Below are 72,089 nucleotides of genomic sequence, written 5' to 3' on the forward strand. Positions count from 1 at the left end.
CCCAGCGTGGGACATGACACCCGGGGATGAGCCTCCCTGGCAACGAGGGACCACTATCAACTACCAACTGATGATGCAACTGGAAAATGACCTTATACGGAAGGTTCAATGTGGATCAGCAGAATATCCATGTCTACATAAAATACCATGACTTTAAAATGCTGTTTGACCTAAAGTAAGGGGGAAATGGAAAGGAGAAATGAGTTTATATGGCTACGAGTTTCTAAAAAAGAGTCTGGAGGCTGGCAGAAGGTTTGCCCTCATGCACAACTGAGCAGAGTCAGAGAGACAGATAAAGCAGATACAACCCCCAGATATTGGTTCCTTTGAGGGCTAAAGAGACCCATGGAAGTTATGGTCATGGCCGATGGGGTTAACTACCAGGGCAGATGGCCCCTCTTTGGAAATGGTGTTTATGTGTGATGAATCTGGACTCAGATGGGATCTCCCTTCATAAGACTTTCATGCTAATGTGCTGGAGGTGCAGTTAATGTTGGGGTTTAAGATATATTTAGGGGATTTGAATCTCTGGACTGACAATGTGATAGCCAGATCCTGAGCCTCAACAGACTCCAGCACCTACAATCTGATTTATTGGACTTACCACACTCAGCTAAGATGGAGGTGAAGAAGGACAACCACCACACCATGGAGCCTAGAGTGATTACAACTGAAAATGGGAGGATTGCATCCAGCATCCAGGTGGAATCTGAGCCTCCTCTTGACATAAAGGTGCAATGGACACAACCAATCCAGTGTCCACATAGAAGAGGTGGCATTGGATTGGGAAAAGTGGACATAATGGACAAAGGGTATGGGGAAAGGCAGGAAGAGATGAGAGGTGGAGGCGTCTTCGGGACATGGAGCTGCCCTGGATGGTGCTTCAGAGGTAATCACCGGACATTGTAAATCCTCACAGGGCCTACATGATGGAATAGAGGAGAGTATGGGCCATGATGTGAACCAATGTATATGAGGTGCAGAGGTGCCCAAAGATGTACTTACCAAATCCAATGGATGTGTCATGATGATGGGAACGAGTGTTGTTGGGGGGGGGGAGAGGGAGGGTGGGGGGGTGGGGTTGAATGGGACCTCACATATATATTTTTAATGTAATATTATTACAAAGTCAATTAAAAAAAAAATTAAAAAAAAAAAAAAAAGATGAACATACTGTCCCAGTACATCAGAAAATATAAAAAGAAAAAAAATTTCTATCAAATTTTTTTGAACATGTAACTCTGAGCCATCTAACAATCAATAAAAATCTTAAGGCAATAGAGTAACACAAAAATAGTCTCTGTGGATAATTGTTTGAATTAGACTGATCAGTTTAATGAGACAAGAGTTTTCAGGGGAACTTACAGAGTTCAAAATCAAGTGGTAAGCTTAGTATGATTATTAGAACAATTCATACAAGGTGATTTTTTTTCCCACTTTACATACAAATGTCTGCAGTGGTATTGACAAAGCTTCTGGTTTTCCTAAGACAAATATTAGGGGTATTCATTACAGGAAAATATTGAGGAAGCAAAATATATACTATAGTTTTCATTTTAACCAGCATTCTCATTCTGTTCCAATTATGCTTTAGAGTATTTTTCATAGACTTATAAGAAAAGAGAATGGAGAGGTAGCTCATCTGGATTTTACTTGTTTCGTCTGACAGAAAATTATCTGCTGAAACTCAGGGATAGTATCTTATTTCACATAGTATCATTTGTTGCTAGCACAGTATTGACTATGTAACAGATGCTAAATAAATTTGTACTGTTGAATAAATCACCAATAAATTATTATTGTCAATCACCTTAAGGAAAAAAGAGTCAGTTTAGTTTGCCTAGATTAATTGTTCAGAAGTGATTAAGTTGGATGCAACACAATGCGAGAACTGAGGCCATAGAGCAGGAGAAAAGGTAGTTTGTTACTTTCAGGTGCCCAAGAGAGAGGGGTGCCAGGAGAGGTAAATGGGAAGGGGTTCAGGTGGCTCAATTAGCAGGTGGAACACACCAGAGTGAGAGGTACCCTTGGGTTTGTGCCTTTATTATTACTTTGGTAAACGTTAGATTTCGCATAGGAGTCAAAGATTGATTAGTTTAACGCAAACTTTTGTAAAAAGGGAAAGGGAATGGGAGTGCAAGGGCTGTGGGGATAGTGAGCTTAGCATTTGGGACCAGCCGTGGGTTCCGCCTGAGGCATATGGGTGGTGGTGGTGGTGGTGGCCACAGATGCAGCTTGTGCTCTGGGGGAGTTTATGCCCCAGGACTGGAAAACTGCTTATTAACTGTGTCAAAGGTCAGTCTCGAGGCAAGTGGCTTAGCTGAAGTAAGATGGAAGCCAAGAGAGAACACAAAAATTTTAGATGTTTTAACATTAATTTTTAAAATTGATCATATATTTGCCCAAGTGACTTGTGAATCCATAAACATTCAAAAATCTTTAATGGCATTTCATTGTTATTTAAAGTAAAATTCATGTCTTTTTATTATTTTTTTATTTTATTTTATTTATTTCTCTCCCCTTCCCCCCCACCCCAGTTGTCTGTTCTCTGTGTCTATTTGCTGTGTCTTCTTTGTCCACTTCTGTTGTTGTCAGTGGCACGGGAATCTGTGTTTCTTTTTGTTGAGTCATCTTGTTGTGTCAACTCTCCATGTGGGCAGCACCATTCCTGGGCAGGCTGCACTCTCTTTTGCGCTGGGGGGCTCTCCTTACAGGGTGCACTCCTTGCGCGTGTGGCTCTCCTACGCGGGGGACACCCCTGCGTGGCACGGCACTCCTTGCGCGCATCAGCACTGCGCATGGGCCAGCAGCTCATGGGCCAGCTCCACACGGGTCAAGGAGGCCCGGGGTTTGAACCGTGGACCTCCCATGTGGTAGACGGACACCCTAATCACTAGGCCAAGTCCACTTCCCTCATGTCTTTTATATATTAAATATTTCTTGATTATATTATAATGATAATTAATTATAGACATAGAAGAATTATCTCCTATCTCTAAATAAAGTATAAATTTCAGGTTTGGTAGATCTTCTTGCAGGTCTTTTTAATACTCTTTTTTTCCTCCCAAATTTTCCATCCGTCTTCATTTTCACTATTTTCCATCATGTGTTCTGTCTTTTTACAGATATCAAAGCCATGTGAATTGTTGCTGAGTTGCACTGGACTGACCATATGAGAATGGATAGTACAAAGATGGCTCAGCAGTTACCTTATGGAAATCTGAAGAAAGGGAATCATCCACTAGACATGCAGAAGAAAAGTTTCCATGGCACACCAAGAAAGCAGTGACAAGAGTAGCAATACACTTGATAATCCTGCAGAAACCACTGCAGCCATATAATACTGTCATTTATTTAGAGCAGCAATATCATCATGCTGAGGTGGGACTTGAGGCATGGGCTGCTAATAATTGCATGCTTAGCAGGAAGCAATGGTTGACATAATAAAAAAATTATTATCTATGACTAAAAAAACCAAGTTAGTACTAGTAATGACAGTGTAGCAGTTTGATATTATTTATAAATTCCAAAATTAGATATTAGATTATGTTTGTAAACTGGTCTGTCCCTCCAAGGATATTAGATTATGTTGGATTCAGAGGTTTCACTTTTACTTGATTAAATAATGATTAAGGCTTTGATTGGACCGTGTCAGCAGGATGTTGCATCCCTACCCCCTTGATGGGTGGGGACTCCAGAGAAAATGACATGGCAGAAGAGTTCGCTGGAGTTTTGATCCTGAAGCCCAGGAAATAAACACAGAGAGTAGCAGATACGTGAGGAAGAAGAAAAGTCTCCATTAAAGACTGGCAGAGGCTTTGGGAAGAGAGACGAGCTGCTTCCTCATGGTCTACAGCTGACCTTGTGAAAAAGACAGGGCAACTGCGTATGCAGAGATACAAGCCCCAGGAAGAGAGGAACCCAGGAATTCTGAACTCTTGGCAGCCATTGGCAGCCATCTTGCTCCACCACATGGTGACAGACTTCGTGAGGAAGCAATTTATGTTGTATGGCCGGTAACTGTAAGCTCCTACCCCAAATAAATACTAACAGATTTCTGGTATTTTGCATCAGCACCCCTTCGGCTGACTAATACAAGAGCTTATGGGTCTTTCTTCCTTGTTTTGTTCTAACTATGATTGTATATGTACATAAAACAAATTTCTTGTTTTCTTCCCCAGTTTTCCCCTATCATATGACAAGTTGTATCAGTTTCATGTCATAATATTCAAGGATGTCAAGTTTAAGAGTGAATATTACCGAAGGACTTGTACCCTATTCTGTAGGGAATTAATGCATTTCTGGTTGTATGCAGGAGAGTTGAACATTGTTAGGTGGAAATATATATATATATATTTCTGTTGTGTGTATATATATGTATGTGCATGTCTGCTATTGTTTTTACTTAGAGACTAAGTATGGTTTAAGGTAATTTGTATGGTTGCTGAGTTGGCAAGAGGAAGATTGTAATGGTTAGGCTTCTATGTCAACTTGGTCAGTTATTGTGCCCACTTTGATCAAGCAAGCAATGGGTTAATTGTAATAGAAGGACATTTATGGCTTTAGTCACCAGTGAGTTTACTGCAGAGATAGCTAATTACATCTACATCAATCAGGGAGATTGCCGTCAGCAATGAGTGGTGCTTTACCCAATCAGTTGAATGCCTTAGAAGGGGAAGTGATTTCAGCATTCAGAGAGAATTTTCCAGCTTTTCTTTGGACAGCCAACTTCTCCTGGAAATTTATCAAGGACCTTCACTGGACTTTCATCAGAGCCCTGGTTTGCAGCCTGCCTGCAGAACCTGGACTTGTGTATCCCCATGGTCATGTGAGAGACATTTATAAAATCACGTATTATTGACAGATATCTCCTGTTGAATGTGTTTCCCTAGAGAACCCTGACTAACACAGACAACTTCGGAGCCATAGCAGTAAAATCATTGTAATAGTGTATAGTTGCAGAATAGTGAGAAGATTTCAGCTAATAATTCCAGCTTTTAATTTCAATGTTAATATCAACATAGTCCAAACATGCATTGAGCATTGAATGGAGTACTGTTTAAAACATGAAATATGCATATGCAATTGAGATCTAAAACTCCATTATAAAAAACTTGTACTAGTACATCCCAAAAAGTAAATCTGAGACTGTGCAAAGAGAATATAAAGAGATTTGGAAGTTTAAATGTTGATTTTTTTTTTTTTTGACAATTAGAGAAAGTTTTTTTGTTTTGTTTTGATTTGTTTCTTACAGTGCCATTGTTTTGTTTGAATCATGGGAATGGTGAAGGCAAAAGGATAGAGAAAAATACAAAGTGAGTCAAGAATTAAGTTCAGCAGTGGGAACAAAGGGACAAAAGGGGAAAGTTAGACTTTCTGAAAGGAGAGGAGGAGACAGGAAGAGGAAATGCTATCTCCTAGATGGGGATAAGACCCTTAACGATCTGTCTAAGGTCACCTCGCCAGCAGAATCAGCTAGTGCCTCTCATCACAGTAAATCCTGACAACACTTTTCAGTTTTATGTCACAGAACATTGTCCATGTCCTGTCCTCAGCTAGCAGAGCTCCTTACTCTCATTAGCTATTTACATCCTTCTCAAACATCAAGGCAACTTCCTAAATGGAATATTCTCTGACCTCCTCAGGCTATTAAAATAAATGCATCTTCTCTTTACATTTTGCAATATAGTTCTTGTACTTCTATTTAGGGCTTATGTAATGCCATATGGCATTTGAATTAGTTATGTTTGGTTCCCTCTGTTAAATGCTAAACTCCTTAAGCAGAAGATAATCGGTGACACAAATTTTATTTTCTCACAATGTCTAGAACAGTGAATCACACAAAAGAGTTATCAAAGAGTTGACTGAAATAGGAGAAGACATTAAAAAGGAGCCAACATGAGACAGTACAGTAAAAGAATTTAAAAGGGAGTGCAATGTATTGTTTAGCAATATAATGGGAACTTCTAAGAAAATAAAAATGAAAAATGAAAACGTATGCAACCATGTGAATGAATCTCACAAGCATAATATTGAGCCAAGGAAGTCACAAAATAGCACCTACTATATGATTCCATTGATATGAAATGCAAAAATATTTAAATTAATCTCTGAGGTTAGAGTCCATTATAGTGATCCCTTTGGGAGGTTGTGACTAAAGGAAGCGAGAGGTGGCCTCTGGTGAGCTGGAATATTCTGCTTCTTTATCTGAGTGCAGGCTATACAGCAGTGTTCTGCTTGTGAAAATTCATTGAGCTGTAAATTTTCATTTGGAAACTTTTCTGTATGCATGTTATATACACTCCGGCAAAATGTTTTGCAGGAAAGTGGAATATAGTCCAAAGTTTGGGTTGGACAACACACAGGAAAGCAGTGATAAAAATGCTATGACATGGTTCTGAGAAGAACCTTTAATGAAAATCTAAATTCTGGAAGTAACAGGCATAGAGATATTGACAAGGTGTAGAAATGGGAATTTTTTTTCTCTTTGTTTTTGTTCTCTGGTGATGGGAGAGTTCTGAAATGTCATACACTGATAGTTTTCTCAGGTTGCATAAAAGACACCTATCACTATATTTTTCAATCAGTATAACACCATCACAATTAATGAACAACATCACAAAATAAAAGGATTCAAGTGGTAACGATACATTGATCAGATTCATTGTAAGTTATTGAGACCATCTCAAAATGGTGAGAATTGTGGTGATAGCAATTAAAACTAAAAAATAAAAACAGTTTTTATCAAACATTGGATTTTGTAGCTACAAGTAGAAATAGACTGTGTCACCAGTAACATTTGCCACACTCAGCCCTTCAGTCCAAATAGTGTCCTGCATGGGAGCCGAACACAGTATTTAAGCTTGTTTTCAACTAGGAATTCAATTTTATTTTCTCCATCTGTTGTTATTTTGCATTTCTGAGTCACAGTTTAAAACAAAACTGAATACCATTGTGTGTGTTTTCTAAACGACCAGTATAATATGTGTGTTAAAATCTCAACTCTTGGCACAGAAATGAATAAGTCCAGTTGCCTTCATTTGAACTTTCCCTCCATTCAAATAGAAAAACATTAGGTGAGCTTTATATGTTTCACTCTAAACTCACAACTCATCTCTGACTACTTATGCTTGAAGTAAAATTGTATTTCTGAAGAGTTGGATATGTCTCTAGCAAACTCCCCAGTGCATAGTTATTCTACTTCTATTTTCCTGAAATGTGGTACTGGTGTTGTGTAATGCATCTGGAGGTCATTAAAATGAAAGTTGGTAATTTCTGAGCATGGTGTTAGTAATAAGATTTACTTTGTTTTATGGATAATTTTTTATATAATTGCCCAGTTTTCCAGATGAATTTTCCAAAAATTGAGTATGAATGTTGGTCTTTGATAGCCAGGCTAATGTGACATTTATAGAAGGGGTACAGAAGCATGCTCAATGGTATGTCATCTGTGAATGCTATAAATGAAAAACAGCACTTGATTTTCAACCACAAATTGAATCCATTTAGAGATACTGTGGAATATTAGAGGATGTGTTAGTTAAATCTTAAATTTTCTTTTACTTCTGGGCACCCTGTGTAGATAGCTTATCTGAACTTAGATGACACCTAGAGATTTCCATATTTGGATAAAAGAACAACAAATGATTATAGTTTTCTAATCCAAAATTTGGAGGTGTGCTTGGCATGTATTTTCACATATTTTGGGATAAAAAAGGATTGGGAATGGTAATCTTTCCAATTACCTGTTAATACAGAATGCAGAAGAAGAGGAGAAAGCACTTAAGAAATTCTCAACATCTCCCACACGTAGCCTGTGATACTAGCGGAAACTTCCTGTAAAGATCAGATAACAAATGCTTTAGGACTGGAGGGCATTGAAGCCTCTGTCACAGCAACTCAACATCTGCCCTTGTAACACAAATGTAGCCAGAGGTAAAATGTAAATGAATAAGCCTGACTGTGTTAAGATACAGCTTTATTTACTAAAACAGGTGGTAGGCTGGATTTGGCCCAGGGATCATAGTTTACTGACCCCTGTTTGAGAGGTTCAAATGAGAGGTATTCAAGTTTTTTCTGTCCGTTGGCACGGCTATCCATCCTCAGGTACCATTATACCTTTCCTTGGTTTCCGATTTAAGCTTTTTAAAACAATGTTTTACACACAAGGGTGGTTATTAAGGTCCCTGCAAACTCATACAGGGTCCCACACTGACAAACATACCACACACGGTTTAGTGCTCTGCTGCTACTGTCTTGAACTTTGTAGTACTTGTTTGAACAAGAAATCCAGCATTTTTATTTTGCACTGAGCCTTACAAATTACAGTGCTGGTCTTGATGTGTGTTGGCCCACCCGTAGTTTTTACCCTTTGCCATGTGGTTTCCACCATTAGGGTTTGTATTGTGCTCTTCTCTGGAAAATCAGATCATGATCATCATCTTCCTCAACCACCAACTTGCACTGGATACCTTTAGCCTGTTCTGTGCTTTTGACATCACTGCAGTTCTCCACAGATTAATGACAGTGAGTTAGTACTCAATTTTAAAATCAGCAAATCTATGTGAAGATGGAAATATAAGCTGCATGATTCATAAGGAATCAGTCAAGGTTGGGCTGGGAAAATGAAGCCATTTATTAGTTTGACTTGTGTCTCCCAAATAGCCAATTTCAAGCCCTAACTCCCAGTCCTGTGAGTGTGCCCTTATGTGGAAAAAGGGTATTTGATGATGTTGTTACTTAAGATGAGACCAAACTGGATTAGGGTGGGCCCTAATCAATATGGCCAGCATCCCTATCAGAAGAGGAGAATTAGACACAGATGGCAGTGGGGAGAAAGCTGTATGATGACTAAGGCAGAGAACACCATGAGTTACAGGCTAGCCACTGCCAAAAGCCAGGAGAGCAGCCCGAAACAGACTCTTCCTTACAGACTTCACAAGCTTAGCCCTGAGGACACCTCGTTTTCAGACTTGGAGCTTCCTGAACTGTGAAATAGTACATTTCTATTATTTTAAGCCACACTGTTTGTCATACTTTAATATGGTAGCCCTGGAAAAAGAAGATACCATTCTTGGTATTTTACTAACAGAATGTACAGTAATACAGAGAATTGGTTACCCAGGTGTTGGATGACTGAACCAGCAAAAAGATGATGTTAAGGCAGCACAGATACTCTTGCAGGAATCAGTTCCCACACTCAGGATATGGAATGTGGAATGTAGCGCTGTGCAGCAGGTGCTGTACTTGACTTGATGACTTGAGGTGACTGATGCTGGTACCTCTGAGGGGTGCTTTGTAGCTGATATCGGGGATGCTGATGTGAGCTGGGCAGTGGAGCAGGACCTGCTCCCAGTTGCTAGAAGGAAACAGACAGGAGCTAGAGACAAGAATGGAAGCCCTTGTTCCCTCATCCTGTCTTCCAAATTCCTTCCAGGCCTCCAGTTTATAGACACGATTAGAAGCAAGCTGGTAAGGAGTCAGGGAAACACTGTTTTGGACTGTCAGTCCCAACAAGTCAGAAAACAGAAGGTTAAGCTTGGGATTGGAAGAAAAGCAAATAAAAGAAAAAGTATTTCATTGCTCAAGGAAAGATAAGAAAATGTCTCTCATATGTCCTCTCGAATGCAATGCATGCCGTACTTACTAACAACAGCATGGTAAATATATTATTGCATTTTACGTTTCTATATGATGTTCTATAATTTAGGATGCTGGCATTTGACCAAATGCATGTCAAGTGTACCCTATCGGAGCAAAGACATTGTAGTTACCTTAATCCATAAAGATTTTAGATTATTTAGAGCAAGAGTTGTTAACCACTTTGTGTCACTGTTTTCCTTTATAACTTGGTAACTATAGATTCTCTTCCCAGAAAAACACAAATACATACACAAAGGTTTAATGGGACCATTCATCCCCTGAAGTTCATCCATGGGCCCAATTTTAAGAACTTCTAGATTTAGAGAAATAAATGGCTTCTAGCAACTCTTCTTCACCAGAGCTTTTGATAAGTATCAGGTAGCCTTCAATTCAGGCTTGTATTCTCTGATCAGCAATTAGACTGTATTACAAATTAAGTGGAATTGACATTTTTAGAATCTGCTTTAACTAGGAAAAAAAGAAAAAACAGAAATCTTATGTAAGCAGATAAACTACTCTTCATAAATCTTGAAAGAATCAAAGTGGTGCTTGAAGTGGGTAATTGGGAAATCAGAAAAATCCAGCTACCTAGAAAGAAAGCCTGCATATGATGCTTGAGTCAGTGTTGCACAGTTGTAAGCAAATTTGGGTGACATTTCTCTGATGATCCTATATTGTGTTGAATAAATGATGGACATGGTCTATTTTCACTGAGGGAGAGGATTCATGCTACCACTTAATGCCTCTAATCAAAAAGAATTATACTTTTGATGGTAAAAAAAAATCAATAACTAGAGAAGAAAGCTTCCTTTGAGAACTTTAAGGCAGTGCCTTTTACAGTAATATTTTGACTAGTGTGGATAGCCCAGGAGTGGAAGTATCAGAGTTCATATACCTGCATTATAAAGGATATTAAGAATACAGGTGAATGAGGAACTAAATCTTTGAATTGTAGTCTATTCTGCAATAGGTCAATAAACATAGCTTAGCTGTTACTCTAAGAGTTTTTGGAGTAGCTTTATATATATATATATATATATATATATATATATATATATATATATAAAATTTACAATGGATATTTAGAAAACTCTAAAAGAGTAAAAATAATCCAAGTTTTTGTATTCTGCATACTTCAGGTTTAAAACTGGATTTTGAAAATATTTTCATTGGGCCTTTTTCTTGTTTAATGCAATTTATCATACAATACTTTTTTTTAGAGGATTCAGTTCTTTTAAGGAAGAGAAGAGGTACTTTTTGCAACCATTTTTTTTTTACACTAGCCAAGAAGGAATTTCTACCTTTGTGGGCTGTGGGTTGCTCTAGATCAGTGGCTTTCAAATTTAGATGTGTATGGGGATCATCTGTAAAACTATTAAAATGCCAAGACCTGAACCTCTTCTTCAGAAAATCTGATTTTGGGGACCTGAAATATAGTGGGTCCACTGGTATTATTTAATGCTCCCTCTTCCCAACAGGTGGTTCTCATGTGATGCAAACCTAGAAAATTACTGCAACAAGTTAATTCTTAAGGGCCCCATGCAAGAAATAGGAAGATCTCAAGGATCTTTCATATTGTTTCATGCCATCATCAATGCTACTTTTAGGCTCCTTGTAGATTTTACTGCTTTCGGAATTATTTGATATTTATTGATATTTATTCTATAGTTTATCATATATATTAAAATTCTCTGCTTTCTCATACTCCTATTACTTAGAGTAGCATCATGCATCACAGGATATGAATTTTCAGAGGAGAATGTGAAGCTGGAGACTGTAAGGGACCCATGAACCACAGCTAAGCCAGTGATCCGAAAGCCCTTGTTTTAGGAATATGGTTCCAGGAGACCAGGTTCTATGCAAGGAGAGCAAGTCGTTACATCAGCACATGATGGTTCGCACACCTGCTGGGCCTCCGTGCAGACAAGTCGGTGACTTCCTTACTCAGGGAGAATTGCCAGACCTCATTTCTCCTGCCAGTTCATCAATTCCTATAAACATGGTCAGGATCATCTTCCAGGAATACCTTGCCCCTTAATTTGTAATATCTACATGTGTGAGAATTCAAATTTCTGACTACTATGCTCACTTCAGTCCCGCTGTTTTTAATCTGAGATGTTCACCATGTTTGCTGTTCTGTGATAACATCTTATAGGAGGAAAAAATCTTCCCTCTGTTTTAAATGTGGATAAAAGGAGGCACAGATGATCCAAGAATCAGTTGGTATTATTTAGCAATCAGCAGCAGAGCCAAAAACTTAAGATTCTGGGCTTCCTGGCTTCTGGTGTAATGCACTATCCGCCAGACCATTGCTGCCACTCTAGTAATAGAAACACTGAAATCAGACATCTGTTAAATATTGTATGCGACAAATTTTCTTATAAGTACTCTCTGGCTTACTAAGAACATTTTTAATACTAATACATTTCTTGATGCAGTGTAAAAGAAATACAGTGAAATATATATTTTTATGATATAAATTTCCAATTAATTTTTTATCGTTTTCACTGAGATAATGAATAGACAGAATATATTGCCTACAAAGCATGGAGAACGCAGTCTCTCCAGAAACTGAGAAAATAGCACTAGAGGTTCATTAACTCTTTTTTAACCAACTCGCCTATGAAGTGAGGGTATGCATACCTAATTTACTATTTTGAAAGGCAATTTTCATCACTTTTGGGAATCAGGAGACTGAAATTTATGGAGAAAGACTTCTACTTGATGAGCAGAATCCCACGGAATTCCTAACTACTGGTTTTGCCTTTCTGTTCATTCTAGAGTCTACATCATCAATTCTATTGACTTAAACGCCCAAGGTGCATCTCATTCTGTGGGAGCAAGAGGTGGATGGATATCAGTTGCACACGTCACTGTGTAAAGAAATGATGTGATGAGACTTTCTTCTTTCTTTCCACAATGAACACCTCAGTGAGGACTCTGATTGACCAGAAATCATTGTACAGAGCTGCCACTTGTTTTGAGAGGCATGCATATTGTTCCAGGAAAATAGTCTGTTCTCTGTAAAATTAAAGATGAGATGAGTCAAGAGATTGTAACATCTTGTTATAGAGGTAGTTCTACTTAACTCCTTCCCAGAATATCTTAAGACCAGCTATAACATAATTACTTTAAAGGATAAAATGTAAAAGCATAAAAGAGAGTCTGTTTTTTACATATGCTTATAATGGCTCAGTCTTCTGGGAGAAGTATACAGAAAGGGGCAAATATATTTCTTTAACACTGTAATTTCCTAAGAGAAAATAAGACCCTTGGTAGAAGACATCTGTTTCTTTTTTTGTTTGTTTTTTTCAACCCTGTGCTCAGCCGTGGTTTGGGGAAGAGCTCCTCCTGAATTCTGTGGGCCATAGAGCTAGAAATCTGATCCCACTTGCCCACAAATCAAAGCAGATGAAAGATGTTGCCAAAATGAGTCCTCTTGGGGACATTAAGTGGAACTGTCTGAGGGAGGTGCAATTCACATTTCACACTTTACCCACGAGGCCTGGGCACCTCTGGAGTTTTCATTGACCATGTTTGGATTTCCAGGAATGAGCACAGTACAGAGGAAACATAAATGAGAGAGAGAAAATATATCTTGACTATTGTCAAACCACTAAACACAATTCCATGAATATTACCAAACTTTTCTTCATTTAATATACTGATTTTATTATTTTCCTATTTCAAGTACAGAAAAGTGAGTCAGTATAATTAAGTGGCTAGATATCACTGGATATAGACTTTATGCATCTGTTTGGGGCAATAACTATATATACTGGAATATACATTAGAAAATTCTTTCTGATTTCATTTCTCAGTTTGAAGAAAATACCTGGGCAAAGTTGGTTTGGGGGTAAAACATTTATTTAGTTGAAAGGTTATTTGGAGAAAACTCCTCAAATTAATTACCAGAAATGAGAAATCCATGAACTGTTGAATTTGATAATTTTTTTTAATAAGTAGCAAAGAGAAAAGAAAAAATAAAGCAGTTTATGCCTACACTCTGCTTTTCCTTTTGAACATTGTTTATACAGAAGTAGGCTTTATTGGGAGAGTACATAATATTGTTTGGTTTCTTTGCATTCCATTTCACTTTAAAATATCTCATACTTTTTTGAAATAGAAAGAAAGGTAATTCTTGGTGAAAAAAATAAGGAAAATGAGATAACTGGGGATTGTGAATGTGTTCGTTAATTCACCAAATATCCAGTGCCAACAACGTACTAGGTGCATTGATAGAACAAGAAGACAAAGGGTAGAACAAGAAGATGGAGCAGATACTTGGCCCTTGTCTAGAAAGGAAAGCAGGCATTGATGGAATAATCATATCTAGAGGAATGATACCATGAAGTAGATGTTATGATAGCTGATCCTGGGGACCTGTATTTTATTTGGGGGTAGACGGTGAAGGGGACACAAGGACATGACAGAAAGATCCTTGCTATAGATCCTAGGGTATTTTTATCTTTCTCAATATGGATGCTAGTCTTCTTTTTCCCCTGTTCAACGTTGTTTGTGCCAGGATGATGAAACTATGCATAACTGGAAACAGCTACATCAAGCTATAAGTCAAGAAAAGACCTTTTTTCTATATACTGTGGCTGTAGGAGGTGCGTATTGGCACACTACTGTTTACAATACCATTTTATCACTGCAGTAGTCACAGCACCAGAAACTTATATTCAGTTTCAATAATAGCATAAAATCTATTTGTTGATCAGCTGTGCAGAAATATTGAATGAAGAGGCAAAAGAGTGAAAATATTAAATGAAATAAGAATTCATAGAAGCTCACAAATCTGAGTATAATCAAACATTTTTGCATACATTGTAAATTCTGCTTAATTTTTTGTTTGTTAAAATCACATGAAAACACACCACCAAAAACAAAAAACAAAAAAACCTTGAAACATATAATATTGTGGTGTCAGGAAAGCTGAAGTTTGTATAGTCCATTTCCTGGTTCGTAGGAGAAGTTTCCAAGAGCAAAGTGATCGTGACTTTTACTGAGGCCTCACAGATATAGCCAAAATTTTACTAGAATTGAGGGACCCTACAAAAGTACAGTATTTTTCTATTAATTCACATCATCCATTAGTTAAAGCTATACAAAATTAGAAACCATTTGATATCTTTGAATGTATTTGACAAGATAAAACCACAAGTATTAGCTTACTTTTGGGCCTAGTGAGCAGAAGAGTCATTGTGTTTTTAAAGAGTTTCAGCTTTATTAGGAATTTATTAACTATTGATACCTCTACAGCTGTTGCAGAATATTTTGATTAGATTTAAGCCTATATATAAAATACTTTTTTATAACTAAGCCTAAAAATTAGAAATTGACTAAATTTCAAAAATAATAAGGCTTAGAATGAAAGAGAGAATTCTATTTCAGCTATATTTCTACTTATTAGTGTCTGTTCTAAACAGTGTCCAATACTATAACAATCTAGTTAAGTAGATCTTTTGAAATACTTGCTTAATTGGAAGATGACTCTCACATTCTCAATCATATGATTCATGTCAGATTGATGACTCAGTCCTATAAGGTATTTTTATTTGTGTGAATAGCAATAGAATTTCCCCTTCTCTTCTTCATATTGGCTTTGTGCTTTAGAACATTGCCAGAAGTTATACCATTTTCTCTAAAAAAAAAATAAAGAAGAAAATAAAGACTTCTGTTATCTATATCAAACATAAAGAAATTTTATTTTTCCTGAGAAAATGAGACAGTTGCCACTCTATATCACATTACTAATTTTTGTCCATTTCGAAAACAAGTTTAAATATTTTGGTTATTTTTTTAAGTCTTTTGGGGAAAAGCAGTATGCCACTGTGTTAGGAATATGGAGGTCAGAGTCCAGTAAGTGTGTGCTCCCATCATCTCTGGGAATCACTGGTCTTGTGACCTTGTAGGTATCACAGGGACCTTTCTGGGAACAATGCTCACTTCCCTCGAGGGCCACAGGCCACTGCACTTGTGTGAAAGTTCCTGTCATGGTGATGGAGAAGTGGGCACTAGTCATGACTTCATTAAACATTCCAAATCATCACAACCAAATATCTCTGGACTTCTATTATATTGTAGAGATGATTTAGTGCATGAAAGAATGAGGATTTATTTTTAAAGGATGATAAAAGGTCGTTTAGTAACAGATTGTATCATGTCCTAGTTTGGAATTTGACATAGGTTTTAGATGATGCATCAAAAAAATAACCTTTGTTATTTTTTCTCCAATTAAATATTTTTTCTCCATGAAATATTTGGTTTCGTTGTAAAGAGAGTGATTGAATGGTTCTGATAACATGAAAAGAGACAAAAACTTCTCCGATAAAAGTTAGTTCTTTTAATGATACCATTTTTTAGAACCGAGAACCTTTGAAAATACACTTCCCCATACACAGGATGAAACAAAGTTATACAGGACCATTTTAATAATTTTTCACAACTGCTGTTTAAAACGTATTCCTAGAAAAAGTCAGTTATATTTTAACTTACTTGAAAAGCAATGTCCTTTTTCCCCAAGGGTCTCATAATGCATTGTAAATGTCCTATTTATACAACACACACAAGTTTAGGATAGTCTAGATGGAAGGAAGAGAATTAAGCAGGTGTGTTAACTCTTCCTAGGCCACCCTGAGAGGGTGGATGGAATTCTGAGTTCTTGCCAGGGAGTAAATTAAGTGCTTAGAGACTCTTCACCTAATGATCTCATGAATCCTCATAATATTCCTTATGAGAAAGCTGACAAGCTGTATTAGCCCCATTTGTATTACAAGAAAAATGAGACCTGAAGTTGTTACAAAATTTCTGTATGGTGGTAGAGAAATGTGTTTCTATCACAGAATGGTCCACAGAATTATATCACTGTGCATGTATCATAGTTAAACTATGCACGGAGAATTACATTTGGGGCCTCTTGAAATTGAATTCATATCTTTTTGCTTTGTGTTTTATATCTTTTTCTATATCAATAAGCAGCATGTCCCCCATGCCTTCTCCAAGATTCATATTTTGAATTTGTCTGAGTAGAGAGGTTTTGCCATTTGCTGAAAAAGCTGTATTAAAATTGCACAGGTGGCAGCCCTGTCCTCACAGAAGGACTGCTAAGAGATCAAGTATTTTAGTTCCAAGTACCACTCAGCCCTCATTTAAAACATCCATATTGCAAGGAGTAATGGAACCATCATTTAAGTGGTTCTGTAAGTAATAGTAGTGCTATCATTTATAGACTCTCGTGAGAAGATAGTACTTTAGCTATCCAGAAACAAGGAAGACAAAGAATCTTGGTTATGGAAAGCTACTTAGCAAAACACTGAAAAATGGATAAAGAATGCTGTGAGTAAGTGGGAAAAACAACAGAAACAACTTCATTTTGATTGGCCATACCATTGGCTTTCAGATGACGAAACAGTCCCTCTGGTCTTTTTAGTTTCCTTCTGTAGGTAAATGTTCTTGTGAAGCCTCTCTTAGATCATGGTGAGGTAATGTGAAATATTAGGCCTGATTAGATTTTTCTTTTACAGTCTCATCTTTGCCATTTTTGGGGAAAAAATTGTAGTAAACTACTTTACATGAGCTCAATTTGTATATTTGCCATTATGTATTATGGTGGATAATAAAAGTGAATTTGATGTGACTTTGATGTTGTATGCATTGCAGATTTCTGAGAAAAAATGAATACTACATTGGAAATTCTGGAATAGAGAGTATCACCAAAATGCATACAATTTACCTTGTTCAAAGAAGAGAATTGATTTTCCCTTGTCTCTATTGAGACAACTGTTAGTTTGAATGATGTTGCAAAGTATATTACCTAGTGTGACATATTCTTACTTTTGGAGGCATTCTAGAGAGAGCTCTTAACTTTTCAGAAAAGGTAGTCCCTTTAAAAGCTGAAGAAATTGAGTGTAACCATGAGACTACATGTTTGAAATGTCAAACAGTGAGGAACTCAGAAGAAAAATACAGAACAAGCTTACTGGCCATTGTTCCATGAGCTTCTTCACATCAGGTAATATCATTTTTGTTTTGGTTTATGTACCATGGATAATATTCAGATGTGACCAGGATGCTTTTTTCCAGATTAACAATACTCTAAATGTATTATAATTCCAAATGCCTCTATGCTATACTCCATATGATAGTTAGGCCAACATGTCAACTCAGCCAGGTAACGGTGCCCCATTGACTGGTCAAGCAAGTACTGGGCTAATTATAATACAAAGACATTTATGGACTTTGATCATCAGTGAGTTGATTGCATCGATAGCTTGTTACATCTATAATCAACTAAGGAGATTGCTGTTAGCAACTAGTGACAGCCTATCCAATCAGTTGAAGGCCTTAAAAGGGGAAGTGATTTCAGCATTAAGAGAGAGAATTCCCACCTCTATCTTCAGACAGCCAGTCTCCTGGGAACTCATCAAGCACCTTCATCAGAGCCTCTGGCTTGCAGCCTGTCCTGTGGAATTTGGACTTGTGCATGCCCATAGTCTTTGAGAGAATTTTATAAAATCTCATATTATTTACAGCTATCTCCTGTAGGTTCTGTTTCTCTAGAGAATCTCATGTGTGTGTAGATAGATATTTAACCTGGCATGCATAAGCCAAAAAATATATATAATAATAAGCATCAATCTTATTTTAGAATAATATTGTGAAGTTCAATACATGCTGATTAAAAATAAGAAGGACAGAAAATACTTCTTGGTACTTAGAATAATGGATGTCACTTAAATCCAAATATCTCCACCATAATCTCTCAAAACTACTAAGCTCAATAAGAACAAATAAAGCCACTCATAAGCTACAGCATAACTTAAATATACTACAAACTTTGATTTATAAAAAATATAGAAAAATAAGCATTTGAGATTAGCAGAGACAGCATCATAAATCATACTGGAAAGGAGATTCAGGCAAAGATTTTGTGAAAAGGAAAAGAGGGCCACAGGAGCATAGTGGTGGTGGAATCCAGACAAAATCATTACCAAAACAGATGACTACACAGAATAGAGAAATTAACTGAATATTGCTGGAGCCTGGCAATAACCAGTGAAGAACCTCAAGTAAGAGGCTTGGACGTGCATGGGGCCAGAAGTAGCAGTATTGGGATTGAACCACTTCTAGGATAGAGAAAAACAATTTATGAGAATGAAATGTCTCTTGGAGGTAAGGTGATGAAATGAAGGGTCCTACAGAAATAAAAGAGAAAATAAATCAGAAGACTCTCTCCAAAATTATGTCACCGACTTTTAAAAACCATGTTCTTCATTAAACCAAGGAAAGAAGGCATTCCAATACTAAAAAAAATTCTATTACGTGTTCAGACTTTTCACTCCTGCTTACATATAATTAATGTTACTGTTTGCCCAGGAAAATAAAGGTATTTGAAAATAATCTGGAAGTGAGACACCATCCCTACAAAAGATATGATGAGAAAAGTAAATGAGAATCAAAAGGTCTTCAGCTGGTTAAAATTTCCCACTGTTTCTTATGCAAGCAAAGTCACACAAGCAACAGAGGAAAACTGTAATATAATACACCAACCTGAAATCAGTATCCTTAAACAATTTCAAACAAGAACAAAATGAACTTAATCAGAAATATGAAGACTCTGAATTTAAAAAAAGGGATATATGAAACACAGTTTTACCAAACTCAGAAATTTAACAAAATAATAGGTAAATGTTTTCTCAGAAATGAAGAATAAATTATAAGAAGCATAAGAGAAGATAATTCTTGTATTGAGATGGAATGAGAACAATTGGGAGAATGAATATCAAATGCAGGAAAAGTCAAAAAGGATAAGATGAATAATCAATACAAAGTCTAAGCAAGGATGCGCCAATATTCATACAATAGATGTCAAAGAGGAGGAAGAGGAAGAAGAGAAAGAAGAAGAAAACAATGAAACAAAATCTAATTCAAATCTATATCTTAAGGAAACTTACCAAAATAAAGTAAGATTCAAATCTACATATTAAAATGTCCCATTATGCACCTGCACAAGTCCATTAAGGGAAATTTGAGAATGAAAATGAAAAGTTATGGGACATTCAGGAAAGATGATCCAGTCAAATTTCCTTATAAATATGCTAATGACAGACCTCTTGGTAAGTATACCAATGATATTTGATATTACGTATTAGGAAATTTTAAATATGTTGGTGGTTTTTTACAGGATGAGTCTTATTTGACTAGGATTGCTTGTGGTACAAGACTGGACTCTTATGACCATGAGTCCTTGGAAAAGATCGAATAAGCTCTGTAATTCTTGGAGTGTGAAATGGAGGTGCTTCATGGTTAAATGGCCTGCTTTTGTGTAAATTAAGTCCAACAGTTTCCTGTAAAATTAAGCATACCCCTACATATTTTCTTCCTATGTATTTATGTAAGAGAAATAAGCACATTTTTCCAAAGCTAAATTTGTTCTTGAAGGGTTCTAGCAGTTTTATTTATAATAATAAAAACTGTTACCAAGTAAAGTGCCTATTAACATGTGAGTGAATAGACAAAACATTGCTTAGACATACAATGAAATAGTATTACTTAGCAATACATAGGAGTAGACTACTAACACATTCGATAGCATGATCACAAAAGTATTACATTGAATGAAGGAAGAAAGGCTTAGAAAAAACAGATACTGCATGATTCTATTCTTATTAAATTCTAGAAAATGCAGCGTTAATCTCTAGTAGCAAGAAGCAGATTTGTTTTTTAAATTTCTTTTCTGGTTCAGGGATGGAGAAAATTTTCCAGTGTGGTGGTACTCAGTATCTCGATTATAGTGGTACTTTAAAAGCTGTTTACATTTGCCACAACTCACCAAATTGAGTATTTTAATTGGTTATAGCACATTTTAAATTATACTTCAGTAAAATCCATCTTAAAAGGATAACAATGAAAATGGATTATATAATACATTGATTTAAAAATAAAAGAATCCTTTAGTTGCTTTATTGATAATCAAAATTGGGAAAAGCTTTTCTTTACAAAAACAGTGAAACAAGCTTATACATGTAGTAGAACAATAGAATTAGAAAAATTGACATTTTCCAACTGCTAATGTAATAGTCATTTGAGGAATATCAGTGGATGTTAAAACCAGTGTGATGCAATTTTGGGGAAACAGGATAGTCACATGATTTCAAAGTACCACTTCACAAATTGCCTACTAATTACAAAGAGAAACTATATTTTTGCAATAGAGAAATCTGCTGTTCACCACATTAACCAATCTATGAAACTCAGCTTCACCAATAATGCAACAAACTCATTTTGTGCCTCTGGGGTGATGTAAGTTGAATCGCACAAAATCACCTATGTAGTATCCTAGTGGAATAGATTCAGTCTCAATCTGATAATGAGGAAACAATGATGAAAGTCCAGATCAAGACCTTTAACAGGACGCTATAAATATTGTGTCATGAGAAACAAATTAAAAAATAAAAAAAGTCTGTGGGTGGCTTTGTTGTAAACTAAAGTAGACTAAAAAGATAAGGGAACTAAATGTGATATGTTATTCTTGATTGGATACTTTTTTATTTTTACACTTTTTTAATTAAAGTTAATAGATCACAAAGAACGTTACATTAAAAAACATAAAAAAATAAGAGGTTCCCATATACCCCACACCCAACCCCCCCACTCCATCACTTTTGTAAATTGTATTTTTTAAAGATATATACATCACCAAAAAATGTTACATTAAAAAATATAAGAGGTTCCCGTATACCCCCCACTCCTCCCACACCAACAACCTCCTCCATCATTGTGGCACTTGGTGAACACATTTTGGAGCACTGCTGTACCACATAGACAATAGCTCACCCTGTAGTTCATACTCTCCCCCAGTACATTCAGTGGGTTTTGGCAGGATATATAAAGTCCAGCATCTAACCCTGCAATTTCATTTAGGACAACTCAAAGTCCCAAAATGCCCCCACATCACATCTCTTCTTCCCTCTCCTTGCCCTCAGCAACTACTGTGGTCACTTTGTCCACCTCAATGCTGCAATTTCTTCTATTACTAGTCACAATAGTTATATAGTAAAATATCAGTAAGTCTATTCTAATCCATATTTTATTCCTCCATTCTGTGGACCCTGGGATGGTGATGTCCACTCCAGCTCTAGATCAAGAGGGGGCTTAGAGTCCATTGATTGTATACTTGATAACAATTTAAAGCTCAAGCTAATGTAATTTTGGGGACACATGAAATTTGAATTATCACAATATTATGTATTATTAATTTTACAGGATGTGATAATGATTATAGAGGAGAATATTCTTCTTAGAAGATGGCATGCTAAAATATTTAGGGATGAAATATTATCATGTCTGCAACTTACTATCAAATGACTCAGAGAAAGCGCATTTAGCAGTAAGAGAAAGGAAGAAAGGAGAGAGAAGAAAAGGGAAAGAGAAAGAGAGATTACAGCAAAATGTTAACACTTTGTGAATCTAGGTTCTTAGTGAGGGGCATATGGGTGCGAAAAAAACATTTAATTTTTTTGTATGCTTGAAAATTTTCAAAAACTCTGAATATAAAAAAAATACACTCACTGTTACAATATATTGCCTGTACGTATATATGTATGTGTGTATGTATGTATGTATTTATTTATAACATATGCAAAATAATGAAATTAATGAGAATTTTCATTTAATAGAAATTACCTCTGGGAAAGGATAACAAAGACATGAGGTGATGGTTAAGGAGGACAGTATATGCTAATACATTATTTCCTTAGAAAGAACCTGGGGAAGCAGACTTGGCCCAGTGGTTAGGGCATCCGTCTACCACATGGCGGGTCTGTGGTTCAAACCCTGGGCCTCCTTGACCCGTGTGGAGCTGGCCCACGCGCAGTGCTGATGCACACAAGGAGTGCCCTGCCACGCAGGGGTGTCCCCTGCGTAGAGGAGCCCCACGAGCAAGGAGTGTGCCCCATAAGGAGAGCCACCCAGGGCGAAAGAAAGTGCAGCCTGCCCAGGAATGGTGCCACACACACGGAGAGCTGACACAACAAGATGATGCAACAAAAAGAAACACAGATTCCCTTTGCCGCTGATAAGGATAGAAGCTGTCACAGAAGAACACACAGTGAATGGACAAAGAAAGCAGACAACTGGGCGGGGGGGGGGGGACCAGGGGGAGATAGATTTTTTAAAAAATCTTAAAATAAATAAATAAATAAAAATAAAAAGAACCTGAAAGCAAATAAAAATAGTTAATAGTGATTAATTCCTGAGTGTGGTAATATAAATATTAATGTTTGTTGCATTAATACTTTGTGTGCCTTTCTATATTTTTAAATATTTGTTAAAAAGTATATTTTCAGAAATAATACCTTGGAAGGAAGGAAGTCACAAAGGTTAAGAACATGAATTACTATTTTGAATCCTGGCTATTTGGTTCTATCTCCATGACTATGCAAACCTTCTTAGCTCATTGCACTTATCTTATCTGTAAAGTGTTAAAAATCAATATCATTCAACCTTTCCTGCAAAGATTAAATGCAAAGTAAAGCATTTCTCACTATACTTGTCACTTAGCAAGATCTCAATAAATGATTTCTATTGTAGTTATAAAAGAGAAGAAGTATTAAACACATTTAAAAGATATCCGTGTCCCGATTTAATGAGTTTGTTACCATGACTATTTGCATGTAGATGTGTAATAACTCTCCAGTTCAATTCAATGGACTATTTTTATAAGTATGTGAGCATTTGTGCATACCTGAGTATGTGATGTAAATTATGGATAATTTGAGGCTGAATATGCAAAGGTTATGTAGAAAAGAAAATGTTCTTAGTGAGAAAATGATTAATTTTTTTCTTGAAACATTTAAGAAGAAGATAAGCATGTATAGTAAGGTATAGTCAACAGTAATTTAAGGGAAAAAATGGTGAATGGTGGAAAGAAAGATACTTAATTTACTTGATTTCTGTGGTCATGTAGACTAGAGAATCTAATCAAATTGGATTAGATACTTTAAAATTTGTTTGTCCTCTAAGTTTTTCTATTCACTTTATAGTATTTTCCTTACTTTTTGGTTTTAATCATTTATCCTTTAGGGGGTTAAGTCTACTTTTTCTCTATTATGAGCTTCTAAAGAAAAGAGGTAAACTGTTGTATTGAACTCAAGATAATTTCCTTTCTTCCATTTATTTTTGTATCTATTTTAGAATATTTGAAATAGAATTAAAAAAGATTTTTTCTCCTTTATAGGGAGCACTGAATTGGTGCACAGGAATAATAAATCATCATAATAAATGAGATGACTAGATTCCTTGCAGATTTACTGCATTCTGGTTTCAATATTGTTAAACGATGTGTATATCTTGTCCCATGTGTTACCGCCACTAATTTAAGCAGTTTCTTTCACAAAGTATAAATGTGTGAATTCTGAGGAATATATCATAAATTATGTTCATCTTCATTAAATTCGTATTTTTTATTTTAGAAATATAGCCTTAATATACTCCATCCATTTCCCCTTTCTTTTGGAAATTTCTTTGTCTTTTTGTTTTGTCTTGGTTTCCTGTAAAACCATCAATTTTTCATCTGGGCTTCATTTTTTTTAATCTTTTTCCTCAATTCTATTATCAATAGAAATAGTTTCTATTCTGTTCTAGTCTGTTTATGGTGCCATCTTATAAGCCTTTGATTCTTCCTAACATATGTCAGTCCTTGGTCTTTTTAAAGTTCCATTTCTGTAATAAGATCATTGCAAAATATTACAGCTGAATATAAAAAGAATATAAATGAAGGCAGAAATAATGTCTCCATACCATACTGTTCTTCTTATGCCTGTAAAAATATTATCAAACATGTCTCAAATTACCCCACTCCCTTAACTTTAAAAATTTGTGATTAAGAAATGTGTTGATATTTTATCATTTCAGAATGTTATTCTATGTGTTTGGCTGTCAACCTTATCAGAGACAACCATCTTTTTAATAATAAATTAGGTTTTTAGAAAAGCTTTGTGTTTTAAATTGAGATAAAAAAAATCTACCTATACATGTAATTTTAAAAAAAAATCAATTTAATGCCCTAAATGCAAGATGGAGAAGTGAAAGGAAATTTATAACAAAACAATATGTATTTTAATATGCAAATATCCACGCATGACTTAAGCTGACTCTTTTATCATATCTTCCACAGTCAGATCTCTGGACCATGAATCTCTCAGCTACAATGGAACAGACACAGGTGAATCCTTAATGACTTTATGCCACAGTAGCACTGCCATTGGGTATATATTTTCTGACATCATGAACAACTCTAGGAAAAGTTTCAAACCAAATATGTATAGTTTTTTCTCTATTCACACAATTCTTATGTGCCTTCCATTCCTGGAAAATTCAGTGTATGTAAAATATCTGATAAAAATACTTTGTGTTTATATGTAAAATAGAATTAAGTTCCAGTTTCAGATAATCACGAACAGATTTTTACTTAAATATCCTGGGTGACAATTAGAATGTTGTTGGGATGTGGGACAATTCTTCATTGTATAGGACTGTCTCATGAAGACCACTCACTGCAAATGACAAAACTGCAACAACAAAAAAGCCCCCAAAATTATCAAAACACACACTGGAACCTACTTGAAAAGCACTTCTTAAGGAAATACTTATCCTAAAGAATACTTACCCTAAAGAAAATCCTAAAGAATTTTCCATGGATTCATAGCAATGTAATTTCATCAATCTCTTTACTTCCCATGGTTTTCATAAATTAAGTCACTGAATTTTACTCACATGATGAGCTTATGTCTCTCTTCATTTACGTACCTTTTCATCTGATGCACAAATGAAGAGAGACATTTAATAAGAACAATACACATCTTCTCATGAAGTTTCCTTGACTTTTAAAAAATCCATACTTCTTTATGGTAGTAAAAGAGATGCCAACTGGAATTTCAACTGTCTGCCTTTTTTAAAAATTATAGTGTCTTCTATCCTAGAAACACTTGCCTGGGTACTTTTCCCCTTTCTGAATTAAAGATATCCTCCTAACACCATCATGAGTCACAAAGTATAATTTGCTCTGTACTCCATTATCATTGCAACTATGGGTTTTGAAATCAATTTGTGTTTCATTTCAGAGGGGCTCTATGAACACTCCCAGAAAGATGATAATACACTGGCATAGTCATCAAGGGAATGAGGGTTTGACAGTATTCTTGGGGACCATTTGGTAGATCGACAAAAGGGGCAATCACACCGCAGTCAGTTAAGAAAGCAAGGATGGTGAAGAAGTGGAGGTGGCATCAGGTCTTATTACTTGTCAGGGGGGAAAGCCGAAAGTAAAAGGATGGCAAAAAATCAGTTAATAGCTTGCCAAGCCACAGTTTTGATTTATGTGATATTTTTTGCTGAAAGCTACTCTTTTTTATATGTCCCATTCTCTGGACATGTTAAAAACTGCAATGTTTTTAGACTGACTAATGGAAAAAAATAAGAACCAAGATTTACAATTAACGGTAGTGTAATTTATATTTATCTATTTTCTTTTAAGATATATTAATATTTTTTCTCTAGAAAGATCTATATTGAAAATCTTAGGTTGACTATTATAGAAAAAATGCTTTATTCTGTCTTCAAAGGAGGAAATAAAACACCAAAAATCTTCCTTTTATAGCAAGTATTTTAGAGAAATATATATAGTTTGTACAAAAATAATTTCTCAGACAGCATAATTTGTCTTATCTCCTCATACCTATGCACAGAAGCAGAACATTAATATATTTAGACCTTTTGATTGGAGACTTAACATTTACACTGGCATAAAACATTAATACTATCATCCAAGCATGAAAATTCCAAATTACCAGAAACCAATACTGCTATTCGGGCAACGTGGGAGTTATTGTAAGAAATGGAATCAATTCTATAAAACATGGTAGAGCATGATATGAGGAAGCTTGGTTTAAACTTTATTTTTCATACATGGTGGGATGAGGCATTATCCACTAGCATCTCTGCTTTAAATTATATGCCCACTTTCTATGGATATAATAATAGTTGATTACATTCCCAGGCTCTGGATTAGAACTTCTTGCATTCAAATTTGACTCTGCTAACACTGTGCAAGTTCTTCAAATATTGTGTGCCTCAGTTCCTCATGTGTAGACTGGAATAATAATTGTACTTTTATCCTAGAAAGGATGAACCTGTGTGTAAACAATAATTATGTTTTTTTTACCCTGAGAAAAATTAATTTAAAAGACAAAATTTTTAATGGCAAATTACAAAAATACACATGAAAGTAATTTTACAGGTAGAAAATAATGTATAATATGAATTAACAAAATATTTCATTAATAATAAATGAATGTTAATACAATTGATATTTTTATTTTCCTCCAAAACTGAAAGATATTATCATTTTGCTGTATTTAAGTACTTTTTCTTTCTTTCTTTTCATATCAGTCTCAGTAGATTCATTCAGCAACAACAGAAAGAGAATTTTTTCAAAGTCATACACCTTACATATCATTTATATTATTTATATTCAATCTACATATTTGAAATCCACTCATTTGATTTTTTGTGTGCAATGCTTTCTACCACTGCACACTCTTTAAAAAATGAAAAGTAAATGAATAGCCCAAATGCCTTTCCTCTCACACTTTAGTTTGCAGAAATCACCCAGGAGCCTGGCATCCAGTCCGCAGGAAGGGAAGGCACTAATGAAAATTAGCATTCCAAAAGAATCTACTGCAGCTGTCATCATAAAAAGAAACTGATTAGTGGTTTGGACGATTCTAACTCTGTAAATTATCAAACAAAATACTGCAGAAGCATCCATTACGTATATGAAAATTACAATTTGAACATCACACTTAGAGCACATTAATCAACTTCATTCTTTGTTTTTATGGGTAATGAGGCTTTACAGAAAGGTAAACAGCCAGCTAAATAAAGTTGCTTTAACAAAAATGGATTAAATATTCATACCTTTTTAAAGCAAACGAAAATTTTAAGAGGTGTTTAAATGAAAGAGGCATTCCCTGGTCATTTCATTTATATTTATTTCTATTTTTAGTTTCTATTTGTCCTTTCCCTTAGAGTCTTCTTTTTTTTTTTTCAAGCTGGTTTATTTCAGTTTCTTTCCAAGTTTCCCTATATGTAATGTTGTAAAAGGTGGGACTTCTTTGAAATGATTAATATAAATATCCCATCATCTTTTATTTGTGCTCTAACAATATAACCTTAATTAAACTATGTTGGTTCTGACAAGCTACTCCAATCTTAGATACTTTTTTGGTAGTACGGTAGCTATAACTATTTCCTGTGGGATGAGCTTCTTCTAATGACTTTTTCTGCCTTATTATCTAATAATTTTTTATTAAGGAAAGCTTCTCCTTTCCTGGGCATTGTATTTCTAGAAAGTGAAAACAACATTTAATAAAACTCAGAATATATTTCTGATATTCTATGGCAAATATTGATTAGAAAGACATACAAACCAAAATCCACATAATGAAAGAATCATTCTTTCTCTAAGAACTTATTGAGTAGCTAGTATGCACTGGAGATGAACTAGTGGACAAGATTTAAATGACTGACAAATATTTTAATACATGTCTCTTACTTGTCTTGACTAACTATGGAAAATCCATGGAGAACTGAGAATCCAGTTATTGGATGTGCTAGAAAATAAAGGATTCCATTTCAAATATGAAATCAATTTGTAACCTGCCTATCCTTTAACAATTTCTCTTTTTTGTCTTAGTAAACTTTCTTAGAGTAGATTTATTACAGGACAATATTTATTTTTCACATGTCAATTGTTTACACTCCATCACTGAGATTAGTTTAGCGCCTCCCTCCCACATTTTCATTCTGTCAATGTTTTCAAATTTGCCTCAGGCATCATAATTATAGCCCCTTGATTATTATTGTTATTTAAGTGAATTCTTCTAGATCAAATTATGTCAACTCTTCATTCTGTGATTATATAGATTAAAGACTTTAAAATATACTGCCTCCAGTATCACTGCAGAAAATTTTAGGAACATCAGGAACTGACATATTGATGTTAAGCATGAAACATTAATATTTTTCTGGTATATGGTATTTGTGGTAATATTTCTCTCTACATAAGGAATTCTAGAGTACATGAGGAATATAATGAAATTAAAGTTAATTCTGGCTTAGGGCAAATTTGGAGAAGATGAGTTGTACTGGGTTGGAGAAAGAGAAATTACATTTGGTGGGAGAAAGATATTTTTGGAGAAGTAAATTGACCACTCTTTGTGTGACCAGGCATATTATTCAAAACTGGAGTGCATAAATTCCATTCCTGGTTTTTAGTTTGATATGTAAAAAAAGTTTGATATTAATTATACTAAATTGTGCATTAATCCTAGCCACTATATTTGCAGGCTCAAAGGGAAGAAGAAAAGAAGCAGGCTAGCTATGTTTATTTTATCCTGTTAAACCTCTTAGTTTCCTGACTGCTAAAACAAATACTGTAAAATGTGTTGGCTTAACAACAGGAAGTTCCTGGTTCACGGTTTCCATGGTTAGAAGACCTGTTTCCTCCCAGGTCAGTATCTTCTGACTAGCTGAATCCCTGGGTATCCCCGGGCTTTTCCATACCATGGCAATGCACTTTGCGGCATCTTCTCCTTTCTCTTCTGGGTTCCATTGACTTCCATATGCTGGCTGCTCTCTGTGGCTTCCTCCCAATGTTCAATTTCCTTTGCTTATAAGGACTTCACACATAATGGATTAAGACTCACCCTGATTCATTTCGGCCACACCGTAACTGAAAAAAAATCAAACGGTCCCATTTACAATGGGATCATTCACACCCACAGGACTAAGGGATCAAACCCACAAGACCACGGGTTGGGGACTGAACATGATTTTTTCGTGAGGGATATGACTCAATCCCTAACAAACTCCCAGTGAAGTTTATATGCCAAATGCTCTTCAGCCTGCTCAGTCTCTGGTATTGCACTGATACCAAGAAGAACGAAAATCCCCTTTGTCTTTTCAAAATCCTTTTCGCTAATGTATTTCCATGGAAAGGTCTATGCATATAGGAAATTTCTCAATCAAACCTCACTTACCAGCATTAACACTTGCCAATCAAAACTTTTTTTCCTTCAAAGATTTTCTGTCCTTAAAATGATTTGAAAACACTTTTGTTTGCCACGTAATTTATCAATGGTGATTTAGCCAACAACTTATATAGCATAAACCGTCTCTACCTTGACTTTTTCAAATTACACCTTGTCCATGTCAAAGTGAACAGATACCTTTGTAGTGGTATCTTCCACTGTCAGCATTATTCCTACATTTTCACACAGTGAAAAGACTCTCTGTAAAATCATTTTTGTTATGTAGCTAAATGATATGCTCTACCAGAAATATCTTTCTACCTGCCCTATATACCTTTACTTAATTTTATGCAATGTCATATTGCACATATACCATTTCTTTTATATTTCTAGGGTTGAGTTAATGTTAGTGCAGTAATTAAAAACTAAATGACTTTAAAATTAGTGCTCCAAGAGCTGTGAGAATTCAAGTAACTTAGGAGAAGACAGGAACATAGGCTCAGTGATTTTACTGGCTTTGTCTTTCTTACTTGAGTAGCAACGGATTGTGAAATCTGGAAAACTGAAATTGAAATTTACCTTTGTACAATCACAGACAGCCCTCCCTTACAAACCAATTGTGAGCATAAACTGCAAGTGGGGACTGGTTACTATTATGTGTGTGCTTTTTATCTTAGTGGTGTAAAATCATTTCCTGAAGTTTGTTGAAGTGATTTCACTTTCAGTATACTCATCTCTAGAGCCAAATTGCCCTAAAAAATGTTTACAATATGTAAGATATTTCAGGTTAACCTCTGGCAATTTAAGTGAAATTTATACTTAATATTGTTAATCTGAGGAATAATAAATCAGTTATACTTAAAATGCTTTGTTTTAGGTAGCCTTTTATTCCCAGACATTTACAATGTTCTTCTCCTTTTTATATTTTCTATGTCAGCTCCTCAGGTGTTTGATTCTTTGTTTGCTTTTGCTGGGTGTGATGGTTAATTTCATGTGTCAACTTGTCTAGGTCATGGTGTTCATTTGTTTCATCAAGCACAGAGCTGCCTGTTACTGTCAGGGTATTTTGTAGATGGGATTTGCCTCTACAGTAAGTAGATTGCTTTTATAATCAACAAAGGAGATTCCCCTCAGTGATGTAGGAAGTCTCCTCATCCAATCAGGGGGAGGTATTAGAAGTCAGCTCTATCAGAGGTCAGAAGAGGTGTGACTCACATTATCTTCATTTTGGGAACTAGGCTAAAGACATATCCTCCATCTCGGATAATGTAAATCTCAAGTAAAAGGAAAACAAGAACATGGTAAAACCATGTGATAATTCCTAAAACATTAGCCATAAGTGACTCTCATTACTTCTGTTCACATTCCAATGACCAAGTCAAGTCAACTATCAAGGTCTGATGTTATTAGGAAATATAATATCCACAAAGGAAAGCCAGTGAATAATTTAAACAGTAATACAAATTACCACAGAAGACTAAAAAAAAAAGTGGCAAATAAAATTTGGAGAATTTCAGTGGAATTGTGATAGTTTTAAATAAACCTTCCAAGGATCTCCTCCCTGACAGAGGGGGCTTCCATAGTTTCCAAAGTGCTCAATAGTAGTAATGTTACTGTGGATAAGCAATTTGGATTTGTGCTTTTCTGAACTCAATCAGCTTTAATGATCTCAATTTAGCTGGAGAGAAATACAGAGCACCATCTTTTCTTGGGATGGTTTCAATAGGTGTGTTGGTCATTTTTTTACAAGATGTAAAACATCTGACATTTCTTTCACTGACAGCCTAACTCATTTATTTAATGGACTGTGACTGATTCAAAACATACTTGCTGCCAATTATTCAGAACTTACATTATTGGATAAGGCTTGTTCCAGTGGCAGTTGTTAAAGGTCATGTTACGCCACTATGCTAACTCTAATTCACAATGCACATTGAAAATAAAGAATTACTTACTTGGGCTAAGGATTCTTTTCACCGCTCATAAATTGAAGTCAACTAAAGCAGATCTTCTTGCATCTTGTCTGCTGAAATACATCTCTGCAGGTGATCTCCCTTTGTGCTACAATGCACCTGCTTCAAGGAACTCCTCCATGTCTACTGATACTGGCTCCAGGGTTAAGCTTGAACTTAAGATGTGTTTGTTGTCATTGCCACTTATCTGATTTTAACTAATTAACTCTGTAGGAGAGAGAACTTTTTTTAAGTTTAATGTTATTGCAAAGCACCTTGAGATACCACAGCATGACAAGATGACATAAAAGTTACTATGGGTACGCCTCCACCTTCTCATAGAGTTAGGCACCCTGGTGATTTAGACAAATGCATTGGTTGTTCAAACGGAAACTTGATACTAAAAGTCTTGGGGAGAAGAAAGACTGAATTCTAATTTGATGTTTCCAGTCTGTTAGAAACGTAGAGAAATGAGGGAATCATTTATGATTTCTATGGATCTTTGCAATAGAATAGAAGCTACTGAAACGTGGAATAAATTTCTGGAACAAGTGTTTAATGATATTGTTTTTCTTATTCTATATCATCCATTTTTACAAAAACCACAGTATTCTATTTTTAGCTAAGATTTATTTAAAATTTACATTTTAGAAATGATTTTCACATAAGTTATTTTAAAATCTCCCATAACTATGTTGTAATTGCTAATATTCTTCTGTATTACAAATAGTAAAACAAAGATTCTTAAAATTGAAGAAAATTATCCAAATGTGTAGGAATTGGATGAAAAGCAGTACTGGAACTCAAACTCAGGTATCCCTTTAAACCATACGGCTTGCTTGCATTATTTGAATAATTAATATTGTAAAATTCTTATAACAAATCTATGGTCTTTGAAACAAATCCTATGTCTATAAAAATTGCTCTAATATATGTCTTGGTTGAAAGAGTTATTTGGGGCAGCTTAATACATAAATTAATGGTACTTGCTTTGTATCATGGTATATTTAGAAAAGATGGTATTTCATATTTGGGTATATATTTATACGAGTTTTATTAAAATAACATGTCTTATTATATAATGGTCATGTTTTGTGAAAATATATGAGAAATAAATATGTAACCCATTATGTCCTGTGTGTAAATAAAATGAAACGAGACATGACCTGCGTATTCACCTTTCTTCTCTTTAGAAATGGGAAATTTTTTTAAAAACTTGGAGTGTCTCAAGGGATAGTTGAATGTGAACTAATTGATGATGGGGCATTGTAAGCCATTTATCTTTCAAATCATTTATTTGTTGTTCATTCACATAACTTCTGTTAAGTATGCCTACTATGTTAAATGCTTGGTGATAGGCTGTCAGTACAGAAAAATCTCTGCCCTAATGGAATTTAGAGTGTAGGGTGGTAAATATTTAACTTTTCATCAAATGAATATATCAGTAAATTCACACTGACAAAGATGCAGAGAAAAAAGAAACAAACAATAGGTAAGCCAAAAGATCTGGAAAGGGGGGAAAAAGTTGTTTCATAGAGAATAATGGGTGGGTGTTTCTCAAGTTGACCACACACCCCTTATCAAGAAGACATATTTAATATGAGCTCTGAAGGATGACAAGAGCAAGCTATATGAAGGAGAAATCGAAAGGGCAGAGAAAATAGCATCTACAAAAGTCCTAAGCATAAAATAGCATTACATGTATGAGAACAAGGAAGAAGAGTGAGGCTGGGATATACCGTGTAAAGAAGAGGGTGGTACCAGATATATCTGCAGAGGCAAGCAGGGAAACAGACCATGCATGAAATCGTAGACCATGGGACATATCTGGGGTTTGATCATATATCTAGTGAACAGATATTAGCACAACATTGTGAACATAATTAACAGCACTGATTTGTTTGAATATTGTTAATAGGTAGTACATATTTATAGAATAAAGATTTTTTTTAAAACTTAGGACTGTACAACACAAACAGTGAGCCCTAAAGTAAACTATGGACAATTGTTAATAGCATAATTATAATAATGCTTCTTCATCAATTGTAAAAATACTACACAATTGTAATAAATGTGTAAGACATTAATAATAGTGGGGGGGGTATATGGGATCTCTATATTATCTGTATGGTTTTTCTGTAAACTTACAAGTTCTCTAATAAAAAAAATAATTAGCATAAAAAAGTACCCCCCGAAAAAAGCTACTGAGGGGAAATTAAGGAGTGCTTTACAAACAAACCAACAAATAACCAACAAATAAATAAATCAACCAATCATCAAACAACCACTGATTATTGATAAAGAAAGGATGGATTCTGTGCTGCAAATATAGGAGGCCAGTCAAGAGATGAAGTAGGGAGACAAATTAAGTGACTATTGAAACAGATGAGAAATGAAGGGTACTTGAATGAAGATGGAGGAAATTAAGATGCATAGAAGTGAACAGATTTTATACACTGTAATTGTCTTCAGAAAATTCAAAATCTGAAATAAGAGATTAATAACCTTTCCCTAATCCATGTGATTTAAATTGGAGAAGGCCTTAAGATGTAAGGGGGCAACAAGGTAAAAAGAGTATCTTAATTTGCTAAAAGGTACTGGGAGTAATATACCAAAAATGGTTTGGTTTTTATATTGGGAATTTATTTGTTTGAAAGTTTGCAGTTCTGAAACCATGAATGTGTCCAAATCAAGGCGTCGTCAAGAGATGCTGTCTCACTAAGTTGCAGCTGTAGGCCATAAGGTACTAGGCGATGTCATCAAAAGATGTTTTCTGTCCAAACTTGCTGTAGGTGATCAAGCACATGGCAAGGCAAAATGCTGGTCTGCTCATCTCTTCCCTCTCCTGCAGGCCTTGTCTCTTCCAGTCTTTTGAAGTTTCTCTGTCTCTGCTGCTTTATCTCTGTGAGTCTCTGCTTTCAGTCCTCCATTTATAAAGGACTCCAGCAAGCAGACCAAGACAAACCCTGGGTCATGCCTAACAGAAGCAATCCAAACAAAGTCTCCTCAGCTGAATCCATTCCAACCAGAGAGTCCCATACCCACAGGAATGGATGTAGCTTCAAGAATATGTTTTTTTCTGGATCCACAAAATGCTTCAAACTGTCACAAGGAGAAATTAGCAATTTTAGGAAAAAGATGTGGTTGCAGTTTGAGGTAGGGAATAATGTAAAAGGACTTAGCAGGGTATGAGGTATTAAATTTATAAGAGAATATGTAGATTAATGCAAAAATTTTTTTTAATTTTAAGAAAATTTAATAGATCAGAGAAGGGTTTCAGTGAGAATATCTTTATTAAACTGTGGATTGAATTATAGAAAGAGAAACAGTTATATTTTTGATTCTTAAGAAAAAAAGAATTTTGAGGACTCAAAACCCTGGGACAGGAGGGACAATAGAAGTAGAATTTAAGCAGAGAACGAGTTAGAGCCATTTTGTAAACCAAGAGAATATAAGGTTAAGTAAAAGACTTGGAGTTGTCCTAGGTATAAGGTTAAGTAAAAGACTTGGAGTTGTCCTGGGTGGTACTGCAGGGACAGTTACCAGACATTGTATGTCCTCCCATGGCCCACTGGGTGGAATGTGGGAGAGTGTGGGCTATGGTGTGGACCACTGACCATGAGGTGCAGCAGTGCTCAGAGATGTATTCACCAAATGCAATGAATGTCTCATGATGATGGAGGAGGTTGTTGTTATGGGGGGAGGAGTGGGGTGAGGGGGGTGGGGTGTATATGGGGACCTCATATTTTTTGAATGTAATATTACAAAAAGAAAGAAAGAAAAAAAGACTGTCACTAACTTGAATTTGAGCTAGCTGAAGTATGGCTTAAGATAAGAAAAGATGAATGTAATTGCCAAAATGGAAATTTTAAATATGGTATATATATATATTAGAAGTCAGTACAGCTAGAATGTCTAGGATAACATTTTGTGGATAACTATTCAAGAGAAAAATGGATCACTAGATTGAGGGAAATCAAGATTTAAATGTCATATATAAGTCAAAATCAAAATAGATATTAGTTCCTTTTGTAATCTGGATCAGTAGGAATGTCATATTGTCCTCTAATTTGATTGCTCTAGAGTTAAACATTCATCATCTTAGAGTCATTAAAGGTTACACACGGATATACATGTTAATCTGTTGCTTGTGGAATTGAAGCTTCATAATATTATCACCTGTCCATTAATTTTCTGAATAATGTGAATTTCTACTATATGAGCAGTTAAAATCTGCATATAAGCAAGTGTATTAGGCCGTTGGATGTTTTTACTGAGACATTTTCAAAATATAAAATAGGTAAGTGATGCAAAGATAAACTAATGCCTTATGCATATTTAAAATGTAAAGCTTGAATTAAAAATAAATAAAGCTGCTTTTAAAAAGAGTTGTTTAAATACTATAATGCATAATCTATATTCATGAATAAAGCTTTTTCAAGGTCAATTGTTGGTTAATTTCTACTCTTCAAAATCTGAGAAAACTACCACAATCTCATCTCATCCTATGGGAGAAAAAAATTATAGTCATTGATTAGGCAATGGTGGTAGGGGATTTATCCAAATAAGGATATCTATATTGTTAGGGATATGCATGCAATAATAGTTCCCTGATCATTTACTATTGCTTGGCTGTGAAGACCAACATCGTCTAATAGCTTTAGAGGGAATGAAATGCCAAATAAGTGGTTATGTCAACAAGTAGTTAATTTAATTTGACCATTCGAAAAATAATAAAGTCAATCCACTTATTTTCATTATCCTCAGGACTAAATTAACTATTTTCAGCACTTCAAAGCTATTTTCTGAAAGCCTGCAATATGCCCAACACAAGAGAATTGTAAAGCAATGGATGTACTCTAATGATATCAAGAAATTTTAAGTGAAGATCTGATGAATGACTAGACCTAATCAGATAAAAAGGAGTTGTGGGAAGTTTCTTAGCAAAGATAACAGAATACCCCATAAGGCTCTGTATTAGTAAGCCAAAGGGGTGCTGGTGCAAAATATCAGAAATCTGTCGGTTTTTATAAAAGGTATTTATTTGGGGTGAAGCTTACAGTTACCAGGCCATAAAGTGTAAATTACTACCCTAACCAGAGTGTGTTGCCAAGTGTTGGAGCAAGATGTCTGCTGATGTCTGCCAGGGTTCAGGCTTCCTGGGTTCCTTTCTTCCTGGGGCTCATTTCTCTCTGGGCTCAGCTGCTCTGCTCTCTCCACAAGGTCAGCTGTAGACTTTTCAGGCTTTTCTCTCTTCCCAAGACCTCTGTCTGTGTTTAATGGCAATTTCTCTCCTTCCTCACGTATCTGCTTCTCTGTGTGTTTACTTCCCAGTCTCCAGGGTCAAAACTCCATCTTCCCTTCTCTGCAGTGCATTTTCCTCTGTTAGTCTCTGGCCTCCAAAGGGGGGAGACTGAAAATCCTATTGATGTGGCCCAATCAAAGCCCCAATCATTATTTAATGAAGTAAAAGTGAAACCTCTGTATCCAGTATAAGCAAATATGCCCAGAGGAACAAATTGGTTTACAAATATAATCCAATATCAATTTTTTTTTTTTAATTTTAGGAATTCATAAGCGATATCAACCTGCTACAGCTTCCAAAGCAAGATGGTAGAATTTGAGAAATTGAAGAAATTACAGTTTGGATATGATATAGATTGGGTTGTGAGGAATATATATTTAAGGAACAGAAGTTGAAGAAAAAACAAGAGTTAGAGAATATAGTCATTTCCTCTTTCTGTGTAACAGATTACCCCCAAAATTAGTTGTTTAAAACAATAACCAATTACTTTGTCACAATTCCCATGGGTGGGAGGTCTGGCACAGCTTAACTGGGTCATCTTCTCTGAGTCTTGTTCAGCTGAAATCAAGAAGGCTTGCTGTCATCTAAGGGTCTTCTAGATCTCTTTAGGCTGTTGGCAGAATTTCAAGCTAGTGTCCTCTTCCAAGTGCGTGCTGATTGCTAGCAGAATTCAGTTCTTTGTACTGAAAGGCTGTTAAAGCCCCAGCCTGCAGGGCTGCGAACGGGGGCTCGTGGTCGCGTGGAGGTGAATGGTGAGACAGGAGACGCGAGGAACGACAGGGAGACAGGGTGAGGATCAAGCTGCAAACTTTTATTGCGAGAACAAAGCATTTATACTCTTGGGAAGGGGAGGGGAAGTGGGAGGGATGGCGGTTAGGGATTGGCTATTGCTGTTGCTGGGGGAAGTGGCAGGGTTTAGGGATTGGTGGCTGCTGTTGCTGGGGTGGAGGGCAAACTTCAATTTCACGCCTTGTACCTGCGCATTACTGTGCTAGCCTGGGCAGTGGCGGGAACAGAGAACAAAGGAGCAGGGAGGGAGAAGAACCTGGAAATGGTCTCCGCTCTGGCAGCCATGCCATTGGTATTGCTGATCTCAGCGTATGCCCGCACCAATTGTCCCCAACAAAGACTGAGGTCCCTATTTTCTCGCTGACAGTTGGCTAGCTACAGGCCTCATTGCTTAGAGAATACCTTTAAGTCTGAGCCATACTTCTTCAAAGCCAACAGGGCACCTCTCTTCAGTATTCTATCATGAAGTTTTATATAATGTGGCCACAGGAGTGACTCTCTTGCCACCTTTGCCAAATAAGGTCACCTAAACACATTACATATTCACAGAACCTGTCCAAGGGGCGGGGGTTATGCAAAGTGTGTACTCAAGGGGAGAGGACTTTATAGAGTATGTATGCCAGGGAGTGGGAATCTTAAGGGTCATCTTAGAAATTTGCCTATCCCAGGTCATAAGAGATATTTAAGTAGTTAGAACTTCCTCCTGAGTAAGATGGAAAGTGATTAAAGATTTTCATCCAAAGAGATGATATGGTCATATTTATTCAACAATATCTCTTTGGCTGCTATGTGTACAATAGGTTAAAGTGTGCAAGACTGTGGTAGCATGAGACTTTTTTGGACCCCAGAAAATCAGGTCCTTAGGGCTAACACATTCTTGAGGTGTGAGCCTATTGTAAGTGGGAATTTCTTTTGATTGGGTTACTTTAGAAGGGTGTGACCCAGGTGGTCTTAATCCTTTTACTGAAGTCCTGTATAAACAAGAGGAATATGAGAGTGAGAGTAACCCCCAGAAGTTGAGCGAGAAAGCCCCAGAAGTTGAGCGAGAAAGCCACTGATGCCTACAAAAGGAACTGAAGGGCAAGAGGCATGTTAGAAGGAAATTCAGGAGTGGGTATTGTCAAAGTAACCAAGAGAAGAAAAATACTGAGGTAGGCAGAAATACATTAAAATTACTGTAGAGTCTACAGTTTTTGATAGGGTTAAGGAAGTGAATAGTTAAATGAAGTGAGTTGAAGAAAGGCAAATAAAATAATAGCAACTTATAGTGAAATATCATGATGAAAGAAAGGAGAAGTTTTGGCTTAAAGAGTATGTAGGGACAAAGGATATTGTTTGTTAGCTTATTTTTTAGAGTGGAGAGAAGGAAGCTTGCTGACCCCGGTGAGAAAGAAAAACTACAGTGTTGAGATTAATTACACAAAAGAGAGATTTCAACTCCCTTGTTTCTAGCTCAAAGCATCATTGACCTCTTTGTTCCTATTATGCTTTTTTCAGTGAAATAAATTTCTTTATACCCTGCATTGTCATCAAACCACCAGAGCTTGTGATCTAATCCATTTCCATGTTTTAATAGTACTTGCTCCATAAAGTGTCTCCCTGTTTCCTGTATTATATCTCTAATTCTTGCACCTCCCACTGTGTTGTTTGACTGATGATGCCACCACTTAAGGCAAAAACAAAACTTTATTTCTCCTCCAAAGTGTATTGAGTAAGTCCAAATTCTGATGACATCCACTCAATTACCTCTCAATTATCACGTCTCAGTAGTTTTCTGCTTTATGTTTTTCATTTCCACAGAGATATGCTAAAACTGGTTAAACTGGATTATTCACCATCACTAAATAGCTAACTACGTCTTCATCTTTACCCAACTTATTCTTCTGGCCCAGAATGTGCTTTATCTCCCATTTCTGCCTTTCCTAATATTTACCACCTAACTATGTTCTCAAAGTCTACCTCAGATACCACCTGCCTTATAAAACCTTCAAGGATACTCTTTCTTTCCCCTGACAAAGCTAGAAGTAATCTTCTCTTTTTCTGAATTTTTTTCATCAAATTGGCTGCCCAACATTCACTTTTGTTCTTTTTACTTCATGCTTCTTTGATAGTTTTTGGCATTCTGTCCTTTCTCCATTATTACCTCATAACACTTTTAGAGAAGAAGCAACAAAATAGTCTACTTGGTTTTCCTTACAACAATCACATTACAAAACATGGTAAATAAAATGTGCTAATAACTCTTTGTTAATGAGTGAATACATACACAATACAGAGTAAAAATCAAACTGTGACAGTCTGATATTACAATATTACAATAATAGTATGAAGGAAGATGTGAGTTAGAGGATAGATAAGTAGAAAGAAAGAAAGAAAAAAAGAAAGAAAGAAGGAAATAGATAAAATTCCTAGAAAATATATTTATTCAACTTATAGTTCTTACATCCCAGTGAATCTGAATTGTGACGATTCCAAATTTTTGCACCACCTAATCTACCAAATTTCATCATTTCTTTCTCATCCAGGTAAAACTGAATTTTGTAACAAAATCAACAACCTAATCAAACATTTCTCTATGATTACAGTGTGGCTTTATTAGTTTAGTCCTTTTCAGGTGTTATAATAAAAGTCAACTTTTAATTGTCTCATAGCCAAGAGAGCAACCAAAGATTTTATTTAAAAACCTTGAAATTAGATTGAGTGAATGCGCAACATAATTTCTGACATGTGATTCCTACCTTATATGGAAAAGAATCCAACAGATAGTTGTATGTGTTTATAGATAACATATAGAGGTTGGAAGCTTATGATAATATTCCTTTATTTAGAAACAATTATGGTATAAATTGAATATAACACTTAGTCAAAAGGGAAAGTCTCCAAATGTGTTAGAACATGGGTTCAAATAATGAAACTATAGATGATGGAGACAAAATCACATTTGAGAGATCAAACCACTATTTGATATAGATATAACACAAAGCATTAAATTGATTTTTATTTTCCAAAAATTATTATATATATTTTAAAAATACTTGCCTTATAAGTAGCCAATAATAATTGTGTGATGGTGACAGCTAAGCCTAATTGGCTTTTTTTCTCTAATTTCCTCATTTGAATGAAATACTATTGACTGCCTTTCAATCTTAACATATGATATTAGAACAGACATGGTTTTAACATTTTTAATCTAAAAGCCCTGTATTTTTATTTGTGTCAAAAAAATGCTCTTCAATAAATGTGGACTGTTGCCATTTCAAGGGCAACTGTTATGGGGCAAGTTGCTATAAGGATGTGTCATGGCGACACACTCATATGAATCTGATATGAATCTGATGAAAGAGCACAGGATTGATACTGCCCAGCAACAAGATTCATATTCACCACAAATGGATTGATATTCACCACCAACTGTCTGTGTAATCTTAGCTAAAATACTTAACATGACTAAGCTCTGGTTTCCCTGTTTACACAAGATGATAATCATACCAACCCATCTAGAAGATTTAAGTATCAAAATTAAGAAAAGTCTGATAAAGCACTTTTTAACTTGTCGTTATTTTTATTGTCATGACCTCTTTACCAAAATACTAGGTCAAATTGCAAAATAATGAAAATCTCTTCCAGATCTTTAGAAAACAAATATATATTTATATGTATATACAATCTCCATATCCAAAACCTCTACCTCAAATATGAACTATTTTTGAAACCAGTATACTCAAGGTCCCTAATACAATTCAATCCTAGTGTTATAATTAAAGTGGGAGCTTAGAGAAACTAGGTGATAATGTTTTGGCCCATGTACATCTTATAGTGGGACCACTGAATTCATTAGAACCAATCCTGGGTTTATTACATTTACTTATGAGCACATGGTAGGGATCACTACTTTATTATCTGGCCAAACGCTAACATTGGATCTCATAACTGTGTGGGAATCCTCTGAAACTGCATCCTGAAAGCCCCCATGGAAAGGAAATGAATAGCAATACAACATTCTCAGAGGAATATCATATCACTCTTCAACTTATTTGCCCAGCCCAATACTTTTCTTTTTTCTTTTTTAAAATTTTTTCTTCAGCCCAATGCTTTTTAAACAAGTAACCCAAACCACAGCTGCCATTTCTTGCATAATCTATTTACTGAAGCTGATCAAGACTTGGTATATGGCTAATATTTTGACGAAAATATTCTTCTTGATCCCCTTATAAGTAGGAAGGACAGAGCCCCATCTCATATCTTGTCCCTAGGTTACTTAAGCTCTCCTGGTCTCTTCATAACAATATCATCAGAGACTATATAATTTTTACAATCAATAGAAGAGCACGTTGTTCCACTGTATTAATAATATTAGGCTACATGAGGTTTTGTGAGCAGGAAGTAGAATATATCTTAGCTGCCTTGGTAGCACCCCAGAAAGTTTAAGGGGCCTACCACATTAGTTTATTTTTTAGGAGTTCAGCAGTCTGAATGTCCATTCAAGGTAAAGGATATATCATTACACTTTTCACCTTCTACTACCCAAGAGACCCTAACCTATTTGTCAAGTGAGTTGAAAAGGTGCTAAATTTAAAGAGAACTTGGAGCGAGTGAGAACTTGTCAGCAGACTGAAACACAGGCCACTTCTGGATCATTAACATATGGCCCTACAGATGTGATGGTGCTAGCGGTGTCCATGGCAAATAGGCTTTCTGGAGGTCTCAGTACTAGAGTTCTGGAGCAAGGCTTTGCCTTTTATGGCAAAGAAAGTTGAAAAACAGCTTCTGGCAAGTTATTGGACCATACCAGAGACTGGATGCCTTGCACTGAATAACCGTGAGATAAACGCTAACCATCTTTGGCTGAGCTTTATAAGTATACCATGTTATAATGTCAGATGAAGTCAACAGAAATCTATTGCATGATGGAAATTGCATATTCAGGATCAGGCTCAAAAAAAAAAGAACTTAAACTACCATGGCATCTGCCTCTATAACATTTATTTCTCTTTCTCAACTGGCATCTCTAAGGGATCAGTGGAGATTGATGATAGAAGAAAGAACTTGAAAGCAATTCATAAATCGGTTGGTACAATATGTTGGTACTGAAACAATTGCCGTTGCTTTCAGTCCCTTTTACCATAATTTCCATGAGCTAGGTTGTATACTTCATTCGGAGGGAGAAGTGGCCTGGGGTAAGGATTGAATAGAGTTAAAGGGACTGACAGGAAAATTGTAGTATACAGAAGCAGAGAGGTTTGGAGAAGAGATATGTAGGTTGACCTAGGAGAGTGATCAAAAACATGTGATTGTTGTTTCTCAAGTTAATGGCCACACTGTTTATTCAATGACCCAATAGCATATCTCCCTGGCTCCATGGCTAATATAAATAATGCCCTCCTAACTGTCCAATTCACCAGCAGAGACAGATACTGAAAGTTCAATATGGCATCATTCAAAAAGACCAAGCAGCCACTTGATGACAAATTGATTACATTTTCCCCTTCTATCCTGAACGGGATAGTTTCTTGTGTGTACTGGAATTAATGCATATTCTAGACATGAGTTTGCCTTTGTTTTAGTTTACCAAAGTACTGTGAATGCAAAGTACCAGAAATGTGTTGGCTTTTATAACGGGGATTCATTTGGGATAAAAGCTTACAATTTTGAGGCTGGGAAAAGTCCAAAGAGCGGCATGATCAGAGATGCTTTCTCACTGAAATCAGCTACTTTTGATCCCAGCCTATGGAGCAAGATGGCTGCCGATCTCTGCTGAGGTTTCAGCCTTCCATTCTGGGCTCACTGTCTCTTCTTGAGCTGCTCCATGGGCACAGCCACTTGGAGCTTCATGCTTAAGCAATCCTTTCTTTTACATGGCAGGATCAAACAAGGAGGCTTCCTTTTTCCTTTGTGCCTCTCTGAGTGAGTCTTCCTCTGTATTTCCATTCATATCAGGCCCAGCAAGGGGGCAGAGACTCACCTTGAGTCATGTTCACTAATAGAGTTCAATCAAAAGACCTAAATGATCCTATCAAGTAATTTAATCAAAGTCCCATTCAGCTGAACTTAATGCAATCAAAGGATATCACAAGCAGGGGGACAGATTAGTTTACAAGCATAATCTTTCTATTTTGGAGATTCATAAAAAAAAATTTCAAACTGCCATGCCTTCTTCTGCCAGCACCACAAGTTGAGGACTATCGCTTCATCTATTGGCATGAGATGCCACAAATCATTGCCTCAGACTAAAGGACCCATTTTATGTCAAAGGGTGTACAATGAACATTTCATAAATAGGGGACCTTGGGGAGAGCCGCCCAGCGTGAAAGAAAGTGCTGCCTTCCCAGGAATGGCGCCGCACACATGTAGAGCTGACACAACAAGATGACGCAGAAAAAGAAACACAGATTCCCGTGCTGCTGACAACAACAGAAGCAGACAAAGAAGAACACACAGCGAATAGACACAGAAAACAGACAACCGGGACTGGGGGGCAAGGAGGGGAGATAAATAAATAAATAAATAAATAAATAAATAAATAAATAAATAAATCTTAAAAAAAATATATGGGACCTTGGGATATTGAAATGTGTTTTCACAATTTATTCAATCAATCAGAAGCTGCCAGTCAATGTAGAAGAGAGAATGGTCTGGTAAATGCTTGGTAAGGGGTCAGCTCGGGAACAACAGTCTACAGGGTAAGAGTAACATCAGAACCAAGGGGGAGGGGAGGCAGCATAGGATCTCTGCTAGTGACCTGTTGGTAGATTTTGTGCTCCTCATATCTACAATCATTGATCTATGACTTTAGAAGTCCTGGTACTGGGAAGTAGCCAGAGTAGGGTGCATAATACATGGTTTTCCTGAAATTGAAGTTGATACTACCATGTAGTCACTGTGGGCTTCTCATACCAGTAGAAACCTGGAGGAGAGGGGTTGGGGAAAAGAGTAATGAATTGGTGGGGATAATTTATTTTGATTCCAATAGATGCTAGGATCACTTCTTTTTGGAGGACTTATGGAGAAATGTGTATGAAATTCATTAAGGTGAAACTTGATATTTCTATGCTTAGTAATTGCAGTGAATGAGCAGTTGCAGCAAACTTTGCTCCAAAAAGGTAAGGTAAATAAGAGTTCGAATATCTCAGGTACAAAGGTTTGCATCACTGGACCTGTTGTGCATCCAAAATTAGGTGAAATGTTGACACAGGTGAGAAAAACAAAATGGCAAGTAGAAAAATTCAATGGTGTATATCATTAGGATTTTGCAATCAACTATAACTATGGGTAATGTAAATTAGCTTTAAGTGTTTCCAAGATTCAGATTTGTCACCCCTTTGAAAAAAACTCTGTGACTAATTGGATTTATAACTTCTCTCTGAAGAAGGCATGGCAACTTGTTCTCAAAAACATAAAAAAGTCCTATATTTTGATATTGAAATCAAACATATAGAATTACACAAGCAGATGTAAGTGATGAAAAAATTAAGGCTATGAGTCAAGAGTTACTACTGTATAACTCACCTCTTGCGGACCCTGAAGTTCCCATTACCTTCACCTGACTCTTGTTTCAGTTCCATACGTATGGCCAACTTTGCATGGTTGTAATTGACTTTATGCAAGTGCAGCCCGACAGCCGCTTGCTTCACACTTCCTTGACGTGCCCTTGCCTCCTGCTATGTAATCTCTGTTGATAATGAGGGACTCCATTTGAGACTCCATTTGGATTCCATAAATGTGCAACTCAGAAGGGTATTAACACCCTTTCAGGCAATGCTTAGACCAGAGAGATGTGAGGATGAGACCTAAATATTTCTCCTCTTTTCCCTTTGAAAAGTACTCTGAGAGACAGTTCTATGCCTTCTTAAATGATGGTTCCAGTATGATTGAGCAATCAGTTGCCTTTAGCAGCAGTTAGTTTGAGAAAGCATCCCCCTTGGACTTGTGCTCCTTTCCTGCTTCATTTCTCTTTATTCCTACTACAGTTCCCTGGATTAAACAGCTTCAAAATGTAGTGCCATATAAGTCTTCTAGGGAATCCAGATACAGAAGAAATTTGGGGGATAATTGTGTATGAGTGCAAATATATAGTAAATATAATGCAATATCAACAAAAGTTAAATATAGAAGATAGGCTTATTGGTGGTTATTTTATTATTTTCAACTTATCTGCATGTTTAAAATTTTCCATGTAAACTTTGAAAAAGAAGTTCTTAAACTACATATATTTTTACCTTATTCTTAGTATGATGGGGATGAAATATAATTAATTACGGGGTAACTAATAACGGCAAATTTCTATTTTTACCAGGTAACCTTGGTAATGGCATTTTATTATAATTGCAAACTACCAACAATGATTTAAATCATTGCTGAGAAATTTTGGAGTATCTAGATAAGGCAGGAGGAAAAAAAGGTAACTCTACTTTCTGGTGGATTCTTGTGTGTATAGTACATACGTGGTTTTCAAAATACTAGTACAAAATGATTTCCCACCCTTATCACAAGGCAGATTTGTATATATAAGCAGTCATCCCCTTTTTGTTACTGATAAATACTTCTTCTTTTCTGGTGTCTACTTGCTTATATTTCAATCATCATTAATTATTTTCTATATCACAAACTTTTTGTCATTTTTATTGGCTAATTTCAAAAAACAAATGCCTTAGATGACCTAGATGGTCCTAATTCACTAAAATAGGCAAACTGGTTAAATTATATAATTTATTATTCTAATGTTCTACTTAAACATATTTATGACCTAGAAGAACTGATTGACTACTTTTCAAATAGGGGTACCTTTGCTTTTATTGAATTATTTGGGGCAGGATTTGGGCATCGGAATTTTTGAGCCAAATCTTGACCTTTCAGTGTGTTTCAACAATAAGATATCATCTCTAAAAATCACATCTGTTTCATTGCTAATGTATTTAATAATTCCTATGTAGTTTGTTTTCTTCTGTAATTACAGGAGTGATCTTATGAAAATTTAGTCAAGCTTAACATTCATATTTTTGTAAGATCCAATCATTGATTGACAAAAAGTAAATTGTTTGTTAAAGAGCCCTCATTTATTCAAAATTGATTTGGGCAGCCAATAATGCAATAGCAATAATTAAAACATACATTTACTTAATTTTCTATGGAACTACATAAATATTATGGAATTAAAGGTCAGTTTATAACCAATAGGAGAGCATAAGGAAAATGTCATATCTAATATTAGGGTTAAAGTAAAAGAAGTACATTTGGTGTAGAGAAAGTATCAAGAAATAAAAATAGCAATTATAATAATTCAGAGCTTTGGTTATTTAAATCAAGGGTGTGAGGAGGAAAATGGGAAAGTCATTAGTTCTGGAATTTTCATATGTTATCACTCCCTTTCTACAATGCAAATGCCTGCATTTTTCTCTATTATATGCATAATTAATTTGTGACATATTATCATGCTTGGCTCAAAATATTTCTTTAAATATAGATCTGGTGAAGGAAGCCTTTATTTCAAGATTGCTGGAGTATAAAAATTTCATTCAGAATATGATGTACAAAGTGTTTCACATGATACAGGGCTGCTTTTTAAAATCATTGTATTTGTGATTGGAAAGGATCCTGAAATCAAGTCTGAATTTTAACATCTTGTCTCACTTACCTCTGTCTTCCACAGGTTGACCCTGGTGATACTCCTTTTATTTCCATAATACAATATACAGTACTACAAAATCATAACGTTGTATGTAAATTACAATATCTGTCTCTATGCCTATCCCCCTGCATAAGCTCTGCCAGGGAGTGTCTTATTTACCTTCTATTCTGAGAGTTTATCTAAAGTGCTGATCTAAACTGTTGAAATGTGTCTGGCATGGATTTCCTACTCTCATGAAGTTTAAAATGGTAAAATAGAATAGCTCAGTCATTCGTTTACTCAAAAAGATTTATTAAGTGACTGTTAATGCCAGGGATTGAGAAAATGGCACTTTTTTATCTTTTTTCCTTTATATATTTCCACATTATTTGAATAATTATAATAAGTATGCAACATTTTTATGCTATAAAAATTAAAATGTTGGGATATATACTAAGAAGATAAAATCTAGGTTAGAATTGGCATTTGGTGGGTTTTTAACATTAAAGATTTCCTATACGTCAAAAGACATTAAATTCTATCATTTATTAATATCTTGGTCTTGGTTGGAAAACAATCTTAACAGAAAAATATAGGCTGAAAAGAGTAAAATCTAATATGTTAAAACACGCTCTGGAGTCATCAGAACTGAATTCTAACTCTAAAAGATTCTGGGACCTTGGCCAATGTGCTGGTCATTTTAGCTCTCAACTTCCAAGATGATCTCTGAAGTTCCATTGGGTCCCTTTGAATGACCTTTCATAGTAGGTTGGGTGTCCCCCACTCTAATAACTTATTTTTTTTCATGTAAAACTAAGATAAACATATAGGGCTTTTATTCATTCTGTAGTAAATAAAACTACAACCTTAACACTTGTTCCTTAACAGTAGCAGAAATTTGGGCAAGTTAATAAATTCTTGACCCTTAATTTCATCATCTGTAACATGAGGGAATAATTCCTGTCTCAAAATGTTATTGCCAGTATTAAACCAATTAATGTAAAAATAAATTGCAAACAATTGTCATGTAAGTATTAGGTAGAATATGTGTTTAAAATGAAACCATTGCATTGTGTTTAAGATGAAAGAGCAGTTTCATTGCTTTAGTTATATTTCTATGCTAAGACTTGAAACACTGCTTTTGTTGTTTGGTTTTTGTTTCTCTGCTACCAATAAGGACAATCCCAGATATAACTGTAAGAATGTCTACTTCCTAATATATGCAGAATTTACCGTCTTAATCTCATTAATTGCTTTAAAAGAGAATGTCTTACTTAGAAAATAAAATAAATAGCACATAGCGTTTAACGAGAATGATTTTTCTTTAATTTAAAGCTCAGATTTAGAATTATACCATCACAGAATATGCAGTGCTAAAGTACTTGATTGACAAGCAAAAATATATATTTTATTCAGAAAAAGAAATCTTCTTAAGGATCTTTTTTTTTTTCTTCTTCTTCTATCATTCTGTTTTTGTGGTTGCCTAGAAACCATTACTAAGATCATGGATGTAAGGGAGTGCAATTTTAGGTCTCTTCTTCCCCCTAATGCAAAGACTGCACTGAATATCACTCGCAATTAATACCATCTCTTTCCCTAAGTTTGTGACACTTCTCTTGGGGTGGCCACACAAGTAGGACTTCTGTTTGTTGTTCTTAAAACTAAAGACACAGATCCTACTAAGTGGCTGGCAGGAGGCAGCCAATTCCCTGTCTTCTTCTAAACCTGGGATGACCATGTCATATCACATGTTTTAAGCATTTTAAATGGGGGAGTTACATACTGTTTTGCAGATTCTTCCTTTATGATTGCAACCTATGCGTTGAGCTGTTGCAAATGATTCTGAAAGAGTTTCTTTAGTAACCAAACAAAATGATATAAGCGTCGTTAAGGTCAATGCAGCAAAAGGTGTATATCATCTTATTTACTTTTTCCTGCATACCTGGCATCCTCTATCAAAGAAGAACTAAGTACATACTGTTCAGAAAACTCTGAAGTCCAAATAAATAAGTTGTTTGTGAAGAGCTAAACAGAATAACATCGATAACAATTCTATACAGGTAGCATTATCAGGATTCATGTGCAGCACACGTGACCAGTCATTTACTTCTATTGTGTTCAAGTACTTTTTCTTTCCATTTCAGATGAAACCAGAGATGAAATTTAACCAGGCTTTAGCTCTCTTGCGGAAGAAAGAACAATTTGTATTTGAAATGAAGGATGGGTGCTAAGGGACTGCAATGGTCCAGCCCTGATTGTCTAGTTCGGAAGGTGCATTTCAAATCAAATGAGACTTGATAAAGCCATTTGACAAAGACAGATTAGCCGTAAATCTAAATGTAAACAGCTTGTGGGAAGAGTAGGGTTGACTGGGGGGTGGGGGGCAGAAGGAAGCTGATTATGATTCAGATTTTATCTTGGCGGAATGGAGACTGATAACTAGAGTCCTGGCAGTCTTCACCTTTTGTTGACCATCTGTACTGTGAGTTCCTCAGCAAAGACCCAGCTCATTTGGGGATAGGAGAGCAGACGGGCATAGCTGCTCATATGAAAGAGAAACCAAAAGCCACGCTAAACACCATCAATTAAAATGCATTAGTCCTGTAGGAGCTGCCCATTAGAGTGTGAGTGTGCACAGATGCCGTTGTTGCAAGCAAGACACCACTAATTAGGCATCACAAGTAGGAGGATTTCACACTCTGTTTAGCAAAAACACTGCTCTGTTTTTGCTTAAACTTTGCTGTTAACTCTATTTGCGGTGGTTTTCACCAATACTCATCAAAAGAAATATTGGCATTTTATAACTGCCAGGACTGTTGCTTTCTAAATAGGTTTAAGACACATAACCACATAGATGAGATTACCAAATAGAAGGAAAAAAAGAGTTGTCTGCTATTATAAGAGCATTAGTTATGATAAATGTCTATACTTAGTCAAGAAAAATTAAAGCCCAATTTATTCTTATACATTTTCATGTTCCCTGTCATTGCTGACTGATGGCTTGTCTTCTGATTGCATCTGTAATGCTTTAAAATAAATAAAACAGGACTTGAATCTGCATCTCAATTGCTGCAGTATATTTTCACTTGCACTGTAAGGTGGGTTAAAGGAATCTTCATTTCCTTCTAAGAAACTGTCATTCCTTTCTCTTTCTTAGTCTCTCCCTCTCAATTTCCCTCTTTCTCCCTCTAGTATTTGTTCTTTTCCCAAAATATGGAGGAAACTATTAAAATGCATGCAATTGATACAGAATTTATGGAACGTAGCCTGGGCCACTCAGAATAGGAGATTGCAAACAGGTCCCCGTGGAGGAGCATCACTTTTCTGACTGAGAAGCACCACACACACAAAAGAGCTTTTTCTTCCTCCGTCTTCACGTTCAGAGAATGAAAGGAAGGAGTTTGTTCTCCCTATTTTGGGGTGATGTGAATACAAAACCTCACAAACCTAAACACCAACTTATCATTGAAACCCCTAGAGGGAATGGGGTGTGCAGCGAGTAGATTAATTGAAAAGACAGATTAAACAAGTCATCTGGACATCCCGACGCTTCCACCCTGCTCGAGGTCGTCTTTGTCAGAGTTTTCCACATTACCCTCATTAGAACAATCTGTACCAGCCCCTGTTTCTCCCAGAAAGAGAATCACAGCAAGGAAACGAGAATCAATGGTGAACGCTTCAAGAGGACAATCGGACAGTCCCCAGGAAAGTGAGATAGCGAGGAAAACACCAGCTTGTGTGGCTTGACAAGCTCGAGTCAGATGCTGCTTCAGGACTCCTGTTGCTTGGCGTCTGCATCCGGAAATAAGAACATTGTTCATAAGGGGTGGCCACAGCCTGCTGTCTTCATTTAGGATGCAGAAAGCTGCCCAATGTGGAGGCCCAGAGTGATTTAGAGAGTACATTTTGTGTAGAAATGAGAACCAGACTATTGGGAAGGCTAAAAATAAAGCAAAAACAATACCTCAGAATGTGCCACTGTATATGTATGTCTGTGTGTGTGTCTATGTCTCTGTATTGGGGCTCATTAACGATACGTGTGTAATCAATAATCTAGCAACTTTGCACAGACCTATTGAGCTGCTAGTCCAGGAAAAGAAAAAGAAGGTGGGGTATAGAGTCAAGAATACACATGGTTGATTAGTTTTGCTGTTTTTTGTGTTCACAGAAGTTAATCTGTTTGTTAAATAGTAGGGGTATCTGTATATTTTTAATCCATTATCAGAAATTAAAGTAAGAAGTTATATGACTTTTTGACACATATATATGTGTGTGTGCGTGTGTGTATACAATCTTCAAAATCGGCAAACATATTCTAAATTCTGCTAATTAGAGGTCAAAAAAAAAAAGATCGCAACTGATGTTTCAGGGCTTCTTATTGCAATTTATGAGTTCGAGTACAGAACAAAAACTGAAGTGGCAATCTAATTGCTTTGAATACAAACATCATATTATTTCATAAGATTGGTATTTGCATAAGATGATTAGTCCTCTCACTATTTGAAAGAAGCTATCAGCACTAAAGAAACAATTAAAAGTATTTCTGATCCTAAGAGGCCCAGGCTAGTAAAATTCACTCCCTCTTGGGAGGAAAGTGCTTGTCCATATGAGGTAAATTATCTCTCCAAGGGAGCCAAATGATGATAATGATTTTCAGAGGCCAAGTAATAATTCAGCGACGAGTAAAATTTTTCCATGGCAAGTATGAGTTTAGAGTATTTATAGATTCCCTCGAGCCTTTCACATTAGAAATACAGCAAATGGCCTAATAATTTGGTATTTCTAAACCTAAATGCATTTACCCAACATGTAGCTGGTTATTAGAGATTATAGCAATATTTATTACATGGGTTTGCTTGCTTTGTAGGTGTGCATCACATAAAGGCTTGCTGACATAATTTAAAAGCTTTAAAACATAATTTCTTAGAATATGAACTACTCAAGATTGAACACACACACACAACGCTGAAAATTGAGTGATTACACCTATGTCCCACATACCTATTCCTTTTCAAGGATATACCTCGAAAGTCTACCATAATCCAGTCAGGAATTTTGCCCCTTACCGTAAAAGATCCTTCTCTTGTTCTCTGTCATGGAGCTAACTACAGTGGATGCTAAAGTGTTTTCAGAGTTTTCTTCAGGTTCTTTCTTAAGGGTACTTACTATTGGATCAATCTCATTTGCAAGTTTTCTAAATAAATTTGCACATCTCTCTTGGGTTGATGGGCAATTATGCCTATGGGTAGTGCAAGCTTCAAATACTTGCAGGCAGTGAGTAGTCTCCTCCAGAATATTTAGTTCTGGTGCAGTGCATGAAAAAGAAAACAGAGCTGAGACTTCAAGAAAACTTAAGAGACAGCCTTCCTTCAAAATTACACTTTGATTGAAGTGCAAAGGTTCAAACCCAAACAGCTAAATATATAGGAGAGAAAATAGTCCATGTTCTCAAGTAATGAAAAATATATCAATTTATCACACACTGTATAGTCTTCTAGTTTGACTTTCATTTTTTATAAAAGCAGAAAGAAAATTATAGATATGTTTCAAGACAACTTGAGAAACTATTGCCTTCCCATCTCAGGCACAGGTCTTGGGTATAAAATGGGAGAGAATAAAGGCAGATGAATTTAAATATATAAGAATCAGCAAAAATGCTATTTTTATATTAAAACTATAGAAGTCACATAGCATGAGTATGAATTACTGTGGAGTCTCTCTCTTTTTCTCTCTCCATCTTTCTTTTTTTCTAGTTAATTCATTCCTTATTTTCTACATTTGTAGCACTTTTGTATAAGGGCATCAAAACCTGGAAAAGTTATCTTCTCTACTAGCCAAACATTTTAAATCATTTATCAGTACCTTCCATAAATTCTAGCATATTAAAAGGACACTGAAAAAAAAAAGTTCTTTGAATAATCTCAACAGAATCACCTTAACCTGGTTCCTAGATATTTTTTCCTAATTCATTATGCTATGTGTCTGTTAATTTGGATGATATAACCCCTATCTTCATTTTATTTTTTCATTCTCATCATGTATCATTTTCACTTTCTCAAAGTTATTATAGTAACTTAATAACCTCTGTTAATTGAAAATGCATTTGAAATAACCCTTCCTAATAAGGCTGGCCAATGTCAAAGAAGACCTAATAATGATACAAACAGTCATCCAGAAAAATAAGCTTGTAGAAATCACCAGAATGTCCCATAAGAGAAACAAAGGAATGGATTTACCAAATATTAAAATATATATATTACCAAGCTTTGGTAATTTAAAGAACTTGGTCCTGTTTACTGTGACCTACATAAATATGAAATTAATAAAGGATAAAAGTGCCATTTAACTTTAGGAAAGATAATAATGGTAAAAAATTATGTGTTGGCAGCTGGTTAACCATGAGGAAAAACAAAACAATTAAGCCAATTTCCTCACCTCATTTTGATGGATTTATAAACTTGCATGTCGTCCAAAAGTATAGAGATGAAATAAAGCCAACAAGGAACCTACAAAATTACTAGTAGAAATGATTGAAAAAATGTCGAACATATATTATTAAATGAAAAAAGTAGCAATGCTTCAATATGTGCTTATCATTGTAACAAATGTACCACACTAGTGAAAGATGTTGTTAATGGGGGAAAGTGTGGGAGGGGAAGGGTATGTGGCAAATGGAAATCAGGTATTTTCAATGTGACATTTGTGTAATCTAAAGCTCCTTTAAAAATAAAACAATTAATAAAAAAAGAGACAATAAATGCTCTTTTCAATTAAAAAGCAAGTTACAGAACATATGTAATAATAATTCTCCTTATTCTATTTTATGTGAGTGTGTGTGTGTGCACACATTGGTTATTTCTGAAAGCACTGAAGAAGCTTGAACATGTTTAACAACTCTGGAAGCCCTCTCAATACAGGTGCAAGAATTAGGTTTAGAATTTAGAGCAATAACTATTCTTTTCCTTAGTATGCCAATTTGTAGTTGTTGAAAATCTTGCCCTTAATGTATAGATATTTATAACAAAGCTTTAATACTAGTTAACAAACCAGAAAATTTATTCTACTTCAAGAAGCTTTTCATCATTGCATTTTCTTATCATATGTAACCTTCTCTATTCACCTGATACTTATTATGACACTTACATTCTCACTGCCATTATTTATAGCAACTGTAAAATATTTTTGATACTACAGTATATTCCTTAAAGCAAACTACCAAATTTAAAACACCTTGATTACAATTAATATCAACTTTAGTTTTTAATAAGCAATGTTCAGAAACTAGGCTGCATCAATCTTTCCTTAGACACTGAAATATTTTACCTCATCAAATTTATCACTGATTATCTCTTTGTATCTTCTCAAGGGCCCTGACATTTCCCTGACTATAAGCTTGTCCTCAATCTTACCTTCACCGAAAGGTCATTCCTCCCCCTGAAGAAGTTTTGTAAAGGGAGCCCAGAATACTTGAAAGACCACCATTTCTCACTTCCAATTGTTCAATGGCAGGTGTGCAATTGAGGTCCTTTGATGCCTTCTTTGTCCTCTCAGAAGAGCCTCACTGTCATCTATGCCTTGAGACACATTAGGTCTTTTTTGGCATTGGCCACCACAAGAAGCCATACACATCCCCTTATCCTGCTCTGTCTTCATTTCCCAACCTTCTTAATCTCCTTAAATCTTTCCATTGTGCCCTCTGAATGCAACATTCATTGCTTATAGCCACGTGCCCAACATTTTCAAGGCCACCTCCAAATGTTCTTCACTTTCTTGCTCTAATTGAAACGTCTTTGTTCTCTGAGGTTTCTTTTTCACCTGTGCTCTTCTCTTCTCAAGTGGTCAAAGTTTTCTCTCCACAATTTGTTCTATTGAAAGTAGCAGTGGGGTAGGTGTTTCCATTCCATCTCATTCCCCTTTCCAAACCCTATAAAGCCAAAAACCCATTCTTATAACTGACCCTATGATCGTTCCCCTCATTTTCAAGTACACTTCTTGCTTCACACTTTCCTGACTTAATTCTTTCTAATTTCAATATTCAGATGGGCAATTCCTCACTAACTCTGTAAAACCTTTGCAGGTAGTTAAAAAGCTGTCCTCCAATGATTATGTCCTACACACTATGAGGCTGCTCACCATTCTTCCACCTAAACCTTACCATAACTAATAATTTTATCCCCTATTAATCTTAATTTTAGTCATTCTTCCATCAGAATTCCAGCTTCATTTTCCAGCTCTCGGCCTCTAGATCTGACTGCCCACAACCTTTGGCCTCTTTTGCTTTGCTATAGCCAAACCCCAACCTGACTTAAATCCAAACCTCTTTTAATTCAAAGCTTATACCCATGAGGCTGAATGTGGCTGAAGAAAATCACACGATCATGTTTACTCTTCTCACTTTCAATTCATGGCCACTAATTTCAAGTAAGTCCCAGATCCTCTCAGTCAAAAACATTACAATCCTCCGCTCAAGGTAGTCTCACTCTCCTAAGAGACAACTTCATACTCCTCCTCTCTCCTCAATCTCCACTAACTCATCCGCCTTCTTATGCTCAGGCATCTGCTTCTTATTTCACTGAGAAAATAAAGGAGCCAGAAGAGAACTTCCTCACACTCTCCCTGATTCCCAACATCCAACCAACTCACCCAACTATACCCTGTTCTCCCTTTAATTTCTAGGGATGAATGAAATGTAATAAATCTTTTTTCTTCTCACAAAATTAAGAATATAACTCCTTCAGTCCTCTACTACATTAACATGTATTACCTCTTTACAATTTAATCGCCATAGATATAAAGCATAATATTATTTCCCCCACATTAAGAACAGAAACACAACTTATTGAACAAAACCACACTTGAAACATTCTGCTTTGATGCCACTCCCCCCAGTTACTGCTCTATTTCTCTTATAGTAAAACTTTTCCAAAATTTTGGTTGTTTCTGATTCCTCTCATCACATTTTCACATTCTGTCTTAAGCCCAATTGAAAGACACGCCCCACAAACATGAACTTTCAGTAAAAATTTATTTTATCAAGGCCCTCTGTTATCTCCAGATTGTAAACCCAGTCATTACCTTTTCCACCTCTCAGCAGCATTCAACCACGTTGATCACTACTTCCTTTTTAAACATTTTATGCAGGTTTCTACCCTCATTTTGGCTCTCTGATTGATTGGTTCCTCCTAATCCTTTTTGTGGGTTTCTCTTCAGATCCTTATACTCCTAATGCTGGTTTGTCTCAAGTTCTGTCTCTGAACATTTCCTTTTCTCTGTGACTGCCCCTCCCACTCCGCTTACCCCCAGGATGCCTTTCCCTCTGCTGGCTGTGGTGCTTATTCTCTCAGACCCATTCCTGTTTCAGAAACTTTTTCTTGCTTCTTCTTCTACCTGGAAGTTTCTTCTCCTGAATATTCGCAGGGCACATTAGCTCACCTCCTTTAAGTCTTTGCTCAAATATTACCAGCTCACTGTGAAGCCTTCTCTGACAAGCCTATCTCAAAACTTTCGACACACCACTCAGCTGGCAGCTCTTATCCTAGCCCCTGTTTTTTTTCTTTCCAAAGCGCCTTACCTAATATGTACCTTATTTATTTCTTTTCTTTAGTGTCTACTCCACCTCCCACACTACAAAATAAAAAATATGGGAGTGGAATGTTTGCTTTTCCCATCCCTGTAGGCTTTGTAGAATAGATAAATGTGCTTCTTCTATGTGTATATTATTTTTCATTGCTTACTAGGTAGAAATGAGCAAATCACTAATGGCAGAGATTTAGGCAATGAGGGAACAAACTCTGAGAAGAATAGGACCAGATGAGGGTTGTACCAAACTCTACACTAATTTGTACATTTAGCTCTAGTTCTAGAAGTGGAGGTTGTTGACCTGTCTTAATCCTTTGTAGCCTAGAAAATATAAATAGCCACAACGGAAGAAAATAATTTTAATATTTCATTATGTTGACACTGAAGTCCTCAGGATGTAGAACTGAATATTCATAAATTTCTTTCCAAACTGCTTAAAATATCTGGTCACTCAATTAAAAGATTTTATGTATCCCTTTTGATAGTGCCTGTAGCCAAATATCTTGGGAATATGTTCCTAAATGTCCATTGAGCCTATTAAATAAAAAGAACAATAGGGTCCAAATATAAAAATTACTCCACCTCAAATTTCAAATATATTGTGAAGACTTTTTTAAGTTTTAAAACTATTTTTAAATAGTTTTAAAATTACTGGTGCTTTAAAAAGTCAGGGGAAACCCGTTGCTTTTTCATTAGAATGGAGCAGGACCCAATGGGATTGGCGATCCTGCTGTTGCCAGGTTTGGTGAGTGGGCAAAATATTCTACTTCAACTCTCCTACTGGGAGACTTCTTAACATGAACATCCTGCTAATCTCCTGTGCTTTGTAACCAAACATTTATATGTTATTTATTAGAATATCTTAAATAACAATTCATTCATTGAAAAGAGTCAACTGTTCTGAGTTCGTAATACGTTTTTTATTTAATCATCTGCCCTTTAATTAATTTTGATTTTATTAATTTCTTGTTATTTCAAATGAATGCCTGAAACTCCTTCCAGTTTAAGCTTTCAAATGACAAAGTACTTGTCAAATAATCTCAAGCAATTTGGAAGAATTATATACAGATGACTCTTTTGCACATCTATAGACATTTATTAATCTCATGATCATAACAGTTGAGTTTAGACTGTGAGAAAACTGGCCTTGGTTGGTTATTTTCAACCAACACAATGACTTAATTACTTCACTCTATAGTCAGTGCAGCTGATTATCTAGCTGTAGAACATGAATGGTTGAAAATAAGGAACAGAAAGACTAGGGTCAAATAAATATGGGAATGTGTGTGCACATGTTTGTGCTAATGTGTATATAGCCTGCATACACACAAATATAGAAAGACATAAAAAGACAAATGTATCTATATGTCTATATTTATCTCAAAATTCCACCCTTCTCGTTTGTCACATATTCTCAGTGATTCCTGATATGATAAATGAGTGATAAATAAAGCCTCCATTATTTTTTCAGAAATGTTAAGCACTAATATAACGTGGATTGTCACCTATCAGATAAAATTTGAATATCACCTTTCTTGTCCTGTGGCTGAAAAATAACCACCTACAATTCTACCATGATTGATGAATTATTCGAGGTAACTCTTATCCCATATTAAAATAAGGCTACTTTTTGTAGAACAGAATTACATTATGCGCTAGTCAGCTATTAATAACTTAAGCATAAATACCTTCCATTTGTTTATATTATCTCAATATACCAAAGGTTATTTTATCAATATTCTGAATACACAGTGAGTAGTAAAGGAAAGCAGTTTTTGAAGCATTTTAAGAGTGAGGCTACAAAGTCACAAAGCTTTGTAACTATCTGTGGGAAATTGACATGTACTGGGCACAGCAATAAGAGGATGAGAAGACCCAGAGGCTTGCATTTGGGGACAAAAGGTCAGGGATGGTGGGTGCGGTGGGCTGTAGGGTGCAGACAGCTAGAAAGGCAGGTTAAAAAGGTGGAGGGGAGGATGCCAAAAGCTGCTGTAGCATATTTAATTATTTAATCTAGTGCTAGCCCTGCATGACTGCATGCCATGACAGTTATGGAAGTAATAAATATAATTATTAATATTATTTATGCCCTCCTACCCTCCCTGGGAAATTGGTAGATTCACAAATGTCTTCTAGCAGGAAAACAGAACCATTAGAAAAGCTAATTAAAATCTGGGATTTTTATTTGGCTTGAAACCTTCACAGGTGTCAATCTTTCTTAATTAAGAATACAGTGGGGAAAAAAAGCATCCATATTACTCTAAGCCATTTTGTGTACTGTGAAATTGCTTTTCCTTCTCAAGAAAATGTGAAGTCATTTCTCTTTCTTAACATAACATTGCAGACATTTAAAATGGATATTTCCTCCAAGAGCTGCAAAAGCCACAAAGGATTTCCTCGAAGTACTTTCACTTGTATAAATAAACAAGAAAAGGCAATTCCATATATATCTGTGTAAGAAAAAATGAAATATATATTAAATATATATGGATTTGTATAAATATACCTTTTCTAGGTCTGTACATGAAAATAGGAGTTTAATATGTGTGAATATATTTAGTATATGCATGCTATATATTTATTTATATTATTGTTTAAATATTATTTATTCTTGCTGCTTTTTCCAAAGACCTCAGACTATTTCATGCACATTGAAATAATCCTCAGTAGTTCTTCAGGGTAAGTAGAAAAGCACCATTAGTTCCTAGCTTTTGTTTTGCTTTAAGGGAAAAGAGATTGAAATACGTAATAACAGTAAAAGCTTCTTTTTTTTTTCTTTTGGTCACTAAACAAAGGCGCATGTTTTTATAGCAATCATACAAATTTCATTAAAAAAATATGTGCTAGGTAGATCTGGTGTGAGTGTGTGCACGTATGTGAGTGGTAGAACAGTGTGACTGACTTTTAGTGCTCAAACACCTCTACATTGTCAAATAAATTGCTCTAGCTCTTTCAAATTATTGGCCATTAGAGATAAAGCATTTATTTCAGTGATATCTACACCTTCATTTTCAGTTATTTAGGTAACTGTCTCTTGGAATTTCCTTCAGAGCTGGAATCCTGTTCTTGGCTTGTCTTCTTTTGTTCTGTATTAAGAGAAAAATAGCCAAGGAATTATCAGTGGGCAATGAGTACTTGTGGAATTTTCTCTGAATATTTGCAAAAGTGGTTCATAATCCAGTAAGATCACGGTTGTGGGCAAAAGCTAGGCAATGTGTGAGAATTTAAGACGGTGCAATCAGTAAAGATCGCCTTAGGCCAAGCAAGGAGATCTCCTGACAGGCTTAGTCCACCCCTGCAGCCTGTAAATTTTTCACTGCTCCCTAGTCAGTTTTACCTTGTTAAGTAGCATTCTGGGACTTTATGATCCTCAACAGAGAGAAGAAAATCACAGTAGGTTAGTAAAGAGTGCATAGGATTTGGAATGATATAGAGAAATTTGAATCATTATCATATCACTCCAATTATCTGGACCTAAGTATCTTGCCTATGTACACTGGGACAGTAGTATCTACGCCCTACGAGCACTGTGCTAATGTGAGACCATAACGCGAGAAGCACTTAGTACTTAGCAGGTGCTTAATAGATTTATTTTACTACTCAATTCTTCCAAAGAACAGGAGGAAAACCAGTTTTTCATTGAGTGAATTGGACACTCGAGAGTGGACAAAGGATAAACGATCAAGTTGTAGATGGATATACCACAAGAAACTGTTAAGCATGAGACTGAGCAAGTCACTTCCACTCTCTTGGTCATTATTTTGGGGTTGTGCTAAAGATTTCTTCCACCACTCATCAGTGAGCCCAGAATTTGTGAAGAAGGGTGGGCAGAAGCTGAGGAAAAGGAACTGGGATTTGTTTAACTCCTATCAGAAGAAAAGCAAGGTGCTTGCTTCTTTCTTCACAGTAATCATTTACATATTTAATGATCAAATTTCAAATATATTCTAGAATGGATGAAGTTGCAGGGCTGGGAGCATGGGGACTGAGAATACAGCCCGGGACTCAGCTCATACTTTCTGCTAAGGTGTCTCTGGTGTCTCACAGCAGAAACACCAGGGGACTTTTTAAAAAGGAACTTGCAAATGCTTTACCCAAAATGCTTGAGTTTTCATATAGAGTGGGACAAACAGGGTAAGTGTATTTTAAAGATGTGCCCTTGTTGATTCTGATGCCTTGTTATTTCTCTAAGGTATGTAAACAAAGATAAAAAGTAAAGCAAAGAGAGACAGTGGGTGGTTTATCGGTAAGGTCAGAAGGATTGATTTAGTTTGGTCCTGGGGTGATGGCTAGGAGGTGATGGAGGAAGAGAGTTTTCCTATGAAAGGCAACATAAAGGTATATTGGAAGAGTATTCAATATATTTAATATGCAAAATTCTGAGCATCAGCCACCGATTCCTACATTGGTTATAGGTCATCAACCAACATTTTGAAAGAAACCACAAAATTCAATATAGATTTTTATCACTGATGACTTACTAAACAGAAAAACCCTGAAAAAAAAAAAGTGAATCCTTTTATAAAATGTTTAGGTAGAAAGTGACTTTATAAAGCATAATAAATAGCATACAGTCATGTTACTTTATCTTTTAATTTTACTTTAAGTATGCAGTAAACATGGATCAACTAACATCCATTTATTGAATTAACCAAATTTAAGGTGAGTTAAGAAAGAAAATATGAATTTGCCTAGAGATATCTAAGAAAAGAAGACCAGGAGGTGGCAAATATGTTTCACCCTAATTGCAAGCTGAATTGATTGTTAATGTCTTCAAGACCATTCTGCTAAAGAAGGATTACGGAGCAACATCTTGGCCGCCCTGGAGTGCAGTGGTTGTTTGGTAATGTCTGTCATGGACAATGAAAAGGTGGTGTTTTCTTCTTTTTCAAACCTGGTCTAACCCCCATATTTGTATACCCTGTCTTACACATTATGTTTATGTAACCAGAGTTTCTTATGTCATACAACCCACTTCTAAGTAAGGGATCATGTGTTGTCCATGTTTTAGGGTTAAGAAGAAATATTTTGCCCACAACCCAGATAATAAATGATTGAGTGAAGTAAGCATACTTGTTAAGTTCAGATGAAGTATAATTAAGACAAGAAGTACAAAAAATACGTCAGAACTGATGCTCATATCAGGATAAGGAAATTATTTAGCTAATTATTATTATCATCATTATTATATCTTCATCATCACGAACATTTACTGAGATAATACTATCTGCCAACCAGTATGCTAACATGTAAATACTCTCTTTTAATTAACCCAGGAACTCCTGGAATTAGTTACAATTATGTCCATTTTACAGAAAAAGAAACTGAGATTATAAAATTTGTTAGTTTTTCAAAGTTGAAGATATTATTCAAATTTGAACCCATTTCCTGGCTGCAAATCTTTTATTTATTTCTAATTCTCTTCAGATCATAAAATTCAGTGTTCAAAAGCTTCAGATACTGTTTGGAGATAATATCGCAAAGATTTAGACTAACATGGATTTATAACTTAACTCTGGCATATTCTAGCTGGGGGATTGTGAGAAAATACTGTCACTTCTCAGAGCCCCTGAATCTTCATCTATAACTTGGATACAATAATGTACTTCATATGAGGATGTTGTAAAAGTTATATAAAATAAAGATGTTTAAAACACATTGCACAATACTTGCTCTTCAATAAACATTGAAAAGAGTAATAAACATTATTAGTAAAGCTATACAAATAATTAAGTATAATATAATTGGCAACTCCCAAAAAGTTTAAATTATATTGATCTAGGGGAAACTAGCAGTTAAGCACAATTTTCTCTACCTCCCCTACCCCCAGTTTTAACCCTTAATGGCCTTACTTAGCATTTAGCATTTATAAAACCCTTAAAAATTACACAAGTATGCTGATCCTACATTTCAACAAGGTTGTTTGTGTAAACATACATTGTTAAGATTTATTAATTTTGATGGAAAGTTTCAAATTATCTAAATGCTTAAAATAATGAGCAACATTTGCTATCCTAAAGGCTGATTTATTTATCCTCCTTAACACTTTAAATTTAATTGATCAAATCACAGTTTATTTTCAAAAAAAACAGCCCTGACTAATGTACTAACAGACTTATTCTAAATAATATTATGTATAAAAATTTAAAAACATTGTCATTGATATATGACCCTCTTCCTGAAGGTGGCATAGCCAGGGGTGCATGGCATAATGGATAAAATGTTTCTTTGCTAGGACCTGTAATTTGTAATTCTTTCACCTATGTATAAATACTTCTTGTACTTATATATCACTTGATATTATTAGGAAAAAGCACTTTAATTCTTTGGTTACCATTCCAGTTCCCTAGTAAACTTGCCACATACCAGCAACTGAATTACAAATTGATTCTCTACCTAAACCTAGGTAATAAATGGGTGTCCTTCTGCAGCCCCTTTAATGAAAGATTTCCAATGAGCAATTAGTGATGTGATTTCCAAGAAGATTAGTGACTGTAATTTAGCAGATGGAACTTAACAATTTTCCATGTTCCATTTGTAATTGATCTGGCTTGAGTTCTTTGTTAGTAAAACTCCTTTACTATTTATAGTTTATTAATATCTTAAATATAGAATCTTATCCAAAGAATATCAGTAAATAAGAAGGGTTAGTTCTAGCAACTGAGGCAATAATAATAGCATCAACAAAAAATGCTACCTACATTAACAATTTGCCCAACTTTGCTGTTTACTAGTGTGTTTGGGTGTGCGATGTGTGTGCGGTAAAATAGAATCTAGAAGTGCATGTGTATTTGTATATGTTTATACACTCTGAGAATAACTTGTTAATAATGTATATAATGACAAATGTGCAGAGTGGTAACCTCAGTCTCTAAAATGTCCATGCATGTATACAAAGTTTTGGTGAAAAACGGTATAAATATGTGATTGAACCAATATTGTGAAAATAAAAACAGGAAAATAAAGCTTGCCACGTATTTATTTCAGCTAGAGCTGTGCCATTAAGTGAAAGGAAGAAAGAAGGAAGGTGTGCAGAAATCTGCTAATATATATGTATATATATTTTAACAGAGATACTAACGAATTACATCAATTATGGCACTATTTGTTTTATTAATAATTTCCTAGCTGTCAAAAAAAAAATACTATGCAATAGGTTGGTGTAAACAGCGGGGGCTTATTGGCTCACAGATTTGAGACCAGAAGTCCAAAATCAAGGTGTCATCAAGACTATGCTTTTTCCAAGAAGGCTTTCTGGGGTTGACAGGTGGAAATTCTTGGCCCTTGCCCTTTATGTCAGTGGCAGTGTACATGGTGGCCTCTCCTTTCTCTTCCACGTTCCATTTGCTTCCAGCTTATTGCTGCTCCCTATTTGTGTTTTCTTTTTCCCCTCTGTGGCCTTCTTATTAGACCTGCAGTCATAGCAGTAAAGCACATCCTGATTCAGCTAGGCCACACCTTAACCTAAGTAACAGCATCAAAAGTTCCTCTTTACAAAGGATTTGCACTCAGAGGAATAGATGAAGGTTTGTCTGGTGTACATAGCTCCAAGCCACAGTACTATTTTATGTTGACAATATTTTTCCAAAACAAAAGGCAAATCTCATAAGCAGACCCAAAATCTTCCCCTAATCATTCTAGTTCCCTAAGAGATCAAGGACTCTTAACCATCCTTCTTGATTGAGCTGTGAGGTTGAATTTTCTAAAAAAGTGTTCATATATCTTTAATCAGAATTGCTGGTTCTCTTCTCTATCCAAAATACTCCATTCATAACTGTATTACTGTGCTCTTCATGTAACTATTTCATTAAATTATAAAATGAGAAAACTTGGTTGTTTCAAATTGCAGGGATTTTTTTCCCTCTATATTTGAGTAACTGAGGTCTTAGACCCAGAATGTCTTAAAAAATACTGAGGGAAACAGATGTGGCTCAACTTATTGAGCTCCCACCTACCACATGGAATGTCCATGGTTCGGTTTCTGGTGCCTCCTAAAGAAGACAGCAAGCTGGCACAACAAGATGACACAACAAGAAAAACATAATGAAAGACCCAACAATGCAGAGAGCAGAGGTTCCCTCTGTATCCTAAAGAAAACTAACAAGTCAGTGAGCTGACCAGGCAGGTATGGCAAGCTGACACAACAAGATGGCACATCAAGAGACATAGGAGGGAAAAGCATAATGAGAGACAGAGTAAAGCAGGGAATGGAGGTGGGGTTGCTCAAGCAATTAGGTGCCTCTTTCAACATCAGAGGTCTTGGGTTCCGTTCCCAGTGCCTCTTAAAGAAACAAAGAAGACAGACACAGCAAGGGCAAACAATGAGGGGGTAGGGAGAAATAAATAAAATAAAATCTTAAAAAAAAAGTACTGGGTGAACCAAGTTCAAAAAACCCACAAAATAAATAGAATCTTTGTAGTGTCTTGAAATTCCAGTTGGTTGATTTCCACATTTGAGTAAAACTACATCCTTGATTTATTTATTTATTTTTGGCATTTTCAGGCAGAGTTTGCTATTCTGATAAAATATCACACAACTCTCACTTGCCTCAGAATTTTACAAGGTATTTGTAAAGTGAAAATTTCCCTCTAAATTGTTAATGGAAAATCCAAAGAAAGAAGAGGCAAAATTTGCCTCTCATTTGATAGTTTTAAATATTCTGTTGAGTCCCCAGATAAATCACCTCCTAATTCTTAACTTGTTTTATCTACTTACATCTTAACTTAAACCTGAAAGAATTTTAAATGACATGAAGGTTGGGAATTTTAAAGTTTAAAGATGGAAAATTAAAGAAATATTTACCTCTCTATCCTCTCTTTGAACATCTGAAACCAAAACAGAAAATGAAAGGGACTTTTCTATAATGCAAAATCTCTCTCTCTTTCTGCTTCTCTCTTGCATGGCTGCAGATTGGCTGCAGAAACCCAAAGTCAGATAGTCATCCAAAACAGGCAATTCCTCTAAGGAGAAACAACAGTCATCTCTTCTGAGTATGTCAAAAACTAGAGAAAGACCCTAGACCCATGGAAATCATGATTACTGCAGATAATGTGAACATAACAATCAAGGATAAAGTAGAAATTATAATATAACTTACTAACATTGGGGGATGTGTTTGGGATGATAATTGTGTTTATAAACAGGTAACCTTACTTTGTACAGTGGGGGATTAAAATATATTGTCAAAGCTGAGAAATCAAATAATACATTTAAGGATAAGCAATTCTATTGATCATAGTGGTTATTTTATAGAGGCTACTTAAAGAAATAGAGGGTTAAGTATCTTGTAGAGGATTATCCTCGTAAATATAACCAAAACCCCAAAAGCCTATGGCAATTAAAATCATGGAGCACAATATATACATATGATGCAAATCAAATAAGCACAAGGCAGGTTATATTAAGTGAAAAAGATAAAGGTAAAGTTAACTTTACATTAAAGAAGACAATAGCAATTTTTGCTACCATATAATGTTCCAGGTACTGTTCTTAATATTTTCCAAATATTCATTCACAACAAACTTATGAGGTGAGTAGCATTACCACTGTCATTTTACAAATGTGAAATGAAGTACAAAGAAGATATGTTTCTCATCCGAGGTTATAAAAGAAGTAATAGAGTTGGGATTTAATTCTAATCATAATAGATATGTAGGGGGTCATGGAGCTAGATGAAGGGTAGATTAGCTAGAGTGAGAGATAAATATACATAGACAGATGACAGACAAAGACAGTACAGTGGTGTCTCTATGCAAGTCTGAGAGATGTATTGGGAGCAAGCCCTGCTTGTCACTTTTGTCTCACAAAACCCTTAGATTTTTATGAACTTCTGTTCTGCAATGAACTATTTAGAATTAATGAATCTAAATAAAACATAATGGAATAAAATGGCCTTTAAATGTCACTATGATAACATGAATTTATTTTATATTATATATGCCATTTTCTAATATACAAACCATCATGGAAGTCTGAGGAGTACTGGTATTTTGTCTGACACGTCAAACCTGTTTCTTAAATGAAAAATCCCCTTTGTTTTGAGTTTCTTTTCTTTCTTTTCTTTATTTCTTTCTTTTTTTTTTTTAGCATCCAGTTCTCACTTTGGTCTTTTAATTTCTTGAGGACTTCAACAATTGGCTCACATGCCTTTAATCCATTCCAATTACTACAGTACCCAGAGTCACTTAAATGAACATTTAAACACCCCATTCAATACCCTCATATCCCATTTTCTTGAATTTCTCAACTTTAATTAAGTTTCCCTCCATTCTTTTTTAATCATTCAATTCCATGGTCATACTCTTTATATTGCCTCCAAACAGAACTAATTATTTTCTTAAATAAGAAATTTCATTATACTATGCTGTATCCATAAGCTCTTATCCTCATGCTTTTCTAACTTCCTCCCTCTTAAATTCTTTGATCTCCTTTCAACCCTCTCTGATCTTAATTATATATAATAGATTTCAAGGTCCAACAACTCAAGATCTAACAGGATAGAGATCATGTTTATCTTGTCCAGAATTATATCCTCAATGGCTAATCCTGTCCATAATACACAGCTAGTTATCAAAAAATATTTATTGAGTGAATTAATCAATCAATTCCTTCAACACACTTTCCCTATTTTTCTTTTTTTTCACACCATATAAGTAGCAGAAGCCCATTGGATTAATCCAATTCTCTGCCTCTTTGATAGTTTCTGTATAATCCAGATTGCAGAGTATTTCTGATCACTGAGTAAATGGAACATTTTTGTTTTCTAAGTTCTTTGGCCTTGCAGGAAACTATTACACTTAAGAGATGACTTTTCTTCCTTCTTCAATAGTAAAAGTAGATATCAATGGATGAGAATTCCTCAACATTTCAACTATCACAAAATATCTTAATTTGTTTTCATCCCATATAAATCCATTCTCATGTATTACTATTCCAAAGCAAAATAAAACAAAGAAAAGCAGAGAATAATCACCCAAGCAATCCTCCCGGGTTGAGGTTCCCAGATGCTAAAACAAGTAGTTATACAATAGATTGGTTTTAACAATGGGGATTTGTTGATTTATGGTTCTAAGGCTAGGTTTTGGGCTTTCTCTCTGTTGGAATTTCATTCTGTTTATAAAGGACTCTAGTAATCTGGATTAAAGCCCAACCTAATTCATGTAGGCCACGCCCCTTAATGAAGTAACATTTTCCAAGAGATCCTGTTTACAATGGGTCTAGAGGACTTGGATATGGAATCTGAACATCCCTTTGGGGATTCAATCCCCTATGCATTTTCCCCCTTTCAGCTAATATTCTTTCACAGATATGCTTCTTGAAATAAATCACTGAACTTGCTTTCTTCATTTACCTCTCATTTACTGCTTAGTTTTTTGCAAAATATTCCTCTGAGTCCTGCAGTGAAACTCCAGTGAAGGACTCTATCTTGACCTCTCTGCTGTCCTTGAAACCATTGATAGAGTTTTTGTCTTGAAAAGCTTTGCTTCTTTGGTTTTGGTGACTAAATATATTACTGCTTTTTCCCCAACCATCCGTATTTGTCCCGTATTTGTTTTTTTGATGTGTTTCTCCCCTGATGTTTGTGCCTTATCTATCACTCAATGCATTTAGCATAAGCATTTTTATCCACATTCATGTGCTCATTGACTACCTGTACTTTGATCAACCACAGAATTGATCCCAAACAAAGGAGCAATATCCTTTACTCCTTAAAGATATTCACTCAGATATCCCACAAGTCCCTTAGCCAAAAAATGTTCAAAACTAACAGCATTTCCCCCCTTGAAACCTGCTTCTTTATGTCTCTGGCTATTTTCAGTTGATCGCATTAAAAAAACCAGAAACCAGGAACCATCTTTGAGTCTTCCTGGTTCCTTATTTCCTTTATCCAGCTAACAAATCATGTTGATTCTACTTAAAAATTATCATTCAAATAATGAAACTGCCTGTTTTTCATATCCTTACTGTTACCACCTTCATTTCAGCTCTTACCCTCTCTTCCTTGGATTCCTGTAAGAGCCTCCTGGCTGGATTCCTCCCTTCTAGTTTTATGTTCTTCTAATCCATTATTTACACGGCTGCCAGGGTGAGGTTTCTAAAATGCAAATCTAATCATGTATTTTCCCTGCTTCAAAATCTTATAATGACTCCCATCGCTTTAATGATAAAGCCCAAACTCCTTAGCACTGCGTATAAGGTATTTTATGACCTGGCATCTGTTACTCTCCAGTTGCACTTCTCTTCCCTGACTTTCTGATTTTGAACAGGCCATTCACGAAAAGGGTCCTGCCCTCTCTAGTCTTCTCATGTATATGCCTTGAAAATTCTCCCTATCACCCCATTGTGCCACATTTCCAAAGTAATTTCCACTCATCTTTTAGAACTCAGTTCAAAGGATACCTCTTCCAGGAATACAAGGCATCAAGCCCTTAGGCCTACACAGAAGTCCTCTCTCTTTACTTTTATCGCATAATGCCAAACATGGCATCGTTCCACACTATATTTCTGGTATATATTTTCTTTAATTGTATGCCAGAGATAGAGGGTAGATTATGGTTTATTTTTTTCTCCTATATTCAATAAATGTTTAATAAGTAAGTTAAAAAAAACAGAGAACCAAGGATAGCTACCAAATCTATTTGTTAGCAAGTTATAGGAGGCATTTTAAATCTCAGCTCTAACAGTTACCTGTTGTGGGGCTGTAGCTAGTAACAGAATTTCCTGAAGGTCCAGTTATTTCACAGGGATAACTTAGAGCTCCTACTCCGTAATAGAAGACAAAATGATTTAATTCAGATAAATTATCACTGTTCTTCTAAAAATACTAGCTCTTCTTATTCTCCCTGGCATATGGCCATTTGGATAGGTATGTTTGATCCCACTCCATAAAGCAGAAGTGGAACTAATAGTTGGCACGTACAAGTAGACACATTTTTTCTGATATAAGGTAGAACTTCATGGTAATTTTAAAGACTTTACAATCAAACAGCTGTCTTGAGAAGTAGTACAAATGTACAGAAAGGGCAAGACACACCATAGTATCAAAGTGAATTAAAAAAATGATAAAGATTTCAGTTGAAAAGGTGCTTAATGTGATTCATAATGTGTGGGGTGTTTACTAGCAAAATAATCTGAATCATGACTTAAAAGGAACATAATAACTTGAAATAAAACTGAGAATTCAATTTATATCATGCTTGCAGAACTACAGTTAGAGTTTGTAATCAACTCTAAATTTGTTTAAAGGAGTGAGAAAATATGAGGATGATGAGAAATATAAAAACCAGTGGAATGAGGAGAGGTGAAAGGTTACTGAGGGAGTTTAGGTTAGGCAGCAGAAGATGTTATTGCTTTCAAACTCTGTAATGTAGTATGTAGCCTTAGAGGATAGGGTTTCAATCCTGGCTTACTGATTTATAAACAGTGTGGCCTTGGAAAAGTATTTAACCTTATCTATAAAAAGGGAAAATAATAATTATCTCCAGGTTTGTTGGGAGGATAGAATTAAAATAATTTTATTTAAAGTCATTAGCTTGATAACTGCCATTAAAGGAATGTGTGGTAGTTAATTTTATGTGTCAACTTGGTTAGGTTATGGTATCCAATTGTTGAATTAAATACTTGCTTAAAGGTTCCTGTGAAGGTATTTTGTAGATGTGGTTGACATCTACTATCAGTTGACTTTAAGTGTATGAGATTACACTAGATGATATGGGTGGATCTCATTCAAGTAGCTGAAAGCCTTGAGAACAAAAAACTGAGAAATATCTTCCTCAAGACTATAATATCAATTGTTGTTTGAATTTCCAGCCTTCTGGCTTCCCCTGCAGATTTTTCAACTTGCTAACTTTGGCAATCACATCAGCTAATTCCTTATAATAAATCACTCTCCATATATACATATACGTACATATCCTGTTATTTCTGTTTCTCAGAATCCTCACTGGTATAATATGGATTAACTGTAGAAATTATTATTAACAGGAGGGTTTAAGCCTTCTCTCCATTGAACAATAAAATTGCCAAGAAAGAGAGATACCAGTTTAATGTAAGACAGAATTTTCCAGTTGCAAGAGGTAAATACAAATGGAAAGGGATAAATTTCTCATTATAGGATCTCAAAAATCACTTCCTCGGTGAAGCCTTTCTTGAAGTATCAGTTACTTGTACTTCTTCATAGCCCATTAACTCAATTGCAGTTTCCTATTTTAAAAGCATGTCACTGCCATTTAAGTATAATAGTCCAAGAGGGAAAGGATAATTCCTACTTTCTTTTACTATTATTTTCAAAGAGGGTAACTCTCAGGTACTATTTCTCGAAGCAGTCATTGAAGTGTGCATGAGGAAATGAATATAGCTAATATTCAAAGAATATTTCTTTAATCAAGAAACAACTGAAAGTCAATGTCAAAACTGTTGTAGAGAAGATTTAAGAATTTGAGAGTGGTTAGACAAATTACTTACAAAATTATTTCTAGCACCAAGATTCATTAAATCTTGGTTGAACAACTTCCTTGGAAATGTTCTGTATGTCTTGCTCTACACTCATCAGAAGCCATTTAGAAAGTGTCCTCCACAGCTGAGTATGTTGTATTAGGTGGTCTTCAAGTTCCCTTTCATTGTAAAGATCCACCAAATCATTTCCTGATTACACTTAGCCATGCATTAAAAAAACCAAACCAAACTCAATTACTAAAATGCAAGAATAGCTGCAATCAAAATGTACCCATGGCCACAGACTTTATTTGTGATCTAGAATAAGTGTGTTCACTTTTCCTCAGGTAAAAGTGATTACTTTCAGTCCTTAGATTCAATAATTAATGGAAGAGCCTTTGCCCTATACAGAATGGGTTCTGTATAAGTAAGTTAACCAGCTACGTTTAGTTACTGTTTCACAAATGATAAATTAAATCTGCTAACAGTTTTACATTAAGTCATAAGTGGGCTGTAGCTGAATCTATTTGCTTTTCACTAGCAATTACCTCATTTATTTTCTGTTGTATCTAGAGAGTGGCTAATATTGCAGGACAGGATCTGCATAGCCGTTGATTCTACTTCTGAGCCACGCTACAATTCCGTAATAATCCCAGGGAAAGAATCATGAGTAGGGGAACTTTTTAAT

This window comes from Dasypus novemcinctus, chromosome 15 (genome assembly GCF_030445035.2).
Source record: "Dasypus novemcinctus isolate mDasNov1 chromosome 15, mDasNov1.1.hap2, whole genome shotgun sequence".
Taxonomy (NCBI): Eukaryota; Metazoa; Chordata; class Mammalia; order Cingulata; family Dasypodidae; genus Dasypus; species Dasypus novemcinctus.